Source organism: Bos grunniens, chromosome 3 (assembly GCF_055505025.1).
Source record: "Bos grunniens cultivar Pamir isolate PY7600 chromosome 3, Bosgru_T2T1.0, whole genome shotgun sequence".
Taxonomy (NCBI): Eukaryota; Metazoa; Chordata; class Mammalia; order Artiodactyla; family Bovidae; genus Bos; species Bos grunniens.
Window position 1 is genome coordinate 69,481,544 of NC_141167.1, and position 72,089 is coordinate 69,553,632.

General features: G+C 40.7%; 1 protein-coding gene across 6 annotated transcripts; it reads left to right on the plus strand.

Annotated features, from left to right (window-relative positions):
- The first annotated feature begins 1,471 nt into the window (after positions 1-1,471).
- CDC7 (cell division cycle 7) lies at positions 1,472-27,564 on the plus strand. 6 transcript variants are annotated; one of them, XM_086394431.1, is made up of 13 exons: positions 1,472-1,841; positions 2,217-2,416; positions 2,502-2,696; positions 11,003-11,086; positions 12,831-12,966; positions 15,991-16,084; positions 16,170-16,312; positions 17,188-17,440; positions 18,060-18,155; positions 18,917-19,095; positions 19,903-19,985; positions 24,317-24,466; positions 25,783-27,564. In XM_086394431.1, exons 3-13 carry the CDS (start codon positions 2,582-2,584, stop codon positions 26,178-26,180), a joined length of 1,731 nt encoding a protein of 576 aa, XP_086250557.1. In that variant the 5' UTR covers positions 1,472-1,841; positions 2,217-2,416; positions 2,502-2,581; the 3' UTR covers positions 26,181-27,564. The 6 variants fall into 6 exon arrangements, with proteins under 6 accessions (XP_086250557.1, XP_086250558.1, XP_086250559.1 ...); XM_086394432.1 differs by having other exon boundaries at positions 1,707-1,841; positions 2,519-2,696; XM_086394433.1 differs by having other exon boundaries at positions 1,707-1,841; positions 2,217-2,304.
- Positions 27,565-72,089: the final 44,525 nt, after the last annotated feature.

Below are 72,089 nucleotides of genomic sequence, written 5' to 3' on the forward strand. Positions count from 1 at the left end.
AAGTTTAATGTATAAACTCATAACTGACATATGTATGTCTCCAGCCTTGACTCCATTCCAGATCAATATATTCATTTGTTTACTTGACATTATCACTTAGATACCTTAACAGGTGTCTTAGATTTATCATCAATGTCCTCCACCAAAAGATTACTAGGAACACAACTGTAATGAATTAGTTAGGTTTATTATTTGTTTCAATGAGAATGTACACCATGGAGAATCATATGACATCTCAGTAACAGGGTGTTAGAAATTTGGATTTGTGTGAACTGTGGTATTGGAGAAGACTCTTGAAAGTCCCTTGGACTGCAAGGAGATCCAACCAGTCCATCCTAAAGGATATCAGTCCTGAATATTCATTGGAAAGACTGATGCTGAAGCTGAAACTCCAATACTTTGGCCACCCGATGCAAAGAACTGACTCACTAGAAAAGACCCTGATGCTGGAAAGATTGAAGGCCAGAGGAGAAGAGGACAACAGAGTATGACATGGCATCACCGACTCGATGGACATGAGTTTGAGAAAGCTCTGAGAGTTGGTGATGGACACGGAAGCCTGATATGCTTCAGTCCATGGGGTTGCAGGGAGCTGGACACGACTGAGCAACTGAACTGAACTGAAATATTGTGATTCAGGGAAGGGCTCAAGGAACAGGGACTTTTCTCTGGATTGGAAGCTGTAGGAAAGCAGAAGTAATTCTATAATTGTGTATTTTAGTTAGTACTATCCAGAGTGACTGAGTATCAGCTACTGGTAAGAGGCTAAAATTATAATTAGCAAAGAAGCAGCAGTCACCCATATCAGCAAGGATAAGGAAATGTTTGCTCTTTTTTGTGGCTTGGACAATGGCTATATTTAGTCTATATTCAGACATGATTACAGAGTGATCTTTTTCTTTTTCTTGCTCTTGATCCATCACTGTCAGAGTGGCCTTGTCTGATGTTGATGTTCTGCGAAATTTCCCCCCTTCTAACTTACCAAACTCATTCCTATCTCAACACTTACTCTCTCCTTTGCCAAGTAGTCTCTTTCCCATTTGGTTCCCATCATGGTGCCTCCCTCTTGGTGATTATCACTTCCTTCCACTTTTCCTTTTTTTGGAGCCCTCGCCAACATCTAAAATAATGTTGTGCATTTGTTTGTTTATTGCCACTGCCTCACTGGAATATGACTTCATTAAGGGATGGAGGTTTTTTCCATCATATATTCACCTCTGCCGTCTATGCGGTCGCACAGAGTCGGACACGACTGAAGCGACTTAGCAGCAGCAGCAGCAGCAAGCCCAACCTAAAGAAACCGGCAGGAAAGCCAAGGACTCAAATGTATACTGACTGATTGACTGTCACTAGGTTCATTGCCTCGAATACAGCCTTAAACAATTGGCAGTTGCCTTTTTTTGTTTATTTTAACGGATAACTAAGGCACTCAACAAAGAGAAGTGAATCTGGGAGTCAAGAAAGTTGTCTTTTTTTCCAGAGTGCCCAACGTCTCTGTAGTCAGGTACTGTTAGGACTACAGTACCTGAGACTTTTGAATTATCCCCTTTCCTGAAAATCTATTAAAGCCCTAACCTTAAGTTTCATTCTATTCTTTATTAAGGGATTATTCCCGGACTTTACATCTGTAACAGTTCTTTCAGACAGCCAGAGCCTTAGGGAAGAAACCCAACTCCCTCGCGCAATCTCCCAGAAGCAGATGCCACAGCCCCGACGGCTTTACAGTGCGCATGTGCAACTGGAAGCGGCGAGGCGGGAAGTGTTGCGCAGGCGTGTTTGGCCGACTCGGAGGCGGCGACCCAAGCATCTGGGAAGTCCCAGAAGTCGTATTCTTTTAAACCGTGAGTTTCCGACGGTTTGATCCATGGCGCGGGATTGTGAGGGATTAGGAACGAATTCTAGATTGTGATTTCCCTCTCGTTGCAGCTCACTAACACCCCAAACCCTTGCGGATCCCACTGACCCGCGGCGGGAATGTGCTGCGCCTGCGCACTAAGCATCCAGTTCGGTCTCGGGTCTGAGGGACTAGGTCTTTCCCGGCGGAGCTCGCGGGCCGGCCTCCAGGAGCGATCCCATTTATGTCCCCCTTCTCTTCCGCCCGGCGCTCCTAAGACGTGACGTTATCATTTCTCCACCACGTTGCACGAGGCCTTGGACAAACCTCCCGGCGCTCCCTTTCAGTAGTCAAAAGTTCTCCTCCAACCCTCTTCCTCCAGGTCAAACCGTTCTCCACACTAAGGCCTCCCCCACCGGATTCGCTGCCTCTGCAGTTCCCACCGCCGTCTGCTACCGGAGACTCCCCCGGTAGGCAGTTTCCCCTTCAGCCCCTGCCGGTATGTCTGGGAGGTGAAAGTGAGGCCCATGGAATCTTTAGAAATGGTTCACGGCTTTCCTTCCTTTGGGGATTTGGACAAAGGTGCGTTTTTAAGTGTTTGCTTTGGGGACAGTAGCATTTTTAGTGCTTAGTTCACTAAATGATTTAAACTTCTCATCTTCTCCAGTATTCTGATTTTCACAGCTGCTTTGGTTCCCCTGTGGACATGACTCTGTAACTGGCATTTTGCACCCCACTTGCTTTGTGATGGAGCCTGCTTTGGGGATTCAGATGGATGAGCCAATGGCTTTTTCTCCCCTTGGTGGCCGGTTTCAGGCGGAAGGCTCATTAAAAAAACAAGAGCAGAATTTTAAACCACCAGGTATGTGTTTATTTCCAAAGACATGTAGAAAACAATTCTGTAATTTCCATTATTAAAAAAACAACCAAAACACTGAATCTTAAAGTGAGTTGTATGTTTATATAGGAGTACTTTACGAATCGGTAAAACGTAAGATTTAGGATTGGATTGCATTTTAGAAGGATTGTAGTCCAGCCATGTCGTTTTACAGGTGAAGCTGCTAAAATCTAAATATTAGTGCTTGTCTAAGATCACAGTTTGTTGATAGCCAAACTAGAATTTCTCTTCTAGACCTGTGTTCTTATTTCTACTCACCATATTGCGTTAAGCTTGAATTTAGAAATGGACATTGGAGGGACTTTGACTGAGGTATTCAAAGGTAGAATTCACTGACAAAAGTAAATGAAGTGTCTGTAGCAGTACTAAAGGATTGTATCTCAGTGTACATCAGGAAATGTTTGACTCTCACCCAGACCTTGAAATGAGAAGAGTATCAAACAGTGCCTGATCTTGTCCACTATAATGTGCACCTTTATCCCTGCTGTAGCACTGTGTCTGCAGCATAGTAGACATTCAATAAATATTGATTAAATAGGAGTTCCAATTAACTGTTGGTTTTTTCCCCCTTAAAATGTAGCTAAATCTTCTTGTTCCATCTTTGTCTTAAGCATATTTAGTGCTTTTTTCAAAAATATTAATTTTGACTTTTTGTTCATGAGATATACCTATATACACACAAACACTACAAAACAAACTTTAACTTGAACCCTGGAAAAATATGACATCCCATGTTTTTGCTTTCTCACTAAAGCTTAACTCATCTTTGATGTTAAAGTACCCTATTTGATGAAAGTACCCTTTGATGTCCCTATTTGATGAAAGCCACTAGTATTCCAGTTAAAGTTTCTACACTTAAAACTTTACACTTGAAAGTTATTTTTGATTTATGCTTTGTATTTGCTGCCCTCATTCAGTTCCCCAATTTTATCTTCCCATTCCCACTTTCATTCCCTTACACTTTGCTCCTGAATTACAGTGAAGTTTCTTACTTAAGCTGCCACCTTTCACTTCCTTTTTCATCTTCCAGTTCATTTTGTACACTGCCACTAGAACAATCTTAAAATGCCATTTTCATCCAGTTTCATGGATACTCTCCCTCTTCCCATCCATTTTTTTGCAATTACCTGTTTTTCGAGGTTCAGCTTTCCCTATGTCCTCAGACACATACAGTAACAGTCATTATATTATTATTCTTGTGTTATTAAGCACTCTGTGTGTCTTACCTCTTCAGTAATACTATAAGCTCCTTGAAGGCAGTATCTTGTATAGCTCCGGATATACATTATGCATTAGGCAGAGTATATGAATAAATGAATCTGACTTGGCTCTAGCAAATGTTCAGGTAAAAGCTGCTATTCTAATACTCTTCTGAAAATCTGCTAGGAAATAAAGAGTGGGGTGGATTTTATTCCAGATTTCCAAAGTTTTGTAGCTTTTATGTCACAGAACATTGAACATTATAAACAGTACTTTTTATAATTTATAAAGCATGCTAAATTGTATTCATATGGTTATTTTTTATTTGACCCTTAATAAAAAGCCAACATTATATCAAAAACATGACTTGAATAAGGAATAAAGCTGATGAAGTCCAGGCACATAACTGTTTCATGATCTAGTATGATTTGCCTTGATAGAATAACTTTTGAATGGTGGGATTTCTGTATATCTTTTATTCCCAGAGCCTTACTCTGTTCAGCACATAGTAGGTGCTTGAAAATATATTTGAATGCATGTTTTAATGCAAGGATATAAAGTAAAAATCTTAGTATAATGGGTTCATAGTATGACCCTTTGTTTTGGGATATTGGTCAGCTTTTTATATAGTAACTTTTCTAATTATTGTACATGCTTAGAGAAGAAAATATAGAAAGAGAATATGGCACTGTCCAGATGTTGCCACTGTTGACATTTTGTTACCTTTCTTTAGTCTTCCTGTGCATACAGAGATAGATTTAAAAAAAAAATTGGAATCACAGCCAGTTTATTTCTAATCTCCATTTTTAACTTAGCAATTGATTGGAGAAGGAAATGGCAACCCACTCCAGTGTTCTTGCCTGGAGAATCCCAGGGATGGGGGAGCCTGGTGGGCTGCCGTCTCTGGGGTCACACAGAGTCGGACACAACTGAAGCGACTTAGCAGCAGCAGCAGCAATATGTATCTTGAACATTTCTTAGTGTAATTAAATATTCTGTAGCTTAGACTGCCTAATGTTCCATTGCATGGTATGCTATAATTTATTCAATTGCCTTTTCTTACTGAACCTTTAGATTGTTTGCCATTTTTCCTGTTACAAAAAATGCTACAATGAATGAAGTACCTGGCAGAGTTTATTCTATAATAGATATTATCTATAAACAGTAGATATATTTATAAATGATAACAATAAACAATAGATATTATTTAAACTAGCAAAAGTTTATTCTTTCATATTTTCAGCAAGCTTTTTATTTTTATTTTTTTGAGTGTCTACCTTATGCCAAGTTTAGTAAGTGATGAAGATCTTTTCAGCGAAAGAAGAAACTCTATGTGCTCCTAATGTCTCCTCTATACTGTTGAACTGTATTGGAAGGCTTGCTTTTGGTGTGTTATGTGAATAGCTCTTAGCCCACACTTCTGAAGTGGGTTATAGGTAACATCCTGGTTTGCCTGAAACAGTTTCAGTTTATGCCTGTTATCACAGTGTAATTATTAGTGCCCCCTTTCACTCTCAAGAGTGTCCAGTTTGGGTGATCTCCCTAAATTATGTAATCTTAATTTACATTTGCTGCTGCTACTAAGTCACTTCAGTCATGTCCGACTCTGTGCGACCCCATAGATGGCAGCCCACCAGGCTCCCCCGTCCCTGGGATTCTCCAGGCAAGAACACTGGAGTGGGTTGCCATTTCCTTCTCCAACGCATGGAAGTGAAAAGTGAAAGGGAAGTCGCTCAGTCGTATCCGACTCTTAGCGACCCCATGGACTGCAGCCTACCAGGCTCCTCCATCCATGGGATTTTCCAGGCAAGAGTATTGGAGTGGGGTGCCATTTAATTATGTATAAAACAAGTTACAGGAAGCATAATTTTAGGCAGTACATGAAACCCCAGAATAAGCAAGACTTATACTCCTAGAGTATCAGTGTTACTCCATAGTAAGTAATTGAAAGCATTTCATTTATATGATATATATTTCTTAAACCTCTGTTACATTTAACATAACACCTTGCTAGGTGCTAGTAATAAATCAGTTCATAAAACAGACAAAAAAAAAAAAATCAGTGCCCTCAATCTAGTGGATAGAGACAGAAAATAGATAAATACTATATTCAAAAGTGATTAGTGCAGTGAAAAAAAATGTAGCGGGGTAGGGGAGATAGGTATTGGGGAGGAGATTATGATTTTAGTAACTGGTCAGAGAAGGCTTCAGTGTGGTAACATTTTTAAAAAACTAATGTGTATTTGTTTTTGGCTGTGCTGGGTCTTTGTTGCTGCGCAGGCTTCTCTCTAGTTGCAGTGAGCCAGGGCTACCCTTCACTGCAGTGTGCCAGCTTCCCACTGCAATGGCTTCACTCGTTGCAGAGCACAGGCTCTAGGTTGCTTGGGCTTCAGTAGTTGCTGCTCCCAGGCCCTAGAACACAGTTATGGCGCACGGGCTTAGTTGCTCCGTGGCATGTGGGGTCTTCCCAGACTAAACCCCTGTCTTCTGCATTCGTAGGCAGATTCTTTACCACTGAGCTACCAGGGAAGCTCTAGTATGGTAACACTTGAACTAGGACTTGAAGGTAGTGAAGAAGGAGCTATGCATATATCTGGGGAGGAGCATTCCAGGCAGAGCAATCAGCAAGTGTGAAGGCCCTCAGCTGGGAGTGTGCTCGCATTTAGAAATAGCTAGGAGGTCACGTGACTGCAAGGAGATGAGTGATGAGAGTGAAGTCAAAGAGAGGAGGGAAAGGAGGTAGTTCTTTGGCTTTTATGTGAAACAAGATGTGAAACTATTAGTGGGTTTGGGCAAAATAGTGATATGGTGACTTATGGTAACTCTGGCTACTATGTTACAAATAGATTATAGGTCCTTGAGGATGAAAGCAGGGAGTATAGTTAAGGAGGTTGTTGCTATGAACAATTTAGATATATTACAAAACAGGAAAAAATTCACTTAAAATTTCAAAGCAGAAGCCTAGATCTTCATTTAAATAATATTTAATAATTTAAATAATATTTTAGTTTGTGGACTTTTCAGGGTCTTTCCCCAATCCTCAAAGTGTATTTTCATTGGTTTCTGATATTCATTGGTCTCTGCCTTTAGTAGTAGTTTCTAGCTTTTGACATGAAAACTGTCTTCCAAGATCAACTCTCATCTTCCACTTCAGAATCTGAGGGTTTTTCCACACTGGGGATTTTTCATTAACTTTGATTGTCAGGAAGTTTTTCCATTCAGAAACATCAAAGTTGTTCTGCAAGCAGGAAACCTTCATATAATCATAATTTGAATTTTGTACAGATGGGTAACTGCATAGTAAGTGCTGGTGGTATGGAAGCACATTGAGCTTGCATAGTCATTCACATGGCTTGTGCATTACAGTATTTTCTTACTACTTATATTTTCTTTCTAGTTATTTCTAACAGCTAACCAGCGTCTCTACTACTAACTGCCAGCTCATGTTTATGCAAAGGGAGATTCTGAACATGGAACTCATAGGAAAGCCATAGAATGTTATAATTGGAAGGTGAAATTCATCTAATTCAACTCCGTTGTTTTACAGGTTAAAAACCTGAGCACTAATGTGGTTTAATGATAGGAGATGACTCTAGACTTTTTAGATTTCAGAGTATCTATATCAGCACTGTCCAGTAGAACTTTCTGCAATAACAGAGATGTTTGTATGTTGTCGTATGTGGCTAGTGTGACTGAGGAAGTTAATTTTTAATTTAAATTTATTTAATTTTGATTAGTTAAATAGCCATATGAAACTGTATCATCCTACTACAAAGCTATTTATGTTATTAATCATGTACATACAGCAAAGCATACACACAAACACTTTAATACATTTAGTAATAAAAAGACCACAAAAGGTTGTTAAAATATTTCATCATACCTAAACACTGTTGATTGTTAAGATATACCATTATTTTATGTACTGCTCAGAAATGCTGCCAGTTATACTGTGACACAAGGCTTTTCCTTATCATTAGAATTTTTTTAATATACCTACTGGAAGAGTTCTTTTAGCTCTAACTAGACAAATAATTATATATCTCCAGTACATACATGAAAAGGAAAATAAACATTCTGGATCTATCTCTTCTGAATAACTTTTGTATTCAGAGTCATTGATACCCTATTTTTTCCATCCTAGTATTGTTCTCATATAGTAGCGATGCAGAATTTCTTTGAAGAATTCGTTAAAAAAAAAAAAGCCATTGTTAATGGGTTCTTAAGAGCTCAGTTATGTGGAGCTGGCCTATGTTTGATTTGTTCTTCATAACCTCTACAGTTCCTCCCTACAGTCATTTGGGTCTTAAGAGTTAAATGTGAATGTTCCTCTGATTTTTAACATTTTCTCCAGGTTATTGACACCTGTTCTGTAAGTTTTGATGCTGACCAACCACAGTTGTAAGTTGCATCCCAATTTGAGAGTTGTTAAAATCATGTCTTAGAATCAAAGAAATGTTATAGCAAATTGAACATATTTTAGTGCCCTTTCGTGATGCCTTTTCTGTGACACTGGAACTTGAAGTTGGTTGGACTTGACACTCATTAGACATGATTATAATTGACTGTGGCAACAATGACTGCTAGAAAGCCAGCCTTCCCCACAGGCCTTGGTTTTGGTTTCCAGAGTGAAGGAGTGTGGTAGCTAATAGTGAAGGGATTTCTGTTGTCTTTGGCTTCACTCTGTTGTGACTTATAAACTTTTGCTTTTTTTTTTTTTTTCTGCAGCTGTCTGAGTGACCATAATGATAGTAAAAATTCATTCATTCAACGAATGTGCCAGACAGTGTTCTAAGAGCTGAGTGCTTTGTGAATTATACAGACAGGGAGCCTGTACTGATGGAGCTTATATTCTAGTGGGAGGAGGCAGACAACAAACAATTAAATAAACAGCGTAATTCTGTAGCAGATAAGAACTCCAAAAGACAATTAACAGGGTAAAGTGGATAATGGGAGGAGTGCTAATTTAAGTAGGATGTCAGAGGAAACTGAGGATTGATCTAGCCAATGTAAAGTTATAAGGGAAGAGGATTTCAAGCAAGGGGAACAGGAAGAGCAAAAGCCCTAAAGAAATGTTAGTAATCATAACCGCAACAATAAGAATCACCAGTATAATTTATTTAATATTTACCATGTGTCAGATATTGTGTTAAAAGCTGCGCTTGTGTTTTGTATATTGTTTTTTAATCCTCATAGTATTTTAGCAGCATGGGTACTATTATTACCCCATATTCTACAGATGGAGAAACTAAGGCTTACAGATATAAGCTGTGTGCTTTAGAAAGGTCATACCAGCTGGAGCCAGAATTTTGATTTAGACCTCTCATCTCTAAAACTGGTTCACATAATTACTGTTATATTGCCTCTTGTAGTATTGAAATCCATGAAGCTGTTCCAGTTCACCTGCACAGTAGGTGGGAAGGTGTTTTAGTTGTCTAGTCGCCAAGTTGTGTCTGACTCTTTGTGAGGGTAATTTAAATAATTTAAGTAAGTTCTTTATGTTACTTAGATGGAATGATAGAGTAGAAAGACTTCTGGATTAGGTCTTCTTGGCCTCTTATATAATTTTCACCTCTTAGTATTCTTCCCCTCAAATTTATCTTCCACTTGTCATCTTGCTGCTTAATAACTTTACATGGCTTTTATTTGCATCCTGCCTTTCCTTTTGAATTTTTTCGACCACACTCAATTTTTATCTTCTCTCCTACTCTCCCCTCCCTCCATAGTAATCCTTGCCTTTTTCCCTTTGCTTGTCTTTGCATGCATAGTAGTTCCTTCCTAAAATGCCTTCTTGTACAGTTCTCTACTTGGTAAATGCTTCAAAACACAGGTTAACTGTCACTTGAAGCTTCCAGGCACCTTCAGAGATGTTCATTCCCCTCCCCTTCTACCTAGTAATATATATGAGTATGTGTGTACTTAATGGCTCAGTCGTGTCAGACTCTGCAACTCTTCTAATATTACAAGTAAAATCTTGTATTAAAAATGAGCTTTTAACCTCTTTCTTTTCCACTAGACTAAGCTCCTAGAAAACAGGAGCTTCACAAACTTTGTTCATTTGTTTTTTAATACACCAATTGCTGGGTATTTTTTAAAACACAGTGTTAAATGAGTGCGTCGATAGACTTGTCAGCAATACCTCTGTGAAATTGGGCAAGTGACTTAACTTCCCTGAATATGGTTTCCTTACCTGAAAGACCAGGATCATTATGTCTGTTCTCCCAATATCACAGTGCTGTTATGTAGATCTGAAAAAATGCTGTATCTGAAAAGATAATACATGTGTATGTACTTTGAAAATATCTTAAACTGTTGCAGATGCAGAGTGTTGTTAATAACTTTAAAAGTGGCTAATGCTTGGCCTAGATACTGTAATAAAATCTGTGGACTCTTAAGTATGTAAATCTCCTTTGTATCCAGTAGTTTATCACATTTTGAATTATTTCCTTTCTGTATTTTAACCATGCAGGCTTTTGCAAAGACCTTATATTTATTTAAAAGTAATGATTTATCTGCTTTCAGGATATAGGATACTACTGGTAATTGGGACAATTTTTAAAGAATATTTTCTTAACATTCTGATACTTTTTAAGTAGAGCTTCTTTCTAGGGTATACTGTGATTATTCAATATATAAAACTTTTCCAAACCTGTAAGATTTTGCATCTTTGGAAGAAGGAAATATAGTTTTCAAGAAAATTGCGTTGTGTCGTTGTCATGCCATCTAGTGATCGCAGCTCAGATTGTTTAGTTGTTTTTTAAACTTAGCTTCTTTGTTGTGTTGTACTCTATGCAGTGACAGTGTGTCTGTCGGAGTGTAATTTTAGAGTAGCAGCAATTGGGTGTGAGTGTTACTTTTCAGTTTTGTCTGTTCCTTCAAGAGGTATGTGAGTTAGCAATTTGATGGGGTTTTAGTCTTATAATTTTAAGGTTTATTGTAGTTATTTTTGTTTGTAATTAATGTAATGTAACATATTACTTATGTTTTAGAAATTATTTTGAGACATTTTAACCTAAGAAAATATAAAATATACTCATTAATTGTAACTGAATTCTTTTTTGCCTTGACAGGTGTTAAAAAAGATATTGAAAAGCTTTATGAAGCTGTACCACAGCTTGGTAATCTGTTTAAGATTAAGGACAAAATTGGAGAAGGTAATTTGGGTATATACTTCATTATCTTTATAAGCTCTTTTCCCCTCCTGTTTTCCTTTGTATGATCTTGGTTTTCATTATTATTTCTTATTGGAAAAATATCCCTTTTAAAATACAAGGACCATGGTTATATTACTAATTGGCAAAACTTTCCTCTTTTCCTTGGAAATAAAGGAAGAATAAATACTTACAATAAAATGAACAGTCCTATTTGAAACTTTATAATTTTATACTATTGAAAGTATTGATATCAATGTATAAATAACTACTAATGATAATTATCTATAAAAAATAAAAAGTTTAATATTTAAGTGGGGGGATTTGATCAGGGAAAGCCAAATCTTTTTTTCTCTTTTTCCATTGCAGTTAGGTAGAATTAAACATATATGAAACCTAAGATGGCAAATTGATGAAAATAAACTGGTAGAATATTTATAGGATGGTCAGTGTTATACATAAATACCATTCAGAGACACAATCATATTGACTGAATGAATGGCAAATTTAGCAGACAAATGTGAAGGGAATGAGAAGATAAAAGATAACAGAACTTTTTGGTGACTATATTGAGAGATAGAAAATAAAAACTTACTAAAAAAAAACAAAACTATTTTTTCATTGTTTGTTTTTACAGTTAAGTGTCAGTTGAGAAAAGGCTGAATCAGTGAGTGCAGAAAAATTAGAAGATGAGATGATTTGGGATATAAGAATCAAATCTTTACATCTTTTTTCTTACCTGTTTTTGACACTTAAGTCAATTTTCTTACCTTTTTTCCAGCACTGACTTAGTATTCAAAATCTTTGTTCTGAAAAACTCTGCTGTCCTCTTTGTTGTTACAGTTTAGTTGCTAATTCATGTCCGACTCTTTGGGACCTCATAGACTGTAGCCCGCCAGGCTTCTCTGTCTGTGGGATTTCCCAGGCAGGAGTACTGGAGTGGATTGTCATTTCCTTCTCCAGGGGAATCTTCCCAACCCGCAGACTGAACCCATGTCTCCTGCATTGGCAGGGTTCTTTACCACTGAGCCACCAGGGAAGCCCTTCTGGTGTCCTCCTAACAAATAGCTAACTATTCTTGGGAGGCAGAGGGATGGAGTGTGATCTGAGGCTAATAAGTTTGAAAATTACAGCATGTATAGTGCCTTTTTGGTTATTTATGATGTACTTCAATATATTAAAGGTCTAAAAAATTTTGTAATGAGAAATCTATCAATTTATTTTAACTCAGTGTTTCTCAAATTTAATTGACCACCCAATCTTTTATTTTTTTTCTGTTTAACAGTGTCATGGTAAATTTTAAAATTTAAAAAAAACTTTTTAAAATGAAAAATGTTATAGGTTTTCCTCTAAGATTATTGTAACTTTTGCTTCTAACAGACCTGAATCCAAGTCTACAGATAGTAATTTCAAATGGTAATATTGTGGAAAGAGATACTGGAATGGGTCATACCATGGAAATACCAATATTTTATGCTGATCCAATCAAACAGATTTACTGTATAGCTTTACTGAACTAATATACCACCTAAAAAAGTGACACCAGTTAAGAATGTATTAAAAATTGAAAATAAGTTCCATTTATTAATACAAATGTATTTGCTTTTTGTGTTCAGTATCATTAGAATATTCATGATAAATTATGATAATTTTAGTTTCCAAACCGTTTTTAAGAATTATTTTAGCTTTGTCTCATAAACATTTTTAAAAGCCAAATATTAAAAGATTCTAATAAATTGTTTTACAGGCACTTTCAGCTCTGTTTATTTGGCTACAGCACAGTTACAAGTTGGACCTGAAGAGAAAATTGCTCTAAAACACTTAATTCCAACAAGTCACCCCATAAGAATTGCAGCTGAACTTCAGTGCTTAACTGTGGCTGGGTAGGTAACTGCTGTATATGATTTTTAAGATTTTTAGATATTAATAGATACCTCATAGGGATAATGAGATTGTCTGTGAATTAAACATATTCTTCATTCGGGTGTTTACAGTTTGCTGGCACTTTTCCTCTAATCTTGGAATGGCTAGTGAAGTTTATATTAATTTTTAGGGTGGATTTCCCTTGAGGCTCAGCTTGACTTCTGTTCTCTTACGACTTCTTCTAATCTTCCTACCAAATCGTAGACCTTGTCTTCCATGGTCTAAAATGTGGGGAACTCATATTTCACATCTCCCTAGATATTAACAACTTCATCTCTTTATTTTGAACAACAGAATCTACTAGCATGTTGGTCTCTCTCTGCCTGACTTCATTTTGCCAGTTCCTTTTTCTGTTCACATGAACGCCTGGCAGTGTTTAGCGTAATTGATTTGAACCGTTGTCTTTAGACTTCTCTACTGCTATCTGTTCCTTGATTTCTCCCTGCTTTATTTGGCCTTCATTTCGGTATCTTTGTCAGTTCTTCCTCTTCTACCTGACCCCTAAATGTTGGAGTTCTTCCGTACTTGATCCTGGGCTTTCTTTCTCTAGGCTTTCTTAAGTGGTGTCATGTATTCCACACGGGTTTAAATACATAGTAGTGATTCCCACAAGTGTATATAACCTCAGAACTCACATTTATGTATAAACTCGTGTTTATATATAAAAATTTATATATATATAAAACTCAGATTTATATATCTATATATATGTATATCCACCTGCCTATTTGACATTTCCATTTGGGTACCTAATAAACATCTCAAACCTAGTACACCAGAAAGTAAATTTTAATCCACCCTCATTGGCCCCCAGAATTACCTATTGCCACAGTCTGTTTTCATCTATCCATCTCAGCAAATGGCACCATAGTCTACCTAGATACCGAAGCCAGAAATCATCACACAGTTTTTCCATATCTCTCCTAGTCCACATCCATCATCATGTCCTGGCAGTTTTGCCTCCCAAATACATCTAAAATCTCATCCATATCTGTTTATCTTCTCAACTGCTGTCTTAGTCCAAGCCTCTGTTACTACATAGACTGCTTCTTCTCTTCCTCTCTTAAACCCATAGTCAAAGTACAGCCAGACTGATCCTTAAAATATAAAAATACGTATGTATGTAATTCAGATTGGATACTGTTAGTTCCACTAATTGTTCAATGTTTTCTCAATGTTCTTTGGAAAATATCCAACTTTATCTCATGTCAGTCTTTCTACTTTCTTCACTGTGCCCTAGTTTCTCTAGCTCCTCAAATTTGAGTCAGGAGCTTTCTCACTTCAGGGCTACTCCCCATACTGCTTCCCTAACCAGGAAGACCCCTGCCAGTCTTTGCATGCTGACTCCTTATCTTTCTGCCCTGAGCAACAACAGTATCACTTCAAAGCGATCTTTGATTTAAATGAGATCTTTTTTTTTCATTGTCATAGCACCGTTTGATCTCTTTTAAAACCCTTATATTTTGTCATTATTTGTTACCATGTTTATTATCCATATTTTCCACTAGATAGTAAAGTTCATGAGGGCAGAAATCATGTTAATTTTAATTCACCATCACATCCTTAAATGTCTAACATAGTGTCTGTTGATTAACAGGGCGCACTAAGTATCTGTTGAATGAATGAACATGCTGTCTGTTTATTATAGAAGACAGGAAAATAAAGTGGCTACTGTAAGGCACCTACCTTCTAGTACCCTGAATAAGATTATTCCTTTTTCTATACTGTAAACAACTCCTTCTACAACTTTTTCTTTCCTAGTTCTTCAGCAATGTACATGCTAAAGAAGTCTACCTGATCTTGTTTCCTTTCTAGCTCCCATACTGGTTTTTATTTTTTTATTTGATAGTTACTTCAGAAAAACTGTCTTTATGTTCTGATTCCATTGTATTCTGTTTTTCCTCCTTAAATCCTGGTTGGCCTTTTCCATTTAAGTTACTTTCTGAAAATTAGTTAATTCTACTTTGCAGTTAATTCCCCTTTGCCAGAATGAAAGCCTTTCCTCAGTCCTTATTTTCGTTGACCTCTTTACTGATCACCCCTTCCTTCAAAACTCCTTACTTGTGGACATTCCTGTCTGGGCTTTCTGCCTCTTCTTCCTTATTTTGCCCTCCAACCTGAGATTTTTCCAAGGCTCAGTTTTCTCTTTAATAATTTCACAACTTTAGGTATCACTTATCTGTAATACTGTCACTGACTTACACTTGACTTCTCACTTAAGATGTAGTCTTGTATCTAAATATCTTTATCAAATTGATGAGGTTTTAGTTTTAATGCTTTTTTCCCCCTATTTTCTCTACATGCTTTGTTGGTATCTATGTTGTTTTACTCAGACTCAAAACCATGGAAATCGGTTTACCCTGTTTTCCTCATTTTTCTATGAAGTTGTGTGGTGGTTAAGTCTAGATCTGGAGCGTACTGCCTGAGTTCAAATCCTGGCTTCGTGACCTGCTAGTTTAGTTACCTTGGGGAAATTCCTTATCCTCTCTGGTCCTCAGTGTCCTTATCTGTTAAAAAAAGGGGGAAGGGGGGAATAATAGTACCATCCTTATAGGGTTGTTGTGAAGGTTATTTGAATTGTTGATCAGTATGATTGATTGATTAAATCAGAGCTTGGCATGTAGTGAATGTTCAACAATTATTAGCTATTTTTAATTGATTTATTCATTACTGTTACCATCCTATCTCTAAGTCTTGTTAATTCATTTTTATTAGTCATCTTTTCCTTCTCCTTCTGTCACTTCCCCATTTAAAGCTATAATTACCTTTGTTTTTGAATTATAACCTTATAACTGATGCTGTTTTTGTTTAAAAAAAAAAAAAAACCTCAGTTAAGTGAGTAGACTATCCTATATGGTGATGGCTTTAAGTTAGTTTCCTGGTGTTATTTATGTATTGCTAAACTTGCATTTCTTTAAAAAACTTCATAAAGTTTCAGTTCATTTGACCTTTCCTCCAAAGTTCATTGTTCATTTTTCCACTAGGGGGCAAGACAATGTCATGGGAGTTAAATACTGCTTTAGGAAAAATGATCATGTGGTTATTGCTATGCCATATCTGGAGCATGAGTCCTTTTTGGTAGGTTTTAATATTTCTTGAATTTTTATCGGCTAAATATTTCATTGAAAGCAATCTTATAACCTTATTCATAACTTTATTTTAGGACATTTTGAATTCTCTTTCTTTTCAAGAAGTACGGGAATATATGTTTAATCTGTTCAAAGCTTTGAAACGCATTCATCAGTTTGGTATTGTTCACCGTGATGTTAAGCCCAGCAATTTTTTATATAATAGGCGCTTGAAAAAGTAAGTATGAAAAGTTACCAGAAAATATTTATACTTGAATGAATTTGTGCTGTGGGGTCCATCTCTTTGACTTAAAACATACCACAACAACCATGCCCAGATTTTTCTGTTTTAGATTTTCATTGTGGTTCGGGAAGGAAAATACCCTCAAGGAGAAGATAAAATTGTATTAGTAAGACAGTATACGTCATTAGATGTGTCATGGCTCAGTGGAAATAGCTAAGAGACTTAGAGAGGTTCTAGTTTTTTTTTTAAACCTTATACATTTCTCTGGGCTTCATTTTAGTGAATGAGGGGATTGGACCACGTGATAGCCAATTTCCTATTTCAACACTAAAAGTTTTGCATTTTTTATTTTTTTCTGGTGATGATATACATAGAGGCATTGTAAGCTGACAACTTAAAAACTGTTGTTTATACAGTGGATCATATTGAGTATAGTAAGGAAAATAGAACCATAACCTCTTTTCTTGGGCTTCTGTACTCCTGACTTGTAAATTTAAACCATGATTTTTAATTTATTTTTATTTTAAACTTGTTTAATTAAAGATTATCTGCTATGATGCCATCTCTGCCACCATCAGAGAACAAAGGGTCGTGTTTATATCTGCTTTCCTTGTCTGCACAAGCCATTGGAAGAAGGGGAGAAAAGATGTTTTCTGTGTGGGGGAGACATCTTTCCTTAATTCAGTAGTTAGCTATTTAATTGTCTTAAGACAAGTTTTACCTTGTCTGTAAAACTTAACTTTTCTTTCTTCAAGAATATTTTAAATCCTTAATTTATCACCAAAAGATTTACAGTTTCTGTGTGAATGTGGATGTTACTAAGCTTTCAGTGTTACGGAGAAATAAAAATGCTTATTTTTGTTTCATAGGTATGCCTTGGTAGACTTTGGTTTGGCCCAAGGAACCCATGATACTAAAATAGAGCTGCTCAAATTTGTCCAGTCTGAAGCTCACCAGGAAAGCTGTTCACAAAATAAATCCTATGTAATCACCGGCAACAAGATTTCATTGAGTGGCCCAGCAGCACCTAAAGAGCTGGATCAGCAATCTACCCCAAAAACTTCTGTTAAAAGGCCCTACACAAACACACAAACTCAGACTAAACACGGAAAAGATGGAAAGGTTCTACCTCTTTGATTTCTTAAGTACCAGTACAGTTTTAGAAATGTACTCTGTCCAACAGAGGGAGTTCTAATTCTAGGAGGATACTTGCAACTAAAAAATACATATATATATATATGTTATAGATTCAGTTTGTTAGATTTCACTGAGATTTATAATGGATTGTTTTATGATTTGAAACTGAAAATTTTGCTTCGTAGGTTTATAATGTCTTTGTCACTACAATTGTATTATATAACAAAAATGGAAAATAATAAATTTACCCCTGCATGTGTAAAGTTTATATTATCCTTTTTAAAAGAAAAATATTGTAGAGGGAAAAAATTCCGAAGTGTCTATCTCCATTTTAGCTGCACAGCAACATGTAACATCCATGCAGGTGGTTTTATAATTTTTCAGTTATGTATATTTGTGGACTGTGATAACACTGTATGGTGGCTAAGAACTCTGTCTAGACTATTTTCTCCTTTCACAGAAGTGTTTTGGTGCCTGAGGATGACTTGGATGCAGCTGCTTTTGTTTTATGTCACTTAACTCTCTCAAAACTATGGCAGAGTACAGCTGGCAGAAAGTGTTACAGATATAATCCTTCTTTTCCTTGTTTTTGTTGGTATTGTAGGAGGGATCTGTAGGCCTTTCTGTCCAGCGCTCTGTTTTTGGAGAAAGAAATTTCAATATACACAGCTCCATTTCACATGAGAGCCCTGCAGTGAAAGTAAGTAATGTAGCTTAATAGTTCAATCATCAGTCAGTGTCACACTGGAGAGAATTTAGGGAATGGCTAGATTAGGTTTTATTATCAGTAAGTTATTAAGGTTTTTTTCTTTAGCAGAAGGTGTTACTGCTTTGAGCATCTATCTAGTCAGTGCTTTGATTTTCTCCAGGTATGAACTTTTCTAGTGGAATATTTCGTCATTTTTGATTAGCTGCCTATTGTTGCTCTTTCTCTAAGGGAACATTTAGACCTTGTCTGAATGGTTGGAGTTGTGAGCTCCCAACAACTAACACATTTCTGATGCACAGTTGATGGCATAAAGATGTTTGTAAAGTTCAAAAAACTGTCATCAATGTTAAATGGTTTTAAATGGACTTATGATATCCTATAGCAGCTAGATAGCATGAGCAACAAATTAAAACTGATTTTGGCTGATGTAATTGTGCAGTTTAAGTTCTGAAATGGAGTTAGACACTAGAACATAACTTTTATATACTTTTGTAACATTTCAGGGAAAGTTCTAATGAAGTGCAATTCAGATATTCACCAAACTAGGACTGGTTAGTAAATTTTTATGTTTACCCAACACAGAAACCTAAAAAGAGCTTAAATGTTTTGATAGGCAAGTGTTTGTTTACATTCCAACAGCCTGTTCAGCAGTTTTGAAAGTTATACTTCCCCTATTGCTTTTACTGTTATTAGCATATACTAGCATCATGTTAAATGTCATGAAAATAGAGGCTATGACTTTTCTTTTACAGCTTATGAAGCAGTCAAAGACTGTGGATTTACTGTCTAGAAAATTAGGAACAAAAAAGAAGACCATTTCTACCAAAGTTATGAATAGTGGTGTGATGAGGAAAACTGCCAGTTCTTGCCCAGCTACCCTGACCTGTGACTGTTACGCAACAGATAAAGTTTGCAGTATTTGCCTTTCAAGGTAATGTGTTTTGATGGTGCTGTAAAACCACCAGTATGGTGCCAGACAAGATGAGAAATTACATTGATTTTGGTGGACAATTGATATAAGTGAGTGAAAAGAAAAAAGGCGGTCCTATGAACGGCACAGGCACTGATACAGATAAGTACCTTGAAGAGTAGATGACAGCTGTTGTCATGCTTGTCCCTTTACATACACGTGCTCTTTGGGAAGCACATTTGCTTTTACATGAAATGGTTTTGTAGCGGTAGGGATAGCTCTTTTGAAACTTCAAAATTGCATGCTTTCTTGGTGATTTAAGCTTATCTTCTTTTCTTTATTCCTGCCTGTGTAGAGTAACCTGAACCAAATACTTGAACTCTTCTCTCACTCCCACCTCCCAACTCTTTTGCCACACATGAATTCCTTTCTTCCCTTCAGGACTTTCATAAGCTTTCATGAGCCTTTCCTGATTAACTCAAGTGTGTAAGTGAACAAGTATCTCCATAATTAATCACTCCAAACAGATATAAACTTTTATATCCCAGAGTTCCTGTTTTAGTCTATTTTTCCGTTATGACTCTTATCCTACACTACCTCTTTTTAATGTGTGAAAGTACCGTGAAGCCTTCTGAAATAAGGCCTGGGAACTGGTGTGTGAGGGGAGGCCTATAGAAGCAAAATCCAGGATTTTCATCCCACTGGGCTATCATTTGCTTTGTAATAACTTTTCTTTATGTAGATGTCAAAGTAGAATTTACTGTGAACTAAACTGATGAGTGTTATTTTTTTGGCTTTAAATAATTAAACTGATTTCATCATCATAAGGCGGCAACAGGTTGCACCCAGGGCAGGTACACCAGGATTCAGAGCACCAGAGGTCTTGACGAAGTGCCCCAATCAAACTACAGGTATGTTGCACCAGAAATACAGAATCCAGTTAAACTGGTTGCCATAAATTTCATTGTATGGTTTTTGTCTACTTGTGACTAAATTTGAGCTCTTCTGCTTTTAACTAAATTATGTAAGTGGTTCTAGCAGTGTGACATTCCCTTTTTGAGATAGTAGTATTAATGAAATCTAGTGTTGCCTTTTTTTTTTTCCCCAATAGGTTGCATTTTGCTTATCTAGTTATGAGATGATTTGAAATAATTTTAATATTACCTTTGTGGGGGGAAAAATTGTATTTAGTAGTCTTTGCTAACTTAAGACTTGTAACTTTTTATGTTTGCCTAATACCTCAGAATTCTTCTGGGACACACATGATTGTGTGTTTGATTAAAATTTTTTTTTGTTATTGTGAAAACAGTATAATAGTGTTAAAGAGTTTTTTTTTTTTAATTTATTTTTTATCAAAGAATAATTGCTTTACAGAATTCTGTTGTTTTCTGTCAAAACTCAACATGAACCAGCCATAGGTATACATATATCCCCTCCCTTTTGAACCTCCCTCCCATCTCCCTCCCCATCCCACCCCTCTAGGTTGATACAGAGCCCTTGTTTGAGTTTCCTGAGTCATACAGCAACTTCCCCTTGGCTATCTATTTTATATATGGTAATGTAAGTTTCCATGTTACTCTTTGCATTCATCTCACCCCCTCCTCCCCTCTCCCTATGTCCATAAGTCTATTTTCTGTCTGTTTATCCTTTGTTGCCCTGTAAATAAATTCTTCAGTACCATTTTTCTAGATTCTGTATTTATGCATTAGAATACTATATTTATCTTTCTCACTTACTTCACTCTGTATAATAGGTTCTAGGTTCATTCACCTCTTTAGAACTGACTCAAATGAGTACCTTTCTATGGCTGAGTAATAATTCCATTGTATATATGTACCACAACTGCTTTATCCATTCATCTGTCGATGGACATCTAGGTTGCTTCTGCATTCTAGCTATTGTAAATAGTGCTGCACTAAACAATGGGATACATGTATCTTTTTCAATTTTGGTTTCCTCAGGGTATATGCCTAGGACTGGGATTGCTGGGTCATATGATGGTTTTATTCCTAGTGTTTTAAGGAATCTGCATACTGTCTTCCATAGTGGCTGTATCAATTTACATTCTCACCAACAGTGCAGGAGCATTCCCTTTTCTTCACACCCTCTCCAGCATTTATTGTTTGTAGACTTTTTGATGATGGCCATTCTGACCAGTGTGAAGTGATATCTCACTGTAGTTTTGATTTGCATTTCTCTAATAATGAGTGATCTTGAGTGTCTTTTCATGTGTTTGTTAGCCATCTGTAGGTCTTCTTTGGAGAAATATCTGTTTAGGTCTTTTTCCCAGTTTTTGATTGGGTTGTTTGTTTTTCTGGTATTGATTGTATGAGCTGCTTGTATATTTTGGAAATTAATCCTTTGTCACTTGTTTCATTTGCTATTATTTTTTCCCATTCTAAGGGTTGTCTTTTCACCTTGCTTATAGTTTCCTTTGCTGTGCAAAAGCTTTCAAGTTTAATCAGGTCCCACTTGTTTACTTTTGTTTTTATTTCCATTACTCTAGGAGGTGGGTCATAGAGGAGCTTGCTTTGATTTATGTCATTGAGTGTTCTGCCTATGTTTTCCTCTGAGAGTTTTAGTTTCTGATCTTACATTTAGGTCTTTAATCCATTGAGTTTATCTTTGTGTATGGTGTTAGGAAGTGTTCTAATTTCATTCTTTTACATGTAGCTGTCCAGTTTTCCCAGCACCATTTATTGAAGAGGCTGTCTTTGACCCATATTCTTGCCTCCTTTGTCAAAAATAAGGTACTCATAGGTGCATGGGTTTATTTCTGGGCTTTCTATCTTGTTCTGTTGGTCTATATTTCTGTTTTTGTGCCAGTACCATACTATCTTGATGACTGTCGCTTTGTGGTATAATCTGAAGGCAGGAAGGTTGATTCCTCCAACTGCATTCTTTCTCAAGACTGCTTTGGCTATTCAGGATCTTTTATGTTTCCATATGAATTGTGAAATTTTTTGTTCTAGTTCTGTGAAAAATGCCATTGGTAATTTGATAGGGATCACATTAAATCTGTAGATTGCATTTGGTGGTATAGTCATTTTCACAATATTGATTCTTCTTACCTAGGATCATGTAATATCACTCCATCTGTTTATGTCATCTTTCTTTCATTAGTGTCTTCTAATTTCCTGTGTACAGTTCTTTTGTCTCCTTAGGTAAGTTTAGTCCTAGATATTTAATTCTTTTTGTTGTGGGATTCACTGATTAGGTGAGTGGGATTCATTCCTTAATTTGTCTCTCTGATTTTTCATTGTTGGTATATAGAAATGCAAGTGATTTCTGTGTATTGATTTTGTATCCTGCAGCTTTGCTAAATTCACTGATTAGCTCCAGTAATTTTCTGATACTATGTTTAGGGTTTTCTATGTACAGCATCATATCATCTGCAAACAGTGAGAGCATTACTTCTTCTTTTCTGATCTGGATTCCTTTTATTTCTTTTTCTTCTGTGATTGCTGTAGCTAGGACCTCCAAAACTATGTTGAAAAAGAAAAAGTCTGTAACCTGAAAGAGTTGTTCTGGAGCAGGAACCCAGAAAACATCTTATTTGAATAGATGAATCCTATTATATTCACTTATATTATGGACTTTACAGAAATGTATTCATTGATTGTGGGTTTATTCTGTGCTTGCTAATGACCTAAAAAAATGAATAAAACTATCTGCTTCCACTCTAGTCAGGACACACTCGCAGATAATTATAAAGTAATTGTTAAGTATGGTTCTAAAACTTTATACAGAGTATTTTAGGGATACTTAACTCTTCTTATCTGAAGGGATTATGGAGGGAAGTTCATGGAAGAAAGAACATCTGAAAAGAGAATGAATTGGAATTGGGGATTTCATGGGCAGAGGAACTCAAGAAACTGCATGGTCATACAGGAATCAATAAAAGTTTAGTGTTGCTAGAATGTATGGTGAAAGTCAAGGAGTGGTGAAAAACCAACCTGGAGAGAGGTAGACAAGTTTGGATCACAGTTGTTACATGGTTTAGACTATATCCTGTAGGTTTTGGAAAGTTATTCTAGGGAAAAAGATGGTAATAATTGTATTCTAGATGGGTCATTTTGGTAGGTATGCAGAGAGGAGGTGTGTGCAGGTCCAGATAAGAGATGGTGAAAACCTGAACCAGGGTGTTAATAATAGGAATGAACAGAAAGTGAAGAATTGGAAAGGTGGCCGAGCTTGATGGACAATTGGATGTGGGATTTGGGTATGAGCTGGTGGGGAAAAGGCATCCAGGATGTTGATCAGATTTCTACCTTGGGAGATTTGAATGGGTACCAGTAACCAAGGGGAGAATAAAGAAGTAACGTGTACAGGGAAAGATAAAGATGACTGGGGTTATCATTGATTTGAGATGTTTGTAGAAATCCACATCGCGATGTCCAACAGAAAAAAAAGTAAGTGAAGTTCAGGGAGGTCTGGACTGTGTAAAAGGTATTAATAGTTGAAGCTGTGAAGTGGATGAAGGGCCAGTCAGGGAAAGTATACAGGATAGAAGTTGGAACTCTGGGGAAACTCAGCCCTTAAGGCTTGAAGAAAACATTGAAGGAGAAGGCAGAGGTACAGAGGAAACCAAGAAAGTCAGGTGATGCAGTGGTCAAGGGGCTGGTGATACTGGGAGTTCAACCATTAGGAGAAAAGAGATCCCTAAAAATGAATTTTTTAATGAGTTACTTCACATGAGGCTGAGCTGGTCTTAGTCATAACTGTAAGAACTCTGGAGATTAAAGTTTCCACAATAAAAGTTAGGGTTAGCATCTGGCTGAAGATGAACTTCTAATGTTTAATACTTCTCACTAAAGTGAAACACTCTCAGTACTATGCTGTGTAACTCATGGGGTACATTCAATTTTTCTTTCCTGTGTAGCTACTTTGGATGTATTTTGATGTTATAAAATGTGCATACACTTAGTGATGAAATGTCCTTTTAAACTTAACCAACTTTCATGTTGCTCAAGAAAGGAAATACTGTATTTTGCATTAAGGATGTTAGACCAGGGATTCTCAACCTTGAAATTACGTAAAAGCACCTGAAGAACTTAAAAAACTGATGCCTAAGCCCTGTTCCAGCACAATAAAATTAGAACATCTGAGGAGATTGGGGCAGGGCATCCGAATTCTTCTAAGGTTCTTAAGAGGGTTTGAATGCGCAGTAAAGATTGAGAGCTACTGATGTAGAAGTATCATAGATTGGGATTTTTTTTTTTAAGTGTGTTTTCTGTTACAGCAATTGACATGTGGTCTGCAGGCGTCATATTCCTTTCTTTGCTTAGTGGAAGATATCCATTTTATAAAGCAAGTGATGATTTAACTGCTTTGGCTCAAATTATGACAATTCGTGGAACCAGGGAAACTATCCAGGCTGCTAAAACTTTTGGTAAGCAGTTTTATATTATAGAATGAAACACATACCTTTGCTAGTCTCCTGCAGATCACTTAATAAATTATTACAAAATTCTCTTTACAAATAAACATGTCCTGTGTTTGTAAAGTTCTCTGGTGTTAGTAACTACAAACTATGGGACGTTCCTTTGGGACAAAATTTAAGTCAGCCCACCTCAAAAGTAACTGGGCTGCCTCTTGCCCAGCCCCAGAATCAGTGTGCCTTAATCAAAGTTGCATATCAAAATTATCAGAGGAGCCTCAGGAAATACATATACTGGTCTCATCCCACGTTTTCCTGGAAAATATGATTCAGAAAAATGTTATGCATAGAAAGGGTTGACATTTGTTAGTTTGAGAAAACAAGTGATTTTGACCAAGAGCTATTTCTGAGTAAGAACCACTGCAAAAATGATTATCCATCCCAGTGCCATGGTCTAATCTACCAGGAAAAGTCAGTGGCAGTTGTGGTCCTGCAGCAGAGTCAGGCTACAACCTTGTACCTTGTTGGAAAATATTGGGTTAGCCGAAAAGTTTGTTCGGAGTTTTCCCCAAAACCCAAAAGAACCTTTAGACAAACCCAGTGTTACAAGAAACTTACCTGAGGGTAATAGGATGAAGTATGGCATACATACTTGGGAGATGGAACCATAAAGGAAAGCAAGATTGTTACATCAGCAATTGTGTTCTTGCTTGAGTATGTTTTTTAGTTGGTTGAGAAAATGATAGCTTCTATCTTCAACGAATTCATAGTCTAGTAGGTGAGACAGGCAGATATTACAATACAGGTTACAATACAGAACTGCAAAAGTAATAGAAGTTGTCACAGGATACAACAGAGGCTTAGAATGAACTCTGAGAGTGTCAGGCCTCACAGGTAATAATGCTTGAACTGAATGGTGATGTAAGTGGGAGTATTCTGGGCATGGGGGTTGAGGGGTGCAGGGCATCCTCATCAAAGACAGGAAACATGTGGTCAGAAACATGTAGAAGCTTGGAAGGGGAAGAGGGAATGGGGACTGCAGCTGATTAAAGATTACAGAATATGATGAAGCTGAAGATTTTGGCAGAGTCAAGAGAGTCCTTTATGTTACTTATTAAGGCACTGCTTTCTTCTTACTGTCTCCCACTTTATGAGTTGACCTTCAACTACATGATGTAAAACACAACTAAAATATAGCACATGGTGTTCTATCTCCCATTCAGTGTAAATATATGCACAAAGCAAACAGTTGGACTTGAATGTTTCTCATGGGAGAGACTTCTGATATATTCAAATAATATAATATATGTATATTTTTTCTCTTTTAGGCAAGTCAATATTGTGTAGCAAAGAGGTTCCAGCACAAGACTTGAGAAAACTTTGTGAGAAGCTTAGAGGTATAAATTCTAACACTCCTAAATTAATAAGTGATATACAGGAGTGCAGTTCTCATGACCCAGCTTTTTCAGAGAAGACAGAAAACCATAAAATTGTTCACTTCATACAGACACCTCAAGCGCAGCCCTCAGGGAATCCATCATATAAAGGTGACGGTAATGGCTGTGGGGGCAATATTGAGGAGTCTGCTACCAATCTAGAAGGCTGGGATGAGGTGCCCGATGAAGCTTATGACCTGCTTGATAAACTCCTAGATCTGAATCCAGCTTCAAGAATAACAGCAGAGGAAGCTTTGTTGCATCCATTTTTTAAAGATATGAGTTTATGATTATTCTTTAATGTTTATTATTGTGTATTGTGAGGTAAAGTGAAAAAGAGTTATTTGTAATAGCCATAAATTCTTGATTAGAGACCAGCTCAGGGTGAATAATTTATTTAACCCTAGCAGATTCTAAAATACAGATTAAGATTACTTAAGTTGCCTAGGATAGTTCTTGGACTGACAAAATGATCTTTGACTTAGATCTACCCAAGTAGAATCAGATCTTTCATTTACCTAATTGTTTGTCACTGCCATCTGCGGAAATAGGAGCAGTTTTAGCCTGGTACATCGGCTTCAAGGTATGAGTCTTGATATTGAGGGTTGTGACAGGGATTAAAGACTTCAGTGAGTCAAAAAACTTCAAGTTTACTGGATTTTTTGAGCTATATGTGTTTCTGGAAAACTCAACCTGATACTGGTCCTCTAATTATTCTGAAGGTAGAGAAGATAATTTCCTTTTTCAGAGGCATGTATTATACCTTTTATAAACACTAAAACAATGAGAAAATATTGGGATATTACTTAAAATTGAGTTTTATTTATTCATTTTTTAATACTTTTTTTGTGTGAATTGCCATGTTTTTCTTAATGGTTTCTCTCTTGATTTTTTGCCTTCTCTACCCACATCTAAAACACATTCTCCTTGGAAATTTTATGGTGCTTTCCAAGGCTTCTGGGTACTTTGTTAAATACCGCCTGTGTTGATAGTTGGGAAGTTAAAATAATGTGTTGATAAAGGGAAGCTGTGGCACCAAGGTAAAGATTGATAGTTCAAAATGCTTTTCTTTTTCTCTGAATATATATGGTTTTTGCATTCTATCTTAGATATAATTAGGTAGCTGCTAAAAGGAGAGTGAACACAGAATTGACAATGTTATTGGACATTCCTCCTCTGCCTAGAGCCATTCAGATCTCTGTATCCTATTTTGAGTAAGTTGGTCCTGGTCAGAGAAAGATGCTTCCTAGAGTCTTGGGTGCATTGGGAAGAGTGCTAATGAAGTAGGCAGAGTAGAAAAGGAACTAAGATAGAGGTTTATGTATTATGACATACAAAATTACATATATATATATATGTCAATTACATATATATATATATGTCAATGACAGCATGTCAGATTTACTAAGAGAATTGAGTCTAGGGGTGTAGGTCTGCCGAGAAGTTTCCCACTTGGTAGTCACAGAGTATAATACAACTTAGGGGGATTTAACATTCATTTTGTTGTTTTGAGCATTGAATTAGTTTGGCATAATCCATATTCCATTTGGCAAGTATTATACTTGTATACCATGGTCATTGATCTACTGTCTTCTATTGCGGTAGTTTTTTCTCTTAAAAAAAAAGAATGTTCTTGAATTTGTATGTTTAATAAAGTCATCCTCGTATTTTTTATGTCAGTGTCAGACTACTCATTTGAAAAATACATTAAAAAAAAAAATAGTATTGACCACTAGGTACATTTTCCTTCTGGCATTAATGAGTTCTCTCTCAAACAAATAATAGGTAATAGATTAGCAGATGTAGACCTGACAAAAGTAATTTATGAAAGATAGATTATCTTTTATAGAAATGTGGTTCACAATCAACATGTTCTCAGAAAATTAACAGGAAGAAAAATTTACTAAAAATGCAAGTAAGGAGACATTCTCTAGGAAGTTTAATATTCAGGGCTATTGTTTCAACTTTCCATTAATGTCTTTTGAATAGAAAAGTTGAAACATTCGACTTTAAGAATAGAATTTGGTTGTTATGCAAGGGAAGGAAAAGGGAGCTAGTCTTCTGAAAGATATGCAGTGTTACAAATTAGTTCTCAGGGAATTTCAATCCAACTAGATAATGTTGCCTCAATTTTGGCTGTTTTGTGGATAAAAATTAGCAAAGAGCTTCTCATATTCTTCAGGTTTTTAAGCCTTCTGAAGACTATTTTATAATCTCAGATATCTCCCTAAAAGATATTGCAATAGTCATTTCTAAGGACAGAGAAGGCAGTGGCACCCCACTCCAGTACTCTTGCCTGGAAAATCCCATGGACACAGGAGCTTGGTGGGCTGCAGTCCATGGGGTCGCTGAGGGTTGGACACAACTGAGCGACTTCACTTTCACTTTTCACTTTCATGCATTGGAGAAGGAAATGGCAATCCACTCCAGTGTTATTACCTGGAGAATCCCGGGGACGGGGGAGCCTGGTGGGCTGCCATCTACGGGGTCGCACAGAGTCAGACACGACTGAAGTGACTTAGCAGCATTTCTAGGGAAAGATTGAGAAGATAACTAGTTAATGCCATTTCCTATTATTTTGTAAGTTCCCAGAATATTCAGCTATTTTTCATTGTCAGCTTTTTAAAATTCTTATTGCTCAGACTCTTGAGATAAAGCTGTTATGGGTATTCTCATCTAGTAAACCATAGACATCTAGAACTATTAATGTAACAGGCCACAAGTATTGGTTTTCGAAACAGGCTGCAGCTCTCCAGCATTTTTAATGAAACTTTTCCTTATAAGGAGATGCTTATGGTTGTCTTAATGACCTAAATGAAAATGTGGCTCAAGAATGGTTATTCCAAAGAATTAAACTTAGTTTATTTCAAAATCAGAACAAAAGTCATCAAGTGATGTTATTAATCTGTTTCTGGCATCAGCATTTTAGCAACAAAATGGTGTTACAGATGTCAGAATATTGATTGCATGAAATCTTGAAACCCACAAAACTCGTAGGCTTAGGTTTTAGTAATTTCTGCTGTTTATGTAATTTCAGCCCTTCGCGTCACCGAAAAGTTATTTATCTTAAGAAACTGTGGCCAAATTTGGCGGGTAATGCTGTCTGCCAGTGTCTGCAGATGGATTGTTTCCGCCTACAACTGTGCGTGCTGTCTGTGGTCTTTAAAGAACACTAACACCAGGCAGAAATGTCAGTTCTCTGTTCAGATTTTTTTCCTATATTCTTAGAACTGGTGTTGCCATTTCCTAATTTTGTCAAATTGTGTGTTTGAACTATCTTCCTTTCTTGAAAGGTGGGTATTATCACCCGGGTACTAGATAAGTAATCAGAAGTAGTTAATGCTGTGTCAAATTACAGCAAGAGTTTCAACAAAGTAACCACAAAGGTCAGTGCTAAGGCAAGTATATAGTAAATAGTGACATTTTAGAGATCTGAAGTGAAAAGCCATGATCTTTTGAAACGCAGTTTCAAGTTGGGTGAGAAAATTATAAAAGTGAAGTTCAGAGCAAAGTGACTGCGAAATAGTTTGTGCTTAATCTGACCTGCTAATTTTTTTTCCTCAATAGAAGAAAATGAACTAAAAGAATAGAATTTTCTGGATCTCTGTTTTGATTACTTTAAAAAATTATCAGTGTATGTAAAAGAATTCAAAAAGATGAGCTTAAAAATTTATTTGGAGAGCATGTACAAAACTTTTATAAGGCAAGAGAGATGACTACAAAATAGACATAAATAGTTTATTTTTTAAATTTTTTTCATCATGTCGGGGCTTATAGGATCTTAGTTCCCCCGACCAAGGAAGTGCCGAGTCCTAGCCACTGGACCTCCAGGGGATACCCAAAATGTGAATGGCTTAGGATCCCAATGCACCATGAGCAAAATGCTCTTTTAAATTGAATGCATATGATGCTGTCCTATCCCGTAGGCAGATTCCATCTTGGACCCTGTTGAAGCAATTCTTTGAGGAAGGTAAGGATTTAGCACTAGAAAATTAAATCCTATCTTATGAAGGGATATCAAGAATAAAATACCTTCTAGAATCATCTCTAGTACTTGATTTGCTGCTGCTAAGTTGCTTCAGTCGTGTCCTACTCTGTGCGACCCCAGAGACGGCAGCCCACCAGGCTCCCCCGTCCCTGGGATTCTCCAGGCAAGAACACTGGAGTGGGTTGCCATTTCCTCCTCCAATGCATGAAAGTGAAAAGTGAAAGTGAAGTCGATCAGTCGTGTTCAACTCCTAGCGACCCCATGGACTGCAGCCTACCAGGCTCCTCCGTCCATGGGATTCTCCAGGCAAGAGTACTGGAGTGGGTTGCCATTGCCTTCTCCAAGTACTCGATTTAGAAAAGGCCAAAGTCACTCTCTAGCAGGAACCAAGAAGATGAATCAAGGGATGGGCTTCTGACATCCTGAAATCAGAACAGTAACACTGTCAGCTGCCGGGGTGAGTGGCACACATCAGAAAGTGAAAGAGCCATCTGACAGTTCTTCCTGATCAGAACTTTTGCATATATTTCTTATTTATGTTCTATTCATGTGTTTTTTATATATGTGCTTAATTATGTATTCACCCTTAGTATAAATTCCTTCTGTAACTTCTCTGAAGACTAGCATATGATCTAGAAATGACTCCAACTAGGACAAAACTAAGACAGTAAATCAGAAACAGATGTATGGCTCTGTAGCCTCACATTGTTATTTCAACTCTGTCTTTAAGCAAAAGATCAGGGGTCTGGGGAATCCAGCCACCTTCTTATTTCTCTAGACACTCATCTTACTGCTTTTTTACCCGATAGAAGTTTCTCTGTTTCTTCTGGCATGTTGCTGGTCTTCCTACACACTAATGTTCTGACTGAAATAAAAACCAGCCCCACTGTATGTATACATGTATGAGTAATCTTTAGACAAGTATTAGCAATGCTCCTTTACGCTTCTCCCCACAGTTAGTGAAATGAATGTCTGGTGTTCTGTGAGTGTCCATTTTGTCGTTTTAACTTTTTTTTTTTAACTCCATAAATGGCCATATTAAATATGTACTCCCCTTAAAAAACTTAAAAAAAACTCATAATTACTCTGTGTGTTAAATATCAGCATCTTTACATCCCTATATTGTGTGTTATGAAGCATCAGCAAGTGTTCAGTGAATGTTGAGTGAATGCATTTAAGTGTTAGGGGCTTCCCTGGTGGCTCAGATGCAAGATTCTGCCTGCAACGCAGGATACCTGGGTTCAACCCCTGGGTCAGGAGGAGGATGCCCTGGAGAAGGGAATGGCTACACTCCAGAGTATTCCTGTCTGGAAAATTCCATGGAGAGAGGAACCTGACCCTGACCATAGGGTCACAAAGAGTTGGACACGACTGAGGCATTTATTGAGCAAGTATTCAATGATTATTTGTTGAGTGAATACATTTAAGTTACATTTAATTAATTTACTTTTGGGAGGAAGATATAAGCCAAAACCTCTCTTAATAAGGGTGCCTATTTTCCTGTTTGGTACAACTTATTTTATAGGGAGTGACACCAAATTGTAAGAAAAATAAATGCCTCATCTCTCCTTGCATATGAAATTTAAATGAAGGCAAGATTTTAATGCCAGGCTTTAGGTTCAGAATAGCCCTAAAGTGGTCTTTGGACTTCTAGTTGCCTTTCCCTCCCTTAGCCAGATATATCCACTGTTACTAGGCTCTCGGTAGTCCCATCCCATCCCATTTCAAATGATCATTTTCTCAGTTTCCTATACTCAAATCATAGGAAGGTAGAGACTGTTTTATGTTCTCCCCAACCCACACATACATTTTCTATCAACACTTGAGACTTAAGTACTCAGTCAAAACTGGGGTTGACTAAGGACCTGACTGACACCAGGGGTTATTTCCAAACCCCAACAACATAATCTCAGCCCTTATATTCTTAAAAATCTACAGGATTATAATGTGTTCCTGTGGTCATCTGTCTTAAAATTTCCCAGCTTCTCACCCCCTTCCCATCTGTATCAGTTCTAATTTTTCTCCACTCCAATTCCCATTGCGCTGACTTCAGAGACAGAGAACAGCTGGTGGACATTCTGTTTGTAATAACCCTTAACATCCCTGTATAAGAGGCAAGTGAGCAAAAATTTTATAATTATTATAGTCATGGTTTTAGCACCTACTGTGTGCCAAGTGCAACAGCAAAATCAGTTTGTTTTTTAAGGACTTAAAAGCATGTGTAAATTCCTATGGGAAATCATTATATACATTATGCTTTGCTAATGCGATTCATCTTCATACATGCAGAACCCTATTCATCTTGGATTTTTCTGAGGCAGCTTCTATTTTACAAAAATGTCAGTGCTCATTGATGTGTTCTGAGAATTCCAACATTTTCTGTATCCAAATTGTATGGAATGTCTTTTTAACTAGAAGTAGTGTGAAATTGTTAGAAATGCATTCTAGTTTTTTAGCTTTGAAAATATGTCTGTTATATTCATAACATGTGGCATTTGAGGTTCTCTTCTTTGGGAACCAGCTGATGTATATATTACTGAGTAAAATGCAGAGTCTTTTAAGGCCATTTGAGCACCAAATGGGGCCTTAAGTATTTTCATTGAGGTCCTCACACTTAAAAGTATAGATGTAACAACTGGGGAATGAATGCCCCCTTACTCACCCTTTGTCAGTTAAAAATAAATCCTAGGGAATTCCCTGGCTGTCCAATGGTTAGGACTCGTGCTGTCACTACCAAGGGCATGGGTTCAATCCCTGGTTGGGGCACTAAGGTCCCACAAGCTGTGAGGCACAGCCAAATGAAAAAAACAAAACCCCTTTGTCTGAGTATTCCTCCCCTGCAAACAGGTTCATCAGACTTAAGGACACAGTGGGGGAAGGAGAGAGTGGGATGAACTGAGAGAGTAGCACCGACATATATACATTACCATGTGTAAAATAGCTCTCTAACGGGAACCTGCTGCATGATGCAGGGAGCTCAAATCCAGTGCTCTGTGACAAACTAAAAGGGTGGGATGGGGTGGGAGGTGGGAGAGAGGTTCAAGAGGGAGGGGACACGTGTATACCTATGGCTGATTCATGCTGATGTATGGCAGAAACCAATCATGCTGATATATGGCAGAAACCAACACAACATTGTAAAGCACTTATCCTTCAATTAAAAACAAGTTAACAAAAACAAACCCTGACTAGAGGCAGCATAATGTAAAGGAATCAGCCAAGTCCTTTGCCTTTACTGTGAGTCTTGGTTTCCTCAGCTGCAAAATGGGATTGATATGCCTGTCTATCGTTTGGAGGAATAAGTGAGAGCATGAGCCCTTAGGTATAATCACACAGCACACAGTTGTTTTTTTGACCCCAATTTTCCCTTCATCTCCCCCATACAGGGGAGTAGGGCCTGAGAATGTTTGTATGTATTTCTTTCTTAACCTTTTAATGTTTTTAAAGCACATAAGGGCTTCTATACCTTTGAGTGGAAAATTGCCCTAATCTGGGATGCTATGAGCCTGACCCTGAAGTAACATCACATGTAGGGTGATGTTCTGTCTGTCCACCAGATGGCAGGATTTCCTCTGGCACGTTCTGTCAGCTGTCTAGACAAATTTGGACTGGTGGATCAGTAAGGCTACTAAAACAGGCAAGAAGGTACACAAAACTATTGGCCCTTACACAGTCAAAACATAATGATCATCTATCACACACTCATCTTTCACAGCCACAAACTTCTCAGATGTTCCACCCTTCTCTCCTGGGCTTTTGCCCATCCTGCTTCCTCTGCCTGGAACACTTTTCCACCAAACCCCAGCCACCATCACGTGGATAATTCCTGTCCATCCTTCAGGACTCAGTTCAGACATCACCTCCAGGAAAGCTTCCTGGGTCTTTCATCCTGCATTTAGTGCATGGTACCCTTCCCCATTTCCTAGATCCTGTCACCATTCAGTACCCTCCTCAAATGTTGCTTCCTCAAACAGCCCTCCCAATTTACTTACTTATCATCTTGTCCTCTAGAATCTAGATTTGGGGACAAGTAGAATCCAGTGTTTGGGACAAGTAGACACTCAGACATCTATGCTAAGGAATGACTGTGCTCCCATAGAATGCTGTACCCTCCAGTACGTGGCTTTTAAGAGCTTATATCATCAGTCTTACCTATATCACCTACTAGACTGTAAACTTCCTGATGACAAGAATCACGTCAATCTTCTGCACCATCGAATCTTCAGTGCCTGCCATACAATCAGGTCTCAGTAAATATCTTTTGAAAAATGAGTACATTTTTTGGGCTCCAAAATCACTGCAGATGGTGACTGCAGCCATGAAATTAAAAGACGCTTACTCCTTAGAAGGAAAGTTATGACCAACCTAGATAGCATATTCAAAAGCAGAGACATTACTTTGCCAACAAAGGTCCATCTAGTCCAGGCTATGGTTTTTCCAGTGGTCATGTATGGATGTGAGAGTTGGACTGTGAAGAAAGCTGAGCGCCGAAGAATTGGTGCTTTTGAACTGTGGTATTGAAGACTCTTGAGAGTCCCTGAGACTGCAAGGAGATCCAGCCAGTCCATTCCAAAGGAGATCAGTCCTGGGTGTTTTTTGGAAGGAATGATGCTAAAGCTGAAACTCCAGTACTTTGGCCACCTCATGTGGAGAGTTGACTCATTGGAAGAGAGTCTGATGGTGGGAGGGATTGGGGGCCGGAGGAGAAGGGGACAACAGAGGATGAGATGGCTTGATGGCATCACTGACTTGATGGACGTGAGTTTGAGTGAACTCCGGGAGTTGGTGATGGACAGGGAGGCCTGGTGTGCTGTGATTCATGGGGTCGCAAAGAGTCAGACACGACTGAGCGACTGAACTGAACTGAACTGAACTATATACTATACACATAGGTACATAGTATGACCACAGTGAAGCAAATGATTTTGTTTTCCATTTTGAAGAACTCAGTGAAGCAGAGTAAGAGGATTGGAAGCAGGGGCCTCTAACTGGGCCTTTTCCCCACCTCTATAGCCACATCTGTACATTGAATCAGCCAAGTGGGCTTTTGAGAGCAGCTGCTCTAAATGGATAGATTTTATGTTGGTCTGAATTCTTGAGTGGATTTAGAATTCATGTCAAACTTTGTAGGAAGTTGAACATGGTTTACAAAGCAAGAGTTTGGGAGGCTGCAGATTTGAAGAGGTAGAAGAGATGTCTTTAAGCAGTCATTTGGTGACCAAACAGATATGATGATATAAAAATATGCAACAGGAGGTTAGATTTAGACAGTTAAAGAAAGGAGGCTGAGGTGTAGCATTCAGAAAAAGGCCCAGACTTGAGCACAAGAAGCATTTCTAAAGATGTGCTCTGGGTCTTGACCAGCACATGATGCACATGTCCGTGTGTGCCAGAGGGTCTCAAGGTAGAAGCAGCCTCAGCCAGAGTCAAGAAGGCCCTAAATCTTTCCTTAAAGGTCCCCATATGTTATTTTTAAGAGAATGACAAGATGACAAAGTAGGTTTACAAAAATGATAATTTTTAAGTATTTCATCTAACAAATTAACATCTTTAACACATATATAATTTACAATGTATGTTATATGTTAAGCCTCTTGAAATTGTTGATATTCAACCTTTTTTTGTTGTTCTTGAAAAACAAAATATTTCATATAGTTCCATAAAACAACCTCATCTGGAGATAAATGTCAGAAGTCTAAATGTGAGGCTCTGCTCATCTCACGACTATAAGCAGTGCATTAAATCCAGCCCTACCCACCCTGACTCCTGTTCAATACCAACTGGAGTCTTAAGATTGAGGCATCTCATCCATGCATGAGCACGAACTCTCAACCTCCAAACAAAAGCGTTCTAAGCTTTCTGACCCAGGGCTGGAGGTTGATCACCTGGCTAAAAGAGAGCTGCATTCTAGGGATGAAACCCATGTATGCATTAAAGGGTGAGGAAATGTCTGCCACATGTTTGTAAGTCTTCAGGTACAAATGCAGGGGCATTCTCTCTTTCTAAGTAATTTGCCAGGTTTAAAAAAAAAAAGCAATGGTACCTGACACAAAGTGGGCCTACAGAAATATTAACTGACTAACTCATTTTCTCCCTCAACAGATGGCCTCCTGGCTCTCTCCTGCTAAAGGTGAGAATGATTGTTTACTTAGTCTCCCCTGCTTCAATAGTGAAAACCAAGTTAATGACTACTGTATTTTCTTTCCCTTCCTGCCCTGTTTCCAGGCATATGCACCCTTTCTTTTTGTTGTTGTTTAGTTGATAAGTCCTTTCCAACTCTTTGAGACCCCATGGACTGACTATTGCCAGCCAGAATCCTCTGTCCATGGGATTCTCCAGGCAAGAATCCTGAGTGGTTTGCCATTTCCTTCTCCAGGGGATCTTCCCAACCCAGGCATCAAACTCACGTCTCCTGCACTGCAGGGGATTCTTTACTGCTGAGCCACCAGGGAACACCTCTCCCTCCTGAATGTCCCAGATCTCGTGCTTCTTCAGCCTTCCCCTCCTTTGCATTCCCTCGAGCCCTGCCTCCTCCTGTAACCATTGACTAAAGATAAGCCAAATGCTGCTGCTGCTGCTAAGTCGCTTCAGTCGTGTCCAACTCTGTGTGACCCCAGAGACAGCAGCCCACCAGGTTCCCCTGTCCCTGGGATTCTCCAGGCAAGAACACTGGAGTGGATTGCCATTTCCTTCTCCAATGCATGAAAGTGAAAAGTGAAAGTGAAGCCACTCAGTCATGTCCGACTCTTATCGATCCCATGGACTGCAGCCTACCAGGCTCCTCCGTCCATGGGATTTTCCAGGCAAGAGTACTGGAGTGGGGTGCCACTGCCTTCTAAGCCAAATGGCTGGCAGTAATTGAAGAAGCCCTGGCATTCCCAGCCCCCAGATCAGATCCTAGACTGATCTTTCCTGACCCCTGGAGGTCATGAGGTACACCTGGTACTCTCAATAAAGAGGCTGCTTGCATAATCCTGATGGGACCAACATGTTTAAATTCTCATTCTCAGTACCATAAAGTGAGATGGATCCAACTATGTTGCAACAGCCCAGTCTTGAGCCTGTGGCTCTTGAGTTATGAAAAGTTTTGGAAACTCCTTGTATGGTGATGTTACCGGCAAAGGACTCTGTCCTTAACCCTAGATGCAAGAATTCCACGCAACTTTCTTATCTGTGCCCATACATTTTCAGAAGTGTCTCCCTGAATATCTGAACACCTCACCAGAGTCTAGGCATGACTCTCCTTTGGCAATTCCCTTTTTTCCTTCCTAGATACCATGTTGACACAGTCCACTGAAGCAGGGGCTTGGAAGTGGCACACTTGCCTGCACCTGATGCTTCCCTAAGTGCACATTTAAGGGGTGACAGATGTTTGAATTGGCAGCTGGGCTGTAGTAGGTGGAAATAAGAACACTGTTCCATTCCACATGGAGCCATGTATAATCTCTCCAGCATATGATGAAGTTGCAGTAAGAAGGAAAATATGGACTTTAGCTTTTTAAGTTTTCCACCATATATGAATTTCATGGAATCTCTCCATATTGTGAAACCTCACAGCACTTTGTGCCTCTTGGGGCATCGCTTCCTTTATCCTGACTTGCTTTGCTGTGGTTTATATGCCTGTCTTCACCTTGAGCCAGGTCTCACTGCTGTTCACGTCCCAGCAGTATTTCTCTTCCCACCCCATGTCTAGCGTAGTACTTTGCACAGAATAAGCATTCAATGACTATTTGTGGAACTGTTAAAGATGCTTTGCTTTGGAGCTGTTTTAACCCAACCCTTCCATTATCCAATTTTATTTGGAGAACATAGTATTTAAAACATTAGAAAGATGGCTGTAGGCAACTCAAGTTAGGGTATGTGCCCAGGTCTCAACAGTTCTCTTTTTTGGGAAAAGCCTCTCATATACAGGAGTGATGATCACAGTAGTGTTTGGTCACCTTGTCCCCTCCCAAACACCCAGCCACAGCCAAATGATTTAGGGCTTATTGTATCTGACTAAGTAGGGTTTCTCAAATTTTTATCTCCAGCTATTTGAAACTAACGGAGTGGACTTGAGCTGGGTCCTATTAAAGACTGGGATTTTGAGTGAAGATGCAAGTGCTCATCTCGCTGGGACTGCAAGCCTTTGTTCCCACTTCATCTGGGGTCTGGTCCTTTAGCTCCTCCAGTGACTTGAACTGCCCCACATCCTTCCAGGAAATCCTTTTTATGCTCAAGTTGGCTAGTGTCAGTTTCTGTTGCACATATTCAAAGGACCTGAGCCAATACAATGATTGAAAAGGACACAAAGAAAGCCTACTAAGCTTTGAGGCCTGACCTTGCCTTCTACCTAGTTGTGATAGAGTACCAGTCACGAACCACTCAGAACATCACACACTCGTCTTTGTCACCGGTGATTCAAGCCAGTGCTGACAAGAGTACATTAAAGGACAGGTAGAATTCTAAGATGCAGGAATGGCAAGGGGAATTCATTTTGAGAATGAAAAATAGCACAGACAAAGACATGGGTTCAGGAGAACAGGTCTTATTTGGGAAAGAGAGGGCTACTCTAGAGCATGAATTTCCTTTATGGATTTTATTATTATTTAGGTTTGGCAAGAACAACCAATTAGGAAAGGACTGCCATTGAAAGTACGGAGAAGGCAACGGCACCCCACTCCAGTACTCTTGCCTGGAAAATCCCATGGACGGTGGAGCCTGGTGGGCGGCAGCCCATGGGGTCGCTAAGAGTCGGACACGACTGAGCGACTTCACTTTCACTTTTCACTTTCATGCATTGGAGAAGGAAATGGCAACCCACTCCAGTGTTCTTGCCTGGAGAATCCCAGGGATGGGGGAGCCAGGGATCTGCCATCTATGGGGTCGCACAGAGTTGGACACGACTGAAGCGACTTAGCAGTAGCAGCAGCAGTCGTTGAAAGTATACTCCTGGGTCCCAGGAGAAGGGAGCATGCCATACCACAGGGACCACTCAGGGGAGACTCAGGTCAGGGAGCAGGGGGAACAGGGAAAGCATGGGCAAGAGGCTTTATTGTGATTTCTGGGGAAAGAAGTGGGAAAGACAGGATGAGCAGGTTTGGGACTGGCAAATTTGAATAATTTCAGAGGGCTTAGGGCACAGAGATCATTCCCAGTTGTTTGGTATTTGGCCCTGGGGTGTTTTGGGCAGGGGAATAGTAGTCCTGGTGTGAGAGTCCAATAGAGGAGGTGGTGGGGATATGGGCTTTGAATTGATTGCTCTGCCTTTGAAAGGTACACTCAGGGGTTAGTCATTTACTAACTCTAGGAACTGGCTAACCCTGGGAGAAGCAGCCTTCCTGGGGTCAGCAAGCCTCAGATGTCAAAGAACTAAATAAATAAAAGACACAGTTGATATATAGGAAAGTAGCAGAACCTAAGAGAGGAAATACGAATTGGGAGTAGATTATGAGAAACCACAGATGTTCAGCTAAGGAGTTTGGGTTTCATTCTACAAATTCCTCCACAGCGCCCTGAAGGATTTTGAGCACGGGGATGATGTAAAAGCTGTGTATTAAGAATACTACTTGGTGTCTTTGGACAGGATGAGGTAGAATTTAAGGATCAGACCAACAGGACCTAGTGACTTATTGAATGTGGGGATGAGGAACAGACAGAAATATATTATTTCAAGTCTTTGTGATGGAAGATATTACTATTAATAGATACCGGCCTCTGAGAAAAAGGTACCTCCAGTAGGAGACTGGGGAAAAAAGTGGATAGAAATGATGAGATGGGTTTTGGAGATATTGAGAGGGAAATGGTACCAGTGCATCTCTGTGACCATGACCAATGAGCAGTTCGCATGTATCACTGCTTTGTGTGATTATATGGTGTGGTGTGTGTCTCAGCTTCCCAGCTATGTCAGAAGGACTCTAAAGATGCTATCTTTTTCCCTCCCCAGTACCTAGCACAGAGCCTCATTCCCTTTGCCCCTGCCCTTCGAGAGGTTAACCTAGACCTATTTTTCAGGAAGCATAGCCATCAGGATTTGTCTACATGAAAAAGGAACCAGTCTGGACTCTCTCACTGTTTAGCAGAGGTCTAAATGTGTCACAGGTTACATACCCAGGACAGATAAGAGACTTAATTCCAGTGAGCTTTGGCTTCCCATCTGTAAATGAAAGAGCTCCCTAAATGTCCTCTAAAGTATTTCCTGGTGCTAACATTGGGTGAATCATTTTTGAGACTTTGTGATGCTAGAAAGTTACCTAGTAGATCAAGGAATTTGCATGCTCTTGTTTTGTCAATATCAACTTTAGGCAAGCATCTTCCATCTTGACTTCTACTGAACTTTATCAGCCTGCTGCTGCTACTGCTGCTGCTAAGTCGCTTCAGTCGTGTCGGACTCTGTGCGACCCCATAGATGGCAGCCCACCAGGCGCCCCTGTCCCTGGGATTCTCAAGGCAAGAACACTGGAGTGGGTTGCCATTTCCTTCTCCAATGCATGAAAGTGAAAAGTGAAAGTGAAGTCGCTCAGTCCTGTCTGACCCTCAGCAACCTCATGGACTGCAGCCTTCCAGGCTCCTCCTTCCATGGGATTTTCCAGGCAAGAGTACTGGAGTGGGGTGCCATTGCCTTCTCCGTTATCAGCCTGAGAAGCAGTCAACTCTGAAGATATGGGACTTCCCTGGCCGGTGGTTGAGACTCCACACTTCCACTGCAGGCAGCACAGATTCAATCCCCCGTCAGGGAACTAAGATCCTGCATAGTGACTCTCTTCCCAGGAGACTAGGTGCTCCATGAAGACCAGGACTACGCTGTATCTGTCTTATCACTTTTCTGGTTCCTTGGAGTACCAAGAAAATAATGGCTGCTAGATATATAGTAAATAGATGAATAAATTAATGCATTTAATCCTAATCCTAATGAATTAAATTAGTTCTGCAAAGTAACAGTATTTCCATTTTATAAAAGTTGAGGCCTGGAGGGATTGAATGACTTGCCTATGGTCACATGGTTAGAAGGTGGAGGCTCTTCTGCCCCCTCACATGTCCTCTACAAAAACTACCCCAAGCAAGAGTGCCAGAGCCAGTTTCTGTGTCTGTCCTTGGAAACAGAAATGGATCATGGCTAACCTAAGTAAAAAGGAACTTCTGGGAATGATATCAGGGGCTCGAAAAACAGATGGAGAGTTGAGAAATGGGGGCAGAGCTGGATTTCAAGTAGTGGGTATAAGTAAAGGTTGAGTGAGGGCCTGGTGTCAGTTACTCCCCAGCAGTTTTGTTGTGTTGTTGTTGCTATTTTTCCCCCCTAATCTTTATCCATCGCTCCTCTCAACTCAGAGTATAGAAGGGAGAGTTTAATTGGCTAGAGGAGGGCAGAATGCCTGTACTGACAGCTTCACCTAGACTGTACATATTGGGGAGAGAAAATTCCCCTCAAAAGAATCCAAGTAACCTTATTAGAAAAAAAGTAGAGGCACATGCTAGGCACCCAGAAGTATAGCGAGTGTCCACTCCACACTGGCCCATGGAGGGCTGCCAGTGTCCTGAGCCAGAAGAGGGTCATGCCCTCCAGCCACCACTTTTCCCTCTTCTCCTCCAGGACAGATGGATGGAGGAAGGGAAAGGAGGTGGAGGAATCTATCACAAAACCATCTTTGAATATCAGCTGGGCTCTTCCTCTGAAATTCCTAAAGTGTTAAAGAAAGTGAGAATTCACGTATCTCTCAACCCAGTGCCCCCGCCTCCCCCAGTCAGACCTGGCCTGGCTGCCTTTGTTTGTTGCTTCTGTTGTTATTCACACCTTCCTGTGGGATCATTTAAAATCCCTGTTTCCTGATGATCCAACATCCTTCAATCAACTGGCAGGGGGTGAAGCCTGCCAAAACCTCAGGTAGCAGCTTGGCCCCAGCCCTGTTTGCAGTAACATCCTGTGTTCACAGCTTTCCATCTCAGCTCCAAATGCCAATTTGGTCTGTGAAAATTTCCATGGCCTCCTGCTAAGCTAACATTCACATATCCCAGCCCATAGGCACAGTGACCTTGGTCAGATTATATTTCTTTCATGCTGGCCTCCAGCCCCCACTGTGTGCTGTCTACCATTGTTACCTTACACAGGACCCTTAATGTTGGCAATGAGATCTGACTTCTGAAGCATCCCAGTAACCCTATTTGGGAGGCAGGGTACATCTCAGGAACCTAGAGAGTTTAAGGAATCCTGCTATAGTCACATAGTACAATTGTGGTAGAAGCAGTACTGGACCCCAAAGCTTTGGGCCATGCTCCCAGGCTTCTTCATTAATAAAGGTGCTAAATCAGGTCAGTGAGAGGCTTGTCATTCTGTTATGCTGCTGCTGCTGCTGCTGCTAAGTCGCTTCAGTCGTGTCTGACTCTGTGCGACCCCATAGACGGCAGCCCACCAGGCTCCCCCATCCCTGGGATTCTCCAGGCAAGAACACTGGAGTGGGTTGCCATTTCCTTCTCCAATGCAGGAAAGTGAAAAGTGAAAGTGAAGTCCTTCAGTCATGTCCGACTCTTAGCGACCCCATGGACTGCAGCCTACCAGGCTCCTCTGTAAAACCCATTATTCTATAGTTACTACCAAGCCCTGAATCTTATGCAGAAGTAATTGGTCCAGAATGTTCCCTCAGCAAATACCTACTGTGGCATCAGGCTCTGGGCTACATCCTTGGTATTTATCATGAGTCGCATTTCATAGAGGCTCAAAGATATTAAGTCATTTGTCTCAAGCTCATACGGGTAATAGAACCAGATCCAGACCCACAACCTGGTACAGAGCTCCTGTGTTTTTCAACTGCACTTAAATTCATAACTATCTCCCATAGGTGTTTACTCTCTTCCTGTGACAACTACACACACACACACACACACGCACCACACCCCACACCTTCTCTCCAAAAGTCTCTCTAGGAGTCTCCCTGTACTTTATTTTAAATAGCTTTATTAAAGTACAATTTACATACTATAAAATTCACCTTCATTAGTATACAATTTGATAATTAAAGTAACTTTAAACAGTTGTACAATCATCACAATTATCATAAGATCCAGTTTTAGAACACTCCCTTTGTACCTAAAACCTCCTATTTTATACAATCAGTTCCCATTCTCACTTTCACTCCTCTGACTTGCTTTCTGTCTCTATTCCTTTGCCTTTTCTAAAAACTTTACATAAATGAGAAAACATGTAGTTTACTGTTGACTCTTTCTACTTTGCAAGTTTTTGAAGTTCATCCATGCTATTGCATGTATCAGTTTATTTCTTTTTACTGCTAAGCAGTATTTTATTGTATGGATGTACTAGATTTTGTTTATCTATTATATAAAAGTTGATGGACATTTGGATTTATTCCCAGCTTGGGGTGTGGGGGAAGGAAAACAATTTTCCCTCTACTCTTCTGAGTTCTTGATTGAGACCCCTGTAAAGAAAAGATCGATAGGGGCTTCCCTGATGGCTCAGTGGTAAAGAATTCACCTGCCAATGCAGTAGACACAGGTTTGACCCCTGGTCTGGGAAGATAACACATGCTCCAGAACAACTACCTGTGCACCACAACTACTGATCCTGTGCTCTAGAACCCGGGAACTACTGAGCCCTCATGCTACAACTGCTGAAGCCCAAGCACCCTAGAGCCTGTGCTCCAGAAGAAGAGAAGCCACAGCAGTGAGAAGCCCGCACGCTGCAACAAAGAGTAGCCGGCCACTCACTGCAACTAGAGAAAAGCCTGCACAGCAAGAAAAACCCAGCAGAGCCATGAACAAATAAATAAAATCTAAAAAATGCATTATTTTTTTTTAAAGGAAGTTAACATGTATACCTTCAAGTATATATGGGAGATACCCAGGAAAAAATGACTAACTCTCTGAGGTGGCCGAAGCTACTAACTTAAATGTCATCTTCAGCTAAAGACAGAAGAAAGTTGTGTGTGGGGAGGCTGGTAGTGGAGTTATGAGGTTACCAGGAAAAGCATGGTAAACAAGGATAAGGTTTAATATGGAGCTTTAAGTCTGTTGTTTAGATTCAAAATTATTTTGATTTATCTAGCTCCTTTGCATTTTCATTTAAATTGTAGAATCATCTTGCCAAATCCTGTCAAAAAACTTGATGGAATATTGATATGGATTGTGTCAAAACTATAGATCAATTTAGATATATAGATCTATACAAATGTAGATCAATTCCTACATCAAATTTTCTGAACCATGAACATAATATATTTCTCCATTTGTTAAAATCTTTAATTTCTCTCAGCAATGTTTTGAGGTTTTCAGTGTACAGATCTTGCACTTCATTTCATTAAGTATTTTATTCTTTTTTAAGCTATTGTGAATGAAATTATCTTCTTAATTTCATTTTTTGATTGTTTGTTAATAGTGTATCCCACAAACTGTAAACTTGCTCCTGATTCTGATAGACTTCTGTAGATTCCTTAGGCTTTTCTACAAACAAAACCATGTCATCTGCAAATAAGGACTGCTTTACTTCTTCCTCTCAAATATGTATTTCTTAATGTTTTTTTCTTGCCCAAGTATACTGGCTAGAACCTCTTGTATACAGTTCAGTACAAGTGGTGAGAGTAAATATTCTTGCCTTTTTATGTCCTGTCTTTTGACAGATCCTGTCCTTTTTAAGGGAGCCCTGATATCTCTTTCAGAAAAGGAGGAAGAATTGTAGATACCCAGGATCTCCCAGTAGACAGCCCCTTTCTGGCAGTGGCCCAAGACTCTCACATTGTCTCCTCCCCATTTCCCGCCCCTGTCTTAAAGTCCAGGTTCCTGGCCCCACAGCCAGTCCTGTGCCCAAAGCCTCCTGCCCTCTTGAGTCCATACCTAAAAGATTAAAAACCTCCTGAAAGTGAAAGTGAAGTCGCTCAGTTGTGTCCGACTCTTTGCAATCCCATGGACTGTAGTCTACCAGGCTTCTCTGTCCATGGGATTTTCCAGGCAAGAGTACTGGAGTCGGGTGCCATTTCCTTCTCCAGGGGATCTTCCTGACCCAGGGATCGAACCCAGGTCTCCTGCATTGCAGGCAGAAGCTTTACCCTCTGAGCCACCAGAGAAACTCAAGACACCCATATTTCTCTCTCAAAGGTCCCTTTGGAAGAGCTTCATCCTCTCAGCACCAGAGTTTAGTACCTCTGATAAGTAGCACCTGCTTTTCTGGCTCCCATCCATGGGAATTCAGTGGCAGGGGGAGGAGAGAATTGAAAATCAACTGAATTGCTTGCAACTCTGATAAAAGATCTCCCTAAACCCCCAAAGGAGCTGCGGATGAGTCTTAGGAGAAGACCTTGACAGACGAGCCCCTCCTCAGCACCACGGGGTCTTGCAATGAGCTCCTGTCTAAAGTCCAGCTGTTTGTGCTCTCTTCTCTCCCATGTTTTTCAGAGCACCTGCTAAACTCCAAACAGCCTAATCCTTTTAAAGCCCCATAAACTTACTGTGTTCATCTCAGGGTCTTTGGTTGTGTTGCCCCACCCTCCCAGAATGCCTTCCCACTTTCCTCTGCCTGTCCATAGCCTGCCCATCCATCAGCACCTACATCTAGTTCACCTCCTTCCACAAAACTTTTCCTGATCATTCTGGCCCTTGGGGATCTCTACCTCACCACAGCTGTACTCAACTGTCACCCAGTTTAGCACACAATCACAGCAGGTTGGACCCATGTAATTTGTATGGATTTTTCCAGGCCATTTGAATGTAACAAACTTCACATGTATTGGTTCTAAATCATGATCTCTGGCTTGGCCACACTCACCAACACCGATGAGAAATCCAATATCAGTCACCAAGAGGGATCTCTTCTCCTCTTTAAGGTTTATGGAGTGGCTGTGGGGGCAAGTCTTCAGTATACCTCATCCCTGCTAAGTCACCATCTACACCCCAAAGCTCATTAGGTAGGTTGTGGGAGCCAAATTTGGCTGCAGTGCTGAGCCCAGTAGTCTTCCTGACCAACTGACAGAGAGGGTGGACTGTGTTCCCTCCTGCCACTCTCTGACTTATTCATTGTGCCCTCCCTTCCTACGGAGCAGTCTCCCAGCTCTCTTTGACATCCCACAGTGCTCTGCAGTGGCAATCCTGGATTGGTTAACCTCACCCCACGTGATTACAAAAGTAGGCAGCACCATTTCAGCCCCTTGCAGACCAGCAGGCGGTTCTGGGGTAGCGGTAGACCCAGAGATCTTCAGGGGCTGCCAGGCCCCTACCCCAGCAAACCCTGCTGTCCCAAGGCACAGTGGAAAACCCCGTCCTTGACCCTGGAGCTTGAAATTGTCTCATGGTTCATGCTTTTTCTGCCTGAAGGGTGCATGCTTTGCCAGCATTTCTATAGCACGCAGAGAGCTGCAAATTACAAAAGTTACTTTTCTCCAGTCAATTTAAGCCAGCCTGGCACAAGTCCCTCATTCTCCTTTGTCAGTGAGGCAAAGAGTCAGTTGTTCACCCAGCTTTGTCTTGCAGCAAGGCAGCCCTTTCTCTGCCCTTCCTCTCTTCCTCAGAAGTCCTGATTGTGCCTTTCATTTGACCCTGCTCTGAAGTGCATGGAAAATCTTTTCACCATCCCCTTCTGCCCAAGTGAGGCCACTCCAGCATAGATACAAATAGGGACAGGGAGGGAGGAAGTAAGTTGAACAGCTTGCAATTGGCAGCTCATTAGTTGGGTGTTATTTTACTGCTAGGCAAAAACGATCAAAATAACACCCACAGGGAGGTCTCCAAAAGCCGAGGCACTGCAGGTTGCTACACCAGCCTGTGCGGGAGGGCAGGATGTGGTCTGGTCACTGCCCTGGGCGCTCAGCATCCTCCCCAGTGGGAGCTGTTAGAGGACAGTGCCCTGTGGGTACTTGACAGACTAACTTAATTCTTTCCGACTTTTAAAACCCAGTGGCTTTTCAGTGAGGCCCCTTGTAGACCTTGTTTCTTCCTGTCTGGATTCCTCCACTTTTTAGTCCCTTAACTCAGCAACATCCTCTATCCACTTCCACTAATCCCCACAGATTATCTCCTGAGAAACCCAGTGTGAAATTCACTTCTACCTGGAAGTCTCACTCTTCTCACCTCATCCAGCTCAGTTCCCCACAGGTTTGCTTTTCAGCACCCAGGTGTTCTGTTTGATTTCTTTTGCATGTGTTTAGCTGGGACTTTCAAAGGGTCTGAAATCCTATCTGTTAATTTAACATTCCCTGAAGCCAGAGTGTGGCTTTCCTCGCCCCCTATAGTGCCTCTTTTAGTACCTCGCCCGCAGTTTTTATTGACCAGGTCCCATGAAGCCTTGCCAACCAAATCCCAGGACATCTGAAGGACAAACCCCAGAGTGGATCCTTGGACCTAGTAGACCTGCTACCCTCCCCAGTCTCAGAATTGGCAGGTCCCTTGATGTCTCTCCCTGCATGTAGACTAAGGGGTGTTCATTGAGGTTAACAGGTTGATTTTCTGTTTGTACTCCCTTAACTCAAAGGAAAGGCTTGGTGCAGAAGGTAAGTAGAAATTCATAATGGGGAGTTATTTCACAGCTGGTCTTTCTGAGCCGTCCACACTAATAGGTGACTGGGGCCTCAGAGTCTGCAGTTTAAGCAACCAAGGTGATACTGACTACAGTTACATTGAGAATCAGTGGTAGACCCTTGCTGCTGAAAGTGTGGTCCTTGGACAAATAGTTGTTAGCCTCACCTGGGAGTTCTTAAGAAATGCAGAATTTTAGGCCCTACCCAGACCTACTGGAGCAGAATCTGCATTTTAGTAGATTCTCTAGGTGATTGGTATATACACTGCTATATTAATGATTGCATCAGGACATGTGCTTAAACTTCAGGCATCCTGGACTTATGATCACCCTCCGCCCAAGGGAGATGGTAGGTGCTGAGGCTGAATGTAGTAGAAGGGAAGTTTGAGCGGCCACAGCTCAAACAGCTCCAGTTTGTGAATATGGTCTCAAGAGCCTGTCTTTCTCTCCCCAGCTCTCCCAATAGGCATCTATAACCAAACTGTTTGTTATGGTAATTGGTTGTGTTTGTTGCTAGAAGAGGGCGGAGTGTGTTTGTGGGAGCAAGGAGGAGTGCCAGTAGCCTGTGGAGCTGGTCCAAGCTCACCCATATGCCCACTACCGTGTGCAGAGGCCTGCCCATCAATAACCTTACTTTCTTTGAGTGTTCTGTTCCTACATCCTGTTTCTGATTTTTCTATAATACTTCTTGACATTTTGGCTTTTTATCCTGTTCCAGACCCTTAGCTTGCTTCCTGGCCTCCAATCGGACTCTCTATTAACCTTCAAGCCTTCAACAGATAATTCTTTTAGCACTTTCTGTGTATGAAGGCAAGCACTGAAAATTCAAAACGAATCCAAGATGTAATCCCTGCTTCCTAGGGCTTACAGCGCTCACTGCATGCCAGGGTCTGTGCTAAGAGCTTCACTGACATAATCTAACTTAATTTTCACAAGCATATCTTTGAGGTTGTCCCCACTTCCTAGTTGAAGAAGTTGAACTCAAAAAGAGTCAAGATATTTCCCCAGGGTCACAGCTAATTAGTGGCACAGGCAGGATTTAAGCCCAAGTCTGATTGCTTCAAGTCTCTTAAACTAGATGTAAAAGACTATCTTCTTCATCACTGTATCTCCTGTGCTTAGGACAACGCCTGGACATATGTCACACACTCAGAATTTGTGAAGGAAGAATGTCGTTTTGAACCATCTCTTGAGCTCCCCCTTCCAACCAAAGAGTCCTTCAAGCCCAGGTCCTTCAGCACTCTGGGCATCACAGTCTTCGTGATCCACAGACCCCCAGTCCAGCATCCAGCACCCTCCCTGCTTTACCTCTGCCTCTCAGGGATGGGCAGGCAGAACTGCCTTGAAGTTAATCCAAGATTTCTACCTAAAAACCACTCACAGCATATTATCCTGAAGCTTTATAATTCATACAGCAGATAATAAAAATGTTGAAGGAGGACTTCTCTGGTGGTATGTGGATAAGAATCCATTTCAAGAGAGAAACCATTAAGAAAAACATGGCAATTGACATAAAAAATGTTTTAAAAAATGAATAAAACAATTTTATGTAATATCCATCTGCCAATGCAGGGGACGTGGTTCAATACGTGGTTTGGGAAGATTCCACGTATCTTGGAGCAGCTAAGCCTGTGCACCACAACTACTGAGCCCACATGCTGCAGCTACTGAGGCCCAGGCACCTAGATGCTCAGCAACAAGAGAAGCCATCACAAGGAAAAGCCTGGGCGCCCAATGAAAGTAGCCCCCCACTCGCCACAACTATACGAAGCCCATGAGCAGCAACAAAGACCCAGCGCAGCCAAAACCAAACAAACATAAAAAATGTTGGAGGGATTTAAGTAGATGAATATAACACAACTTCTACCCTCCTGGCATTTCCTAGGCTGTTATACTATGCCAGTTGCCGCCCATGATGTGAAGCCATTATTAGTACTTAGCTGCTTAGCAAGGCTTGAAATGAGCTTCTCATGCAGCTTCCTGAGGAGACCTCCTTGTTTGGTGAACCAGTAAGGCTAGTCCTTGTTGAACCCAGTTGCATGCAAATTTTGTCAATTTTATTCTTGACCTATTTTCTCTCTATAGCTTCTAGCTTCAGGATAGCAATCACATCCCTTTGTCTTTATATTCATTGACTTTCAAAACAGATTTTAGCTGATAATCTGAAGATGATATTAGGTCATGGAACAGATCCCTGCATGTTATCATGATTTCCTGATAACTCAGATCTGAAATTCCCACGCCTAAGGATCCAGAGAAGTTAGGTCAGGTAGAAGAGGCCCAAGTCAGAGAATTCTTATCCCTTTTGAAAGAGAGATCTTGCTTGCTTCAGCCTCTACAGCAAAAACTGCATCTTAGGCATCAAATTATCTGAGACATGTTGCAATAGAGGGGTTTAATGCATATGAACTATGCTAGATTCAAAACTATTTACATCTCTGGGACTTTTTCAAGTCTAGAGAAAGAATTCTCCAGGAATAGATTGCTCCAATGTGTCATTTGAGAAAATTTTGCAAGATATTGATGTCAACTGAAACTTGATGCAGAAAGCATCAAAAATTTTTTGATGCAGAATGATAAACATGGCTACCTCGTAGTTCTTATTTGAGGCACATCCCAAACTTGGACATTCAGTATATTTGCAAATCTATTTCAAAATTAAACATTTTATTTTTTACTCCTGTTTGACTACCTGCCATTCATTTATTTGATAAACATTTATGGGGCCCCTGCTGCTGCTGCTGCTGCTAAGTCGCTTCAGTCGTGTCCGACTCTGTGCGACCCCAGAGACGGCAGCCCACCAGGCTCCCCCGTCCCTGGGATTCTCCAGGCAAGAACACTGGAGTGGGTTGCCATTTCCTTCTCCAATGCATATGGGGCCCCTACTATGTGCTAATAACCATTCAGTGTGCTGGAGATAATGTTGAACAAAGTGTTCTTTCCCTCATTCGAGTGAGAGAAGACACCCTATAATAAAACAAACAAATTTATAAACAAGAAAACTGTCAGATAGTCAGGAGCTACATAGACAATTAGAATAGAATGCTTCAGTAGAGAATAACTGGTGACTGCTTCATATGGAGCTGTTAGCAAAGCATTCTCTGAAGAACTAAATGACAAGAAGAACCTGTCTGGAAGGCCAGGGTGGGGGAGCGGGGGTGGAATCTAAATCCAAGGCTCTAGGTTCATCTCCTCTATTCTACCACTTAAACTATGAACTCCAAATAGTCAAGAAATGGATGTTCTACTTCTATGATAAGAAAGTGATTCCTTCAACTAACCTATTACCTCCTCCAGTCTTGTTACAACTTTCTAGCACTTCCCAGGTGGTTCAGTTGTAAAGAATTTGCCTGCCAATGCAAGAGACACCGTTTCCTCTGATCCAGGAAAATTCCCACATGCCGAGGAGCAACTAAGCCCGTGCACCACAACTATTGAGCCTGTGCTCTAGAGCCCGGGAGCAGCAACTATCTGAAGCCAGTGCACCCAGAGCCCATGCTCTTCAGCAAGAGAAGCCAAGCAATGAGAAGCCCATGAAATGCAACGAAGAGTAGCCCCGACTCACCACAACTAGAGAAAAGCCTGTACAGCAACGAAGACTCAGCACAGCCATAAATAAATTACTACAACAAAATAAAAACTTTCTAAAGTGTGAATCAGAATTTTTCAGGGAATTTCTACAATCTCTACTTTGACGACTGTAACCACTGTACTCAGCTGTTCAAGTAAACACCTGGGGTTCATTCAAGACTTTGTGTGGTAAACTTGCTTTTTATAAAAGGTTTATTTGTTTGCTTATTGCTGCACTGGGATTTGTTGCTGCACATGGGCTTTCTCTAGTTGTGGTGAGAGGGAGCCCCTTTCATTGCTGTGTGCAGGCTTTTTATTACATGTGTAATCTTCCCTGACCAGGGATCGAACCCACGTTCTCTGCACTGGCAGGTGGATTCTCAACCACTAGACCATCAGGGAAGCCCCAACCTGGTTATTTTTTTATGTAGTATTTTTTTCTCTAGTTGGAAAAATATCAGTTCACATTACCTAAATTAGCCTAGATAATTTTTTCTTTACTTTCAGTATTCAGCTTAAATATCCATACATTTAGAGAGTGTGTGTTGGTTAGGGAAAGCGAGGCTAGATTATACCAAATTCCACACCACATGCAGTCTTTCTGTGGCTCTCCTCCAAGGGTTGCCTTGGGGATCCATATTCCTTTTATCTCGTATTTCTGCCATCCAGATTTATCACAGAAGGGAAATTAAGAAACTGGACAATTGCACAATGAATTTTATAACCAGGCTTGAGAGTAACATATCATTTCTACTCTCTTCTATTAGCTACAATCCAGTCTTGTGGTCCCAGTGTGATAAGGCCTCCCAATGTAGTTTTCTCATGTGCTTGGAAAAAAGATGAATAGCATGAGATTTAGTGAACCCTGGCTTATGTTTCCTTCTTTGGGTATAGCACAAAGTCTTACTTGCATTAGACACTGAATAAATGACTGGTTTCCACTGTTTCCCCATCTACGTCCCATGAAGTGATGGGACCAGGTGCCATGATCTTAGTTTTCTGAATGTTGTGCTTTAAGCAGTGGAAACAGTGTCATACATTATTTTGGGGGGCTCCAAAATCACTGCAGATGGTGACTGCAGCCATGAAATTAAAAGACGCTTACTCCTTGGAAGAAAAGTTATGACCAACCTAGATAGCATATTCAAAAGCAGAGACATTACTTTGCCAACAAAAGTCCATCTAGTCAAGGGTATGGTTTTTCTAGTGGTCATGTATGGATGTGAGAGTTGGGCTGTGAAGAAAGCTGAACGCTGAAGAAATGATGCGTTTGAACTGTGGTGTTGGAGAAGACTCTTGAGAGTCCCTTGGACTGCAGGGAGATCCAACCAGTCCATTCTAAAGGAGATCAGTCCTGGGTGTTCTTTGGAAGGACTGATGCTAAAGCTGAAACTCCAATACTTTGGCCTCCAATACTTCAATGCTTCATGTGAAGAGTTGACTCATTGGAAAAGACTCTGATGCTGGGAGGGATTGGGGGCAGGAGGAGAAGGGGACGACAGAGGATGAGATAGCTGGATGGCATCACTGACTCAATGGACATGAGTTTGGGTGAACTCCGGGAGTTGATGATGAACAGGGAGGCCTGGTGTGCTGCAGTTCATGGGGTCCCAAAGAGTCGGACATGACTGAGTGACTGAACTGAACTGAACTGAAATGACTGGAACAATGGAACAATGAAAGATCTTATAGCTATTAATAGTAAAAGAGTAGACTAGAATGAATACATGTTGAATTGATTAGCTAATTAATAGAAAATTCCATAATAATTCACCATATGCCTAAGAATTATAGGAAGAAACTAAAACCACACTCCTCAAAAATAGACTAGATTGGGTATTCCTAGGAAATTCTTTTTATTGTTTTGTATTATTTCGACATACAACCTTACTAGCCAAAGTCACTTCAGCTCTCCTCCCCTCTGAAACCCTCTGGCAATCACTCTGCAATTGTTTCAAAGATTTGGAAATTATTCTGAAGGCAGCATGATCTAGTGATGGCATTGACTTTGGCTCCACTCACCATTACTCTTAGTGTTGCCATAAGCCCGTTTTTCAGTCTTGAAGTTGGCTGCCCTTGAAATGAAATGGGAAAACCTGAGTTTGTGGGCCAGTTTGGTCCCCAGCCCAGTTCACCAGCCAAAGAGTGAACAATCCTGTGTTTGTGGCACCCTGAGCCTGCAGTGACCTTCCGGGCCAGCAAGGATGCCGGAGGGAACATACATTCTCTGAAATGACAGTAGAGGAAGAACCAACCCATTGCCCAAGGACTGATGAATAGGTCCCTCTTTTCCCCTAGGACAGCCTCTGCAAGGCCTCATGTAGGGCTTAACTCTTTCCTATCTTGAGCTCTATACATAGAGTCTCATCTATCCTCTTAGCTGAAAATTAATCAAACTGAAAATAAATAATTAGTCCCTTAGTGCTAACTACAGCTATTTACTTTTTTGAGCAATGATTTCACTAATGTATTTCTCCATCTCTATATTAGAGTGCAAGGACAACATCTGCTATATCATTTTATTCTCAAGTAGCTAGCACAGTGAATGGCAAAGAGTAGGTGTTATGGATGTTTATTAACTGCAGAATAACTATGGGCAAACCTTGTTTCAAAGTTTAGGCTCTTGTGTGGCTTTGTTTTAGCACCATCTTCCCCAAGAGTGATCATTTCCCCTTCTCATTATAAACACAAAATATACAGCAAGTGGCTTCTGCTGTTTGTTTTTGACTCAATGAAAGCAGGTCAAGAGGCAACAGTTAGAACTGGACATAGAACAACAGACTGGTTCCAAACTTTGAAAGGAGTACATCAGGGCTGTTTATTGTCACCCTAGTTATTCAACTTCTATGCAGAGTACATCATGTGTACTCCAAGGGACTGCAAGATCAAACCAGTCAGTCCTAAAGGAAATCAGTCCTGAATATTCATTGGATGGACTGATGCTGAAGCTGAAGCTCCAATACTTTGGCCACCTGATGAGAAGAACTGACTCACTGGAAAAAGACCCTGATGCTGGGAAAGATTGAAGGCAGGAGGAGAAGGGGATGACAGAGGATGAGATGGTTGGATGGCATCACTGACTTGAGGGACATGAGTTTGAGCAAGCTCCAGGAGTTGGTGATGGACAGGGAAGCCTGGCATGCTGCAGTCCTTGGGGTTGCAAAGAGTTGGATATGACTGAGTGACTGAACTGACTGAACTGACAGTGAATCTCAGAATTATCAGGGCAGAAACTTGGGGTCAGCACTTTCACAAGCTTTCAATTTGGGGCTGATGGTGAAAACTTCTCAGGTTTCAAATTGTTCATAGACACACATATCCTGGATGCAATAACCAGTAGGACTGCTTCACAGATCCAGGGGCGGATACTGTCAGATTTAGTTTTTCACACCAAACAGGTGGCTTAAGTTCCCACGGTTTAATAGATTGTGGGGTTAGCGAAAGCCCAGCATCTCTGCATGGCGCTGTCTCCAACCCTATGACTTGTCCACAATCTCAAAGATTCTTTTTGGATTAAATACGGGTCAGTCTGACTTCTGCAGGCCAGTGGGAGAAATGTTTCTGATCACTGCCACATGGCTGTGGAAGATGCCCCACGTGAGCCTTCAGATGATATTATGCATGCAGGACTCTGCAAAGGCTGCTGAAGGTCTGTGTGGGAAAGAGAACTTTGAGACCTAACGCTTAGTCCAGCTGAGACTGTCCCTTGCTTAGGTTCTCAGAATTGCAGCACTTAGTGTTAATTTTCAGTCCTTTAGGAGATCTTTTCCCCAAAGATCTAGTCACCCAAGAGGGCTACCTCAGATTTTATCAGGCTGTCCAGCTCTGCAGACCCCAAACTTCCATCAACTTTCCATCTCCAGGGACCAGGCCACTGTAGGTCTGGCAACTTTTCCTTTTCAACCCTTGAAACACAAATGTCCTCATTTCCAGCAAGTAGGAAATTATCCATCACTTCTTATGTTTGGGCATGCCGATGGTCTCTAAGGGGCCCTATTGCCCTCAGAGTGAGCTACTGCAGTGCCTTAGAACAGGCACTCTCCCAGACTTTCTGGTTTCTTTCTTGGTAAAAAGGAGAAGCAGAAGAAAGAGATGGAGTAGGAGGAGAAGAACGGGACACTACCATAGAAGCTAAGTCTCAGGAGATCCTTCCGCTGCACGGCTCTTCACACACTGATGGCATAGGCAAGTTCCCTGCTTTGAGAAGAAGGCAGACTTCCTTCTCTAAATTGTACATACTGTTATGTTTACAACATCCATTTACAACCAGAAAGAAAACCAAGAGATCGTCTAGTTAAGTTGTCTGGCTTCAAGGTGCTGAATCTTCACTGGACATTATAAGAAAATAATTGAAATTTTTATGCAAAATCCAAGTGATGGATGGGACAGGCTCCCAGGGTAGAATAGTATTATGCTTGGCAGGGCTTGTCAAATTTTTTCTTCTTAGAATAAGAGTTTTATTTTGGTGGGAGGACCACTCCTTCACAGATACAGTAGCATGACAACTCTTGATTCTGACATGGATGGGGCTTCTTTTCTGGGCCTGTGGCGTGTTCTCCAGGCCCTACATCCATCTTAAAGATATCACTGGGCACCTAATTGCAGCTGTCAGCGTCTGTCTGCAGTCACGGAGGCAAGTACTGACTCAAGAGGCACGATCCACAGCGCAATAACCATCAGTAGCGGGTCTGAAATGAAAACATCAAACCATATGGAGGTGGAAGAAGTTGTCACACCTTGTTAATTTACGAACTTAAACTTTCAGACCAATGAAAATATCCCCAAACACTCTACATTCCATGAAGCTGCTGTGAGAAGCAAACGAGTCAAGAGAAGGATCAAGCCTAGAAGCCTTCTGGTGTCACAGACTGGGCCCCCCACAGACTGAACACTGAGACCTCAGAGCATGAGAGCCCTGTGAGGGAGAGGGACTGAGTTTCACAGATTAAAAGCCTGTAAGCTAAACTGACTGTGTTTCCCCTGGAATGTGCCTTGTTGCTGAGTCACACGGGTGAGTTATCATGGGTTTTTTCTTGCATAGTTTGGTTCTGTAACAACCATTTCAGAAGTTAAACAATAACAACTGCTACCTGTTCTCTCTTTCAATCCTGCATTTTAACAGGCAGGCAAAGAGCAGGAGCCTCTAGCCTTCCTAAGGATTTGCAAAGGGGAATTCCATTGTGAAGGAGCTGTTGCCATTCTCCTTCAGCTGGTTAAACGTGATTCAATTTGATTCCATTCCAAAGCAGACATGGAGCATCTGGTGTGTGCCCACACTGGCGCTGCTGGGGCGGCCAGGACCAGTAGGATGTTGCCATTGCCCAGGTGGGGCATGCCATCAAGCAGACACCATGGATAGATAGATCAATTCTGCAGTATGGAACAGAGGAGTGATAATGATACTTTTCATCCCAGGTGAGTCAGGGGTTGTTGCTGTTCAATTGCTAAGTCATGTCCAGCTCTTTGCAATCTCAGGGGCTGCAGCACACCAGGCTTCCCTGTCCTTCACTGTCTCCCAGAGTTTGCTCAAATTCATGTCCACTGACTTGGTGATGCCATCCAGCCATCTCATCCTCTGTCTCCCCCTTCTCCTTTTGCTCTCAATCTTTCCCAGCTTCAGGGTCTTTTCCATCAAAGTCAGGGGAGGTTATAGTAAAGGTGATGTTTGAGCTGGGTCTTGAAGGAGGAGCTGGCCTCTGGGGCAAGACAGGAAAGTGCCCATCAGCTGAGGGAAAGTATTAACAAAAGGCAACGCCACACAGAAGTGTGTGAGGTCTAGAGGGAGCCGGTTGTATGGCAGGTAGAGGGTTGGGCAGATGCTAGAGCAATGATGAAACAGGGGTCAGGATATGGAGGGCCTTGGATCCTGGTTCAGGACTTAAACTTCAGACAGAAGCTCACTAATATAGGCCAGACCCTGGTTGTCCTCCAACATCGCACCTGGAGTGCCTGGCCCTCACAGGACCCTGGTACAGGATGGAAGTTATTTTCCTCCAGGCCTTTGCCACTGGTGCCCAAAATCCCACTCACTCCTCAGAGGTCTTCTGGGAATACACACGTATCTGTTTCCTGCAGCAGGTAGCAGATGAAGGCCCTCCCCCTTGCACCACTATCACCTATACCTAAATCATTCACATTTCTGGAACTCAAAGGCAGGCTCGGGTGTTAGGCTGCCGAATTTCAACCTAGCTCTGTCACCAGCAGATGTGGAGCCTGGGGCAAACTGCTTAAGTAGCAATGCGCCAATGCATGAGGCAAAGCCAGCAGACAGGGATTCCTGGCAGGGAGAAGCACGCCTGGGCAGTAGATCTGTATTCCTCTGCCCTGGACACAATTCCCCACACCCCTCCCCCTCTCAGCAGACCACCCTAGAACACTGTTGGCCAACAGAAATATAATGTGATTATAATAAAATTATATAAAAATTAAAATATTTTCTCGATTATAAAAAAGTTAAAAAAAATTAAGACCATATTTTATTTAATCAAGCACATCCAAAATATTGTCATTTTTAACTTGTGATTAATCTAAAAATGATTATGGATATATCTTACATTTTGGGGGGGTACTAAGTCTTTATTTATTTTTGTCAAGTCATGCAGCTTGAGCCATCTCTGTACCCCGACCAGGGACTGAAGCAGGGCCAAGACAGTGAAAGCACCGAATCCTAACCATTAGACCACTAGGGCACTCCTGGGTACTATGTCTTTAAAATCCAGGGTATAGTTATTCTTACAGCACGTGCAACTTGAAATAGACACATTTTGACATTTCAAGTGACTATACGGAGCTCAATGGTCACGTTGGCTAGAGGCTACCATATTGAACAGCACAGCTTTAGAACAATAGCCCACATGACTGGACTGAAGTAATAGCAGTAGTTAGTATTTCTTGATTACCAGCTGAGAGACCTTGGACAAATTACTAAATCTGTGTTTGTGTCCTCTGTAAGAGAGAAGAAATACAACTTAACATTGTGTCGGGAGCCTTAAGTTGGGACATATATCTGAAGCCCAGAATGTGATTGTCATTTCCTCTTCGCCTTTGTGCATACAATTTCCCCAGCCCAAAATGTCCTGTCTTCTCTACATGCAAATCCTTATTCATTCATTAAGACCTTGCTCAAATGTCACGTCCTCTGGAAAGCCTACCTACTTATCTCTTAGCATCAAGTGCTCCTGGTTCTGGACCAACTTAGCACTTTTTCGGACCTCCCTGATGGTGCTTCTTACCTTGTGCCTTCTTACCTTCAGTTATGTTCAACTCTTTGCCACCCAGTAGACTATAGCCTGTCCATGGGATTCTCCAGGCAAGAGTACTGGAGTGGGTTGCTATGCCCTCCTCCAGGGGATCTTCCTGCTCCTGGGACTGAACCCATGTCTCCTGTATCTCCTGCACTGGCAGGTAGATTCTTTATCCACTGAGCCACCTGGGAAGCTCACTTCTTATCTTGCTTTGTAATTATTTTCCTACTTGTATTCCAGGTGAATCTGGATGGAGTTACTGCATCTCGTTGAAGATGCAGATCTTCAATTTTTTAGCATCTCTGAAATCAGGATGCATTTATATTACAATTGGCAGTAATTTTTTCCTCTTTTGGTGAGATTTTTAAAAATGAGCAATGATGTGATTGTAATATATAACACAGGTTTAATACAGTGTGTGTGTGTGTGTGTTAGTTGCTCAGTTGTGTCTGACTCTGCGACCCCATGGACTGTAGCCCACTAGGCTCCTCTATCCATGGGATTCTCCAGGCAAGAATACCAGAGTGAGGTGCCATTTTCTTCTCCAGGGGATATTCCTGACCCAGGGATCAAACCCGGGTCTCCTGCATTTCAGGCAGATTATTTACCATCTGAGCCACCAGGGAAGCCTTGATATAGTTTAGTAATTGCCTTTGTGTCCCCCAGGCAGTGGGCTCAGTTAATGTAATAAATGTGTCAAATGTTCTGACAACACTAATAAAAGTTTATTGCAATTACCACACGTGTAAATTATTTGGCTAGCAGCCTCTCCTCCCTTCTGAATGGTAGCCTCTCCAAGGGCAGAGACTGTAGGCTCTTTCATAGTAATGGGCTGGGCATCTTGTGAGAGGCCAAAATGTAATGCCTGGTTTTTGAGGAAAACGTGCCCCCAAAGAAATCCCACCTTCCCACTACAGCATGATTATGCTTTAAAATTTTCTTCACCAAAATATCTAATTACTGAATCAGGAAGCAGAGTGATCCAGCGAGAATGTCAGGTTGAGAAATGTGTACTTGTGGGACCAGGGTGGGAGAGAGAATGTTTCCCCTCAAAGTTGCATGTTTCCTTAGAAATCCCACAGGGCTCCAAACAGATTATCTTTCAAAGGACTCATTACAAGGCAAGCAGAGCTTTTAAATTCCAAGTGTTTTAACAAAGTCTTTTCTATCTAATGTCAAATTGTGCTGTCTTTCCCCAATTCATAACATGATACACAATTTTTTAAATGCCAAAAACCCCTCTTATCAAGAGAGCTCCAACTATAGCCAAATAACAGTCATTAGAAGGATAAAAAATAATGCTTCATTCAAAAAAAAGTCAAAGGGATGGGTATGAGGGGGTAGAGGAATAAGGACCTTCTTAGGAGTGGTGACGTCCAAGTGATGCCCATCAAAAACAAGCAATTTTACAAGATCCAAATATGAAGTGTCTGAAATGTACATAGAATTCCTGTAAGCAAATATTGACTTACAAGACTTCGACGTTATTTCAAAGACATTGTTTGAAGGTATACTTTGATTTTTCTTTCCTAAGTGGATTGGAGTTCTTATTCAGGTTAAAAAAAAAGCACTCACTCTATTTAGGGACTTTACCCAATTAAATACACGCATAGACACCATTCCTCAAACTGTCACCATCCATCCTTAGGGGAATTTGCATCTATTGTATCTTTGGCAAACAGTGAAAACACTTGTTTTCAACTAAAAGTGTATAGTCTTAACTTCTTTTTTTTTTTTTTTGGCCTGAGAAGAAAATGTGGCTTTACAAATTCATTTAGTATGAATTGCTCCCTGCCTTACTAAACTCTCAGGTGGGCTCAGGATTTAGAGTCCCAGGGCTGAGCCTGGCTGGATTTGGGCTGTGTGGGCTTCTGGGAACACTGGTTAAACTGGGCCCCTCTGAAGCCTTCTGCATCTTGGATTTGAAAAGGAACTAATCACACACTTTTTAAAAATTGAGTTGTTTCTGATGTGTTTCAAGATTATTTTATGTGTTTATTATTATTATTTTTGCCACCGTGTGGCATGCAGGATCCTAGTTCCTGGAGCAGAGATGGAACCCGCCCCCCCCTGCCCCCCATAATAGTGGAATCACACACTCCTTAACTTCCTGTTTTCCCTCTCTTCCTTCTCTCCTCAAGTTCAGTTTCAATGAAATTACTCTGGCTGATGGACCTAAAAGGATCATCAGGTAGATGATCCCCAGGTCCTTCTTGTGAATACACCCCTGTTCTCATTTTTCCCCCCCATATTAATGTGTGCCCTTATTAATAAGTCTCTCATACCCAGCTTCTTTCTGGAGAAGATTCCTGCTGTGGGACTCAAGCCCTCCTCAGTGTGGATACTAATGAGTTAAGTAGCTTCGAGAGATGTATGTGATGCTACTCCCCTTGCTGAACTCTGAGAAGAGTTCAGGCCTCCATCCAGCAGGCACCCCCACTCCTGTAAAAAAGACAGTTTGTCTAGGGTGTTAGGGCCTACAGCAGGTGTATGAGCAGAGCGCATGACAGAAAGGAGGAGCTCTTAACTGTCTGCATAGTAGCTAGCCATCAAGTGCTTGCTACATGTAGCTAGCTACCTTTAAAAAAAAATTTTTTTTTTAATTGGAGTATAGTTGCTTTACAATGTTATTTTCTGCTGTCCAGCAAAGTGAATCAGCCATAGATATACCTCTTTTTTGGATTTCCTTCCCATTTAGGTCACCGCAGAGCATTGAGTGCTATAAGTAGGTTCTCATTAGTTACCTAGTTTATACATTGTTGCTGTTGTTATTGTTTAGTGGCTAAGTTGTGTCCAGCTCTATGTGACCCCATGGACAGTGGGCCACCAGCCTCCTCTGTCTATGGAATTTCTCAGGCAAGAATACTAGAGTGGGTTGCCATTTCCTTCTCCAGAAGATGGAACCCGCATCTCCTACATAGTGTATATATGTCAATTCCAATCTCATACAGCTGCATTTCACACGGGATTTCTTTTCGTCTTTATGGAAGGGCCATTTTCCAAGTCTGACTCCTAAGAAAGGCAGACTGAGCATACACGGTGCCCAGCAGCCCCCTCTTCTTGACCAACTCTCCTGACCGATTCCTTTTCCCTTAGCTCAGCTGAAACAAAGTTGGGATTTTCCCCTCTACAAATAATTTTACTAGAACTAAGGAGGAAGCTAAGGAGGAACACACAAAAACACAGAAGCAGATGAGTTTACAGAGACAGATTTCTTATCTGGCAGAGCTTCCTGGGGAATCGGCTTCCTCTCCCCTACCCGCACCCTCCATAAAAAAAGGCCCTGATCCTTTGTGTATAGTGAGATAAACACATTTGCAGAGGGGGATGGGCCCCCTCTCTTCTAGAGATATTTCTTTCCCTTCCTCCTGCTTCACCCTCTCCCCCAAGGTCCTGATACCAATTAAGGAAAATATGATCAACATTAACACATTAAAAAAAAAAAAGCTAATAGTACTATGAACCCAAACTGAAAAACACACAACAACAAAACTGACTTGTTATCATCAAACATATTGAGGTCATGAAAGCTTAGGAAAGAAAGAACAGTTCCAAAACGAGAGACTAGAGAAATGTTACACCAACATATCACACATGATTCTGGACTGAATCCATTTGCTTTAAAGATGATTATTGGCAAAGATTGAATGGAATCCAAGGATGAGATAGGAGTATTGGACCAATGTTAACTTCATGATTTTGATAGTTGTACTGTGGTTATAGAGGCAAACCCTTTTGTTTATAGGAAATACACACTAAAGTATTCAGTAGTGATAGGGCATCATGCCAGCAACTTCTCTCAAATGGTACAGGAAATAAATGTTGTTTGTACTCTATTTGAATTTTTTTTAAGAGTTTGAGATTGTTAAAAACTTTTTTCTTAACCACTCTATATTCAGAAATTCCATTTTTAGGAGCCTATTCCAAAGATAAACTGTTGAAAATATAGAGAGAAAGAAGAGGGAGGGAGGAAGGAAGAGAGAAGGAGTAAAAAGCTATTATTTTTACCAACAAAGATAAAACAACTCAAATATCCATCATTAAGGGACTGATTGAGTAAATTCAAACAATCTAAAAAAAAAAAAAGGAATTAGAAATATCTCCATATTCCACTATGGAGTGATCTCCAAGATATAATAAGCACAAAAAGCAGAGTAGAGAAAATTGTGTATATACCCTTGAACAATACAGGTTTGTACTGCGAGGGTCCACTTATACACCTATGAACTACACACTCCCTCATAAGGAGATTAGTTGAATCTCCTTACAAGGAAGGGCTCTGAGGGCTGACTATCAAGTTATATGCAGATTTTCCACTGCAAGGAGGGTGGGCCCTCTTAACCGCCTGTTCAAGGGTCAACTGTATGTCTAAGAAATGGAAATATGTACCTGCGTGAGTGTGGGTGTGGGCTGCCCCCGTGGCTCAGTGGTAAAGAACCTGCCTGCCAATGCAGGAGACTTAAGAGACCCGGCCGGATCCCTGGATTGGGAAGATCACCTGGAGTGGGGCATGACAACCCATTCCAGTATTTTTGCCTGGAAAGTCCCATGGACAGAGCAGCCTGGCAGGCTACAGTCCACAGAGTCACAAAGAGCTGGATATGACTGACGCAACTAAGCACTGAGCGTGAGTGTATGTGTACATGTAAATTTTTTTTTTTTTGGGCTGTGCTGAGTATTCATTGCTTTGCTTAGCCTTTCTCTAGCTGCAGTGAGCCAATGCTACTTTTCATTGCAGTGCACAGATTTGTCATTGCGGTGGCTTTTCTTTTTGCAGAGCACAGGCTCTAGAGGACAAAAGCAAAATCCACTTAAACTCTTTTCAGGAATCATATTGTTGATGGAAATGTTGCTAGTTTTTCTGAGATGTGTGTGTGTGTATGTTGTGTGACAGAACAAATGCATAATTACGTGATAATCCCCAGTGTCTTTAAAAAGCATGATTCTCAATTTTGGGGAAAAGGAGATATAGGGTTGAAGAATTTAAACAAAATCCCTATAATCCTGAACTTGAATTGGAAGTATTGATATGAACTCCTAAAACTTATGACTTTGAGAAATGAGCATATTTTCTAGCTCCATCTGCTAAAAGTCTAGAAATGAGTAAATAGTTATCACAGATCACCTTTGTGCCCAGAGTGAGCTCCAGAAACACCATTTCCCATAAAAAGGAGCAAAGTGCCTTGAAGCGACAGGTGATTTCAGAAATTGAGCAGGAAATGTACAAGATGTTGCTGGAGCATCTTGTCACACCAGATAGAAAGTTACCAAACATAACTCGGAGCATATCAACCTTAAGAGGCTCCCACTGGCCAAGGATGGGGCAGTTTGAAAATCAATAATGATAGTAATAACAATAAATTAAAATTCCTCCAATATTTAAATTCATGAATTTATGTTGACTGTAATAGATAATAATTGGAGACACTTGAAGAAAGCTAATGAATCAATTTTTTTATTTTATACCACTGGTAAATAAGGGGGAAATCAAGCATTTATTCTACTTTTCCCACATGGACAATTGCACTGGTTAACCAAGTAGCAGAAAAGTTTCTCTCCTCTTTACAGAAATATTACAGCTAATAAATGAAGACACAATGGTAGAATATCATCATCACCATTTTGCAACTTCTAGTGAATGAATGGATCTATAAATTGATTGTCAATAGCTGCTTATATCACAAAAAGAGAAATAAGATACTATATGCTTCCTGGTGGAAGAACACAGCATCTATTAAGAAGTCCTAACAACAACAACAAAAAAACAATCAGACATGAAGCTGATTAAGCTCAAGATCCAACCGCCAATTGACAGGAAAACCAGTAGACAAAGAAATATGCACAATGATACCACTGGGATGAAGTCAGAAAACCCTAGACTGGAGAAACTGTATATGGTTAACAACCCAGTTTCTTGAAGGGAAGAGACAGAGGAGAAGGAGAGAGAGAGAATGAGAGGGGAGGGGGAAATATATAGATGAAGAGAAGCACAAAGAGACACAGCAACCAGTTAGTGTGTGAACCTTATTTGGACTTGGAATCAAATAAGGAAATGTTAAAAATAAATTATGACATTTATGAGACAAATTGAAATTTGAACACTGGCTAGATATTTGATGATATTAAGGACTCACTGCTATTTTTTTAGATGTGATCATGGTATTGTAGCTATGGTGTTTTTGTTATTGTTTTTTAAAGACTCCTCTTTTAGTGATTCATACAAAGCTGTTTATGGAAGAAATTCTATGATTCTGGAATTTGCTTCAAAATAATGCAAGATAGGGTGGAGGAAGTGAGTATATCTAACACAATACATGAGGACACATGTTGAAACTGAGCGATAGGTCCATTCTTACATGCCTGACACCTTCTTATACATTCCATCTTTGTACATGCTTGGAATTTTCCATAATAAAAACTTAGAAACAATATCTACTATGTACCAGGGACTAGGCTGGCATTAGCACACCTAAGTCATGAGTTGGCATCACAGACAGGCACAGAAATCTTCCTTCATGACTCGCACATGTGGGAAGGGATAGGAATTTGGTGGCAACGCCCTTAACTCTCCCCTTATTTGATGAGATGAATATGCAGTTTCCTTTGCCAAATTGGAAATTGAGAGCAGAATGCAACCCTGTCTAAACTGCTCCTCCGAGGAGCTTGTTGAAGGCCGGAACCATTACTCAGGGTCCAGCTGCACTGCATTTTCATCCACCCAGAAACACATGCAGATATATGCGAGATCAAAATAGGCCCGCATGTGGGTTTTAACAAAAAGCAAGCAGACAAAAGCCCCACAGAGGCGTCTGACCTCTCCCTTGGCCTCTGGGCCTTCCATGGAAATGTGAACTTTCCTTTGACACTCAGATGACACCCTTTGGCCATTAACAACAGTTCTATAGAGATTGGGCAGTGCCCTTTGGCTCCATCAGAAACAGGGGGCCCAAGGCTCTAAATTGCTGGCATTCACACCACAATCTCCCCTTATTTCTGGGCCCCACCCTATTTAGAGTTTAGCTCCCTGGTCCTTGAGGGTAAAAACATAAATTCAGCTGGACATTCCCCTGTCCCGAGTGGTGACCTTTATTGTACATGCCTGGGATGTTTTCCCAAGGACTCAGAGAAAATGGCTTCATCAGAGAGAGACATTTGATATCATGAAAATGGCTAGCAGAGGATCAGACCTGGGCACGGGTCTCCCTGGGCTTGAACCTTGCAGTGAAGGAACACTCCAGTCAGGATCCATATCGCTGTCTACCTAGTCAAGCCCTACCTGAGCCTCTGAAAGTAAAAACTCTGGAAGATATAAGGGAAAACAAGATAGTCTTTGCTCTTCAATTTAGGTCAAGGTACAATTGGACCATGACTGAGAAGTTTAGAGGAGGGAGAGACAATATCCATGTGCAGTGGTGAAGCTGCAGCAGGTGAAATGCAAAGCAGACTTTAAAAGAGAAAAATTCCAATTTCAACGGTCAAGCACCCATCCTCTTAGCCACCAATTAGGGGTAGGGTGCAAGGAGAACAGAGGACTCCAGGTGGAGGGAAGGTCTCAAAAACACTCATGCATATAGGATATTATAAAGCCTTCTGCAAGGTTAATGAGTAAAACCATGGTGGTAGGGGATTTGCATAAATGCAAGGTGGCCTATCCAACCTCAGGAATTATTGTGGCCTATTTTATTTCCTTGTGGTTATTCACTGGTCTTTCCAAAGCTAGTTATCTTCTTTATAAAGAAAGAAGAAAAGCACAGGAGTCAAAGTTGTTGACTATGGCTTGATAATATGTGCAACAGATCAACCAATCCTGAAAGCAAAATTTAAAAATTGGTTCAGAATGATGTAGGTGCAGCCTGGCTTATCGATAGCAAAGAGGCTGTCTGCTAACCTCCTGAGTCCAGCTTTTCCAGTCTCATGTTGGACCAAACATCTCACCAACTTCTTGGTAAACAATGGAAGATCCACATGGTTTGGCTTTTATGAACCTCAGCACTATGAATATTTGGGCTGGATAATTCGTTTTTTGTAGGGGCCTATCCTGGGCATAGCAGGATGTTTAGCATCACCCCAGGCTTTTATCAACAAGACACTAGGAATACTCACCCCGCAAGGTGCAACAAATAAAATTGTCTCCAGACATTTCCCAGCACTCTATGGGATATGTATGAAATTGCCCCAAATTGAGACCCACGATGTGCTTCCCAGGTGGCACTAGTGGTAAAGAACCCATTTGCCAATGCAGGAGACATAGAACATAGGTTTGATCTCTGGGTTGGGAAGATCCCCTGGAGGATGGCATGGCAACCCACTCCAGTATTCTTGCCTGGAGAATCCCTATGGACAGAGGAGCCTGGTGGGCTACAGTCCACGGGGATGCAAAGAGTTGGACATAACTGAAGCAAATTAACACACAGGCACAAGAACCACGATATATGTTATATGAAGACACCAAAATTATATTAAAAGCTTACATTTATTCGGTATTTATTACATGCTAGGCTCTCTATTAGGGCTTCCCTGGTGGCTCAGCTGGTTAAAGAATCCACCTGCAATGCGGGAGACCTGGATTCGATCCCTGCATTGGGAAGGTCCCCTGGAGGAGGACACAGCAACCCACTCCAGTATTCTTTCTTGGAGACACCCCGTGGACAGAGGAGCCTGGTGGGCTTCAGTCCATGGGGTTGCAGAGTTGGACACGACTGAGTGCCTATGGACACAAAGGCTCTCTATAATGTGTTTTAATACATTCACTCAATCCTTGATGAAGTATAGATATAATTATTATTCACATTTGACAGATAAAGAAATTGGGGGGCAGCAGTGTTTATCAACTTACTCAAACTCACACTCCCCATGAGTAGCAGATTTAGGGTCTGATTTAAGTACTTTGACCTGGCACCAGCCTCTTAGCCATCAAGTTATACCCCAGAGTCCCAGGCAACTCTCACCTGGTTGGGTAAACCAAATAGTGTGGGCATCAACAATGCAAAAGTCCCTTCCAGCAATCCTCGTTTAATTTCTGGGACTTAGCAGACCCCAGGGTGGTACATGCAGCTGAGGATGGAGTGGCTTGCCTGTATCCCACACTGACAACATCCTTTCTGGAACAGCTGCTACCCCTGTGAATGCCTCATGGTCATACCCTTTTGCTTATTATTTGACATCTTCTTCTTTTTTTTTTTTTTAATCTTTGGCTGTGCTACACGGCATGTGGAATCTTAGTTCCCCAACAAGGGATTGAACTCACACCCCCTGCGGTGGAAGCACAGTCTTAACCACTGGACCACCAGAGGATTCCTTGACATCTTCTTAATGGAGAACTAGTCTCCCTTTGGCTTCAACATGGAGGTGCATAAATTGCCCGAGTTTATTGCCTGTTTGAGCCTCAACTTCCTCATGTACATAACTATACACACACACACACACACACACACACACATTTAAGGTTACCATGCAGAATTATCATCTAGATTAGAAGTAATATAACGTTCCTGGTAAACAGTAAGTCCTTTTAGTGTTATTATTCTTATTCTCAGTTTTTAATCTCCTCACAGGGACTGGATTACCAGGTTGCTTCTTAGTGTTATTTACAGTCTGCAGAGAGAAAACAGAATGCAGAGATGAAATTTCTGATAGCAGATGAGGCTAGGAAAAGATGCAGAGCACAAGTGCCAGGGGACAGCCTGGACTCAAGAGTGGCAAGTGTCAAAACTTTAGAAGTACTAAAAAGATGCCTGTAAGTTTCCTGCTTCTACATTTCAAGACAGTGCTGTGCTATTGTAGGTGCCAACAGCTGAGAGAAATGCTCTAGGGTGGGGTAGGGTTTTTAGTGTTCCTCAGATCACGTTGTGCATATTCCACCGTCATTTTCTCAGCCTGGAACTCTGCTCCTGTGCACTCAGAACCCACAAGACTGCAGGAGAATGACGCTCCGCTCTCTGAGAGGTCCAACCATCTCCTATTTCAACCCTAGTTCATTACATTGGTTCCCAGCACATGAACTTTAATGACTTGGTCTTCACTGAATCATGAACCTAGACCAGTCCAACATGGTCTCTGAGCTGAACCTCTTGTTGTTTTGTGCCAATTTCTGAAATACTGATTCATTTATTTCCTATCAGTCTGTATCCATCAGAAACACAGGTAGCAGAACTCATTCCTGAGTACAGGAGCTACTGGGAACAGGTGTCCAAATAATAACAATTTATACCAAGGAAACATTTCATGCAAAGATGGGCACAATAAATGACAGAAATGGCATAGACCTAACAGAAGCAGAAGATGTTAAGAAGAGGTGGCAAGAATACACAGAAGAACTGTACAAAAAAGATCTTCATGACCCAGATAACCACGATGGTGTGATCACTCACCTAGAGCCAGACATCCTGGAATGTGAAGTAAAGTAGGCCTTAGGAAGCATCACTATGAACAAAGCTAGTGGAGGTGATGGAATCCAAGTTGAGCTATTTCAAATCCTAAAAGATGATGCTGTGAAAGTGCTGCACTAAATACACCAGCAAATTTGGAATACTCAGCAGTGACCACAGGACTGGAAAAGGTGTTTTCATTCCAATCCCAAAGAAGGACAATGGCAAAGATTGCTCAAACTACCGCATAATTGCACTCATCTCACAGGCTAGCCAAGTAATGCTCAAAATTCTTCAAGCCAGCCTTCAACAGTATGTCAACCATGAACTTCTAGGTGTTCAAGCTGGATTTAGAAAAGGCAGGGGAACCAGAGATCAAATTGCCAATATCTGGTGGATCAAAAAAAAGAGAATTCCAGAAAAACATCTACTTCTGCTGTATTGAATATGCCAAAACCTTTGATTGTGTGGATTACAACAAACTCTGGAAAATTCTTAAAGAGATGGAACTACTAGACCACCTTACCTGCCTCCTGAGAAATCTGTATGCAGGTCAAGAAGCAACAGTTAGAATCAGACATGGAACAATGGACTGGTTCCAAATTGGAAAAGGAGTACATCAAGGCTGTATTTCATCACCATGCTTATTTAACTTCTATGCAGAGTACATCATGCAAATTACTGGGCTGGATGAAGCACAAGCTGGAATCAAGATTGCGGGGAGAAATATCAATAACCTCAGATATGCAGATGACACCACCCTTATGGCAGAAAGTGAAGAGGAACTCAAAAGCCTCTTGATGAAAGTGAAAGAGGAGAGTGAAAAAGTTCATTTGAAATTCAACATTCAAAAAACTAAGATCACGGCATCCGGTCCCATCACTTCATGGCAAATAGAGAGGGAAACAATGGAAACAATGAGAGACTATTTTTGGGGGCTCCAAAATCACTGCAGATGGTGACTGTAGTCAGAAAATTAAAAGATGCTTGCTCCTTGGAAGAAAAACTATGACAAACCTAGACAGTATATTAAAAAGCAGAGATATTATTTTGCCAACAAAGGGTCTATCTAGCCAAAGCTATGGTTTTTCCAGTAGCCATGTATAGATGTGAGAGTTGGACTATAAAGAAAGCTGAGTGCTGAAGAATTGATGCTTTTGAACTGTGGTGTTGGTGAAGACTCTTGAGAGTCCCTTGGACTGCAAGGAGATCCAACCAGTCAATCCTAAAGGAAGTCAGTCCTGAATATTCATTGGAAGGACTGATGATAAAGATGAAACTCCCATGTTTTGGCCACCTGATGCAAAGAACTGACTCATTTGAAAAGACCCTGATGCTGGGAAAGATTGAAGGCAGGAGAAGAAGGGGTCAGCAGATGATGATATGGTTGGATATCACTAACTTAAGGGACATGAGTTTGAGTGAACTCCGGGGGTTGGTGATGGACAGGGAAGCCTGGTGTGCTGCAATTCATGGGGTTGAAAAGAGACAGACACGACTGAGCAGCTGAACTAACTGACCACTTAGTTATGTGGGCATGTATTATGTATATTTGAATTCTTATATTGCCCTTGTTAGGGCTTCTCTGGTGGCTCAGAGGGTAAAGTGTCTGCCTGCAATGCAGGAGACCTGGGTTCAATCCTTGGGTTGGGAAGATCCCCTGTAGAAGGAAATGGCACCCCACTCCAGTACTCTTGTCTGGAAAATCCCATGGGTGGAGAAGCCTGGTGGGCTACAGTCCATGGGGTCGCAAAGAGTCAGACACGGCTGAGCAACTGCCCTTTCACTTTCACTTATTGCCCTTATACGGTTTTCATCCCCATGATGCATCTGAGAAAGGAACAGAAGCTCCAAGAGTTTAAATGACTTACCAGAGGTCTCCCACCTAATAAGTGTTTAGGCCAGATTCAAAGCTAAGACTGTCTTCTTTTTGATGATTCTAAGCTACCTCCCTCTCCTATGATGCGTGTGTATTAGGTGGGGCTGGGGCTGGGGGTCCACTGGGTCCAGTGGAGCTGGCAGAATCCTCTTTTATTTTGCATACTGCTCATGAAACTGATGGATGATTGAATTAATGATGGGATGATTTGTGAAGTAGGAGTAGGTGATGCCAGTAGACCACGCAGAAAGGAGAAGCACAGGAAGGTAGAAGTCAAGAAGAGAAGGAGGCAGAGACAAAGGTCAAAGGGGGAAGGAGAAAGGAAGAGGGGAAGGGAGGAAGCTGCTTCCTCCTGCTAGGGTAAAACTGACTCAGACAGCTATTTCCAGATGGCTTGTCAGCGAAGGGGGTGGAGCCCATGCCAGCTGGTGGGGCTCATCACCATCACTCACAAGGCATGTGCCTTCTGAGGAGCAGTGCTGACAGCACCATTTTCACCTGAGGGGGAGGGACACTTCCTGCTCACATGGAAGGGCCCACACGAGGAGCATTTGACAAGGAATGCATTACAGGCTTGATGGAGAAGATGCATACCCCACAAGAAGAGTCACTGCTAAGTGCTGTGAAGAAAATGGGACCAAGATGTTGTCCCAGACGCTCACAGGAGGCTGCCAGAGACATCCCTGAGTTCCCACTTCTGAACCACCCTCTGTGTATCCAAAGCTCTGGGTCACAACGGCTGTATTTAGAAAGCAGAGTTTTTCAATTGGCACATTTTTGTAAACACATAGATTTAATTCCAATTTTACAGCTCAGTTACTCCCTGTAACACACAGTCCATAAAGCATTTACAATGTTGTGTGAAATCTATTACCATTTACATTCCCTGCCCTCCATGCAGGTAGGATGGATCTAGGAACTTGGCTAGAGTCCCGGGGAAATAGCCAGGATTAAACAGAAACCACAAAAACTTCAACAATATAACAAGAACCCTGAATGGCATGTGAAGAGAACAGGAAACCCTTAAATACAAATCCCCTCAAGTAAGATCTGGGTCACATGGGGGTAAGATCAAGGACATAAGAGAACTTGGGGGCCTCCTCTAGGTGACCAGATCGATGTTCAGCCCTACTCACAGTCTACATTTTATGTACACTTGTTTTTCCAGCACTCCATCAAAACCCACTTCCGTTTGGTAACCAGCAATGGTTGTAAGGTCTTCCAGATGGTAAAGAATCTGCCTGCCAATTCAGGAGGCTTGGGTTTGATCCCTCAGTCAGGAAGATCCCCTGGAGAAGGAAATGGCAATCCATTCCAGTACTGTTGCCTGGAAAATCCCCTAGTGGGCTACAATCCATGGGATCACAAAGAGCTGGACAAGACTTAGCGACTAAACAACAGTAGTTACAAATGTCCACTGCATCATGTCAAATTCCACCGCAGTAGCCTGCACCTTGGGACCTTTCTCCCATCACTTCCCTTAGACAGTGCCCTGGCTACTCTTGATATGAAGACTGCATCCAGTGTGCTTTCACAGCTCAGCACCCCCACTCTCCACACTTCAGGACAGGCTGCCCCCAGGGAGCCTGGGGGTGGCAGAATTCCTGAGCTGGCCCTGGAGTGAGTCCACTTCTCCCAGGAGTAGGCTTAGGTTTGTTGATGC

Excerpts from the sequence above, each read along its gene's own strand:
- CDC7 (XM_086394431.1), top strand. The coding sequence starts at position 2,582 with ATGGAGCCTGCTTTGGGGATTCAGATGGATGAGCCAATGGCTTTTTCT. Across the intron at positions 12,967-15,990 it reads CAGTGCTTAACTGTGGCTGG|GGGGCAAGACAATGTCATGG; the intron begins GTAGGTAACTGC and ends TTTTTCCACTAG. Across the intron at positions 17,441-18,059 it reads AACACGGAAAAGATGGAAAG|GAGGGATCTGTAGGCCTTTC; the intron begins GTTCTACCTCTT and ends TTGGTATTGTAG.